Consider the following 61,609-nt stretch of genomic DNA (forward strand, 5'->3'; position numbering starts at 1 on the left):
TTTCTATTCATTTTTGGTTATTAAAAAACCAACTAAAACTTTAATTTCAAACTCCATTTAAATTCCATCTCCTCCCACTCCAAAGAAGGCTTGAGTCAGGACCCTGGCTGTTTGAAGTGAGATGGGTGAGGGGGAGTGCGGGCTCTAAGATACCCCTCCTCCCTCTCCTATGCCCTGCTCCTTGAGTATTTTAGTCAGGAAGAGTGGGAAGGAACAGGACAGGGTCTCTCCACCCAACAGGCTCAGCTGTGGCCCTCACTCTGCCCGCTGCTCTGCTTCTCCAGAAAACCCTGAGTGTAAGTGCCAGCCTCTCAAGTCACCTTTTGGAGCACATGTGAGAGACAGTCAGAGGACCCTGGGGGTGTCTTCCCACTGCACATCCCCATATGGAAGACTGAGCTATGGCTGGGTCTTTCCCATCCACTCCCTCAAGTATCCCTAGTAATATACTCCAAGTCATGGTGCATAGTCCTGGGAAGGGAGGGCGTTGTTACAGCAAGTTGGCTCGAAGGCATCTGCCTTCCACATGTCCTCTTGCCCTAAGGAATTTCTCACACCCTGGCCATGCCACATAATGGGCAGGCAAGCTGACCGTTCCACTGTAGCCTCTTCTCTCTGACCACCCATCTCTCCTAGCTTGCATCTTCTCTGCTTTAGTAGAATGAATAGCCTAGCAAATCTTACGCCTAAGCAGAGGTCACAATGGGGACAGTCTCTTTCTTCACTTGGAAATGGGAGTGGCAAGCAGCCCCTTAGTGATGGCAGGGGGGAAATCACTCCACCCTACTTATTCCTCAAGGACAGGGTGTTAAGGGACAGAGGAGGAGGGTGGGGACTGGTGTATAGTTCTTTAGCCCCTTAGGAATACTCTGGAGAAAGCATCAAACCCCAGTTACTGTTTTTAGCTCTGGGCTCTGTGTCAAATACAGGGCAACAGAAAAAGGCCCCTCTGCCATCTTGTTATTCTCATAACTTAATTTCCCCTATCATGGTGGAATTCTCTTCTTCCTAATCCTCTGAAAGCAGATAGACTCTCATTTTCCGTGATAGATGAAATGAGTTCTGACCGGCAATCACTGAAATATGCCACAGGAAATTTCAAGGTTCCTTCTAAAGGTCCTATGATTCAATACAAACATCAAAAGAAACAGCAAGTCCCATTTATGAATTTAGGTAAATGATTAAAACTAATTCATTATCCTTGTTTCTGAGTGAATCAAATTTTTTTCCACAAGTTGATCTCTTATTAACCAAATACTTATTTTCTGCAAGTTAGCAACAATTGAATCATTCATTTTCCCTTCTTTCTACTCCATCTTCTGTTCAACTCTAAATTATTTTGATCAATATCTTTATTGCAAAAATGCTTTCTGCCAATGAATTTCTCTACTATCTATGCTATTTGTAATTTTAGATGCATTTAATCTGAGTGGAATTTGGATTTCACAGTTGTGGCAATATGCAAAGCTCTAGTGATAGTCAGGAATCTTTGCCCTGAAAGGATTTAGGGTGTGTGTATTTAGATAGTTTACATCTTTAAAAAACAAAACAAAACAATTTAGAACCTTTGCAGAAGCATCAATTTAATAGTAAAATGCTGCCTCCTTCTGGATAAATTGTATGAAGCATGATAAGCTTGTAAAACTGCTGTAAAGGTATATCATCTTATGAAAAGAAATCCTTAAGAAATTTCTTAAATTAAAAACTAATAACACTAGAAATCTATAGTAAGTCTTGAAAGATTACCTAGATTCTGTCTTTTAGTCAGTAAAACATTTAAATTATTTATGTTATATAGATGATTTGATTATCTGTCCTATTGAAGATCTTTTAATAGTAACTGAGAAAGTACAGAATAGATGACAAAACTAAAATTAGAGGCCCATCTCTACAAAAAATTTAAAAAATTAGTAGGGCACGGTGGCATGCACCTGTAGTCACGGCTACTCAGGAGGCTACGTGGAGGCTGAGGTGGGAGGATCATTTGAGCCCAGGAGTTGAAGGTTACAACTCTATGATCACACCACTGCATTCTAGCCTGGGAAACTGAGTGAAACTCAGTCTGTATTTTTTAAAAAATTGAATTAGCATAATTTTCATTTTCACATCTTAAAATGTTTAAATACTCAATTGTCATTGTCATTTATACATATGCGCATATTAATACTATATACCTAGAAAAATGAGTGTGTATATGTGCGTGTGTTTTAGTATATTCAGTGAAATGCCTAGGTTCTAGTCTTACTTCTATAGCCATATATCATGTGAATTTGGGCAAACCACATGGATCTCTTTGATTCTAGTTTTCTTACCTGTAAATTGAGGATAATAAACCTATGGTTATTGACTTTGAAAACTGTATGTAAGGCTCACTAAAATTAATAAAGCAGGCAGGGCACAGTGGCTGATGCCTGTAATCCCAGCACTTTGGGAGGGCAAGGTGGGAGGATCACTTTAGACCAGGACTTCGAGACCAGCCTAGGCAACATGGCAAGACCCCTCTACAAAAATTAAAAAAAAAAAAAAAACTAGCCAGGTATGGTGGCACATGCCTGTAGTCCCAGCTACTTCGGAGGCTGAGGTGGGAGGATAACTTGAGTCTGGGAGGTCAAGGCTGCAGTGAGCCATGACTGCCCCACTGCACTCCAGCCTGGGCAACAGAGTGAAACTCTGTCTCAAAATAAATAAATAAATACAATACAATAATACAATACAATACAATCAACAAATCCCTATGTGAGGTAGTAACATAATTTCTTATCCTTAGGGCTTTAAATGATCACATGTCCAAAGCGAAAGAATAGAACCATATCTGTGACCAGCAAGAAGAACAATGCTTAATTGTGTCTTATTTATTGAATGACTACAGCTAGTTTGGTTGCACTCAAATCAATCAACTCTACCATCTAAACAGAGAGAGAAGGACGTTACAAATAACCCCAGACCACAATTATACAAAAGCAAAATCCACTCTCAATTCTCCAGAGATGATTTACCCCCACAGAGCCAAAAGAGCAGGTAGGTCTAACCAAAGCTGTTCTGGTCAGGGACCCAGAGAGAGCCTTGTTTGCACAGCCTCATCCTTGAGCCAACATTCCCAGACTCTTCCTAGAGCATTGCCTAGATCTAGACTCTGCCTAGATCATAAGATGATCAAGTGCTGACTGTGTCCTTGTTATATTAAAGGGTCTTTCATGATTCTCTGAGGATCCTTCCACCAAAGCACTACCCAAAATCCAAACCAGCTAAAAGACCAAAGGATACTCCAAATGCTCCAATTCCTATGCGGCCTCTCTCTAGTGGGCATGAAATTTAACCACTCTGTGCCCCAATTTGTCTATAAAATGGGTGCAACAACAATACCTACCTCATTAGGTTATTGTGAAGATCAAATGAATTAATACAAGCAGAGCATGCAGAACAGTACCTGGCATATAAGCATTTAATCTATGTTGGCTGCTGCTCTCAAGGCCACTATTATTATAATCATACTAACGTGCTTGTCCATGGCACTTACTTATGGACAAATGATATGTCTCTGTCACAGCTACTTCATTTGCTAAAACCGTAGCCTGATCCTTTAAATCCTCTATCAATGATTAAAATAGGGTCCTATACTAGCTTCCTAACATTACATATATGCTTTAATTTTTCAATGGCAAAATAGTAAATTATAACTATGGGTGCTATTTGGGTTTTTTGTTTGGTTGGTTGGTTGGTTGGTTTTGAGACAAGGTCTTGCTCTGTCGCCCAGGTTGGAGTGCAGTGGTGCAATGTCGGCTCACTGCAAACTCTGCCTCCTGGCTTTAAGCGATTCTCCCACCACAGCCTCCCCGAGGAGCTGGGACTACAGGCATGCACCACCATGCCTGGCAATTTTTTGTATTTTCAGTAGATATGGGATTTCACCATGTTGGTTAGGCTGGTCTTGAGCTCTGGCTTCAAGTGATCCACCTGCCTCGGCCTCCCAAAGTGCTGGGATTACAGGTGTGAGCCACTGTGCCCAGCCTACGGGTACTATTTGATGGCATATTAGTCAAACCAAGCAACAACTCTGTTTTATAGCCATATAAGCAGATGACCCTGGAATAAAAGCTGGGACTTATGCACATTTCAAGCTGTTAAACATTTTTTATCATATTCCCATTTCATTTCACTCTGACAGCAGAAGTGGCTATCATATACTTGACTCAAAACTATTTGGTATATCACCCTAAGATAAATACTAGAAGGCACCAAAACTGTTTTGAATGAGGACTAAAGCTGACATTTGGCGACTAGATGGCATTTAAATTATGTAGCAGGCTTTAGCTCACACTTCAGCTATTTAAAACCTTAATTGGTTTGCATTTAGCCCAAGCACTGGCGATTCATATATTTTCATGCTGTGGGAATTCTCGGAAGTTGGTTGAACTGAGACTTAGGAATATCCACAGCAGGTTTTACAGTGACAGACATAAAATCCTTTTGGAGTTATGAAATGAGATTAGTAATTTTAAATTCTTGCCTGAAATCTTCAGATCAGTTTTTTTTTTCTTTTTTTTTAAAGTAAATTATTGAGGGTAATATTGAGAGACTGGATAACTTACATCTTTTCAATGCATTTCTGTGCAACATGAAGTCTTAATAAGCACAGAGCAGCATAATTCACGGGCAGCTTGTCTCAGTTGGCCACGGGTACCTCTCAGCCTCTACCTTTTTACTGGGTCCAGCAATCTAATCATATCTACCATTTCCTTTTCAATTAATTCCTAGGAAAGACCAGCTGTGGACTAGTACAACATCCCAGAGGAGAACAGAATCGAATCTAATCCCCATTGAATAATAATTTTTTTAAAAAACTGCTGTACAGAAAGGAGAACAGTCCAGTCAGTTATTGTTTTTCATTTCCCACAAGGAAATTAATGGTAAAACATCTTAAATTTCAACTGTAAGATTTTAAGGTAGCCATGAAGATGAAATGAAATAGATACTAAAATAAACCACAAAATAAATGTGCATGTGTGTTCTTTCCATAGAGTAAAGGAGATACTCTTCTATTTGGGGAGATTTTGCAGAGACACCAAGAATATAGTAAGTGATGCTTTCTAACTCTTTTTGTAAGTTTCAGGGAGCTTTCTTTTGGTCAAAGCCTATGGTGCTGAATTCAGCTTGTCCAATAGGCCACCCTAATACATGCTAAATAGTCAAGCATTCATTCCCATGATAAAATAAAGTACAATGTATTTAATTATACATGTGATTGAAGAAGTCCTCTTTTAAAGAAAAACCATGAAGTGATTATCTGAAAAGCATAATAACAAACTGATTACCTAATAAGATGGAAAACTAAACATGAGCTTTTGTCTCCACTCCATTCCAACGCTCTCTCGAAAGACAGAAGAGGAAAGTAAAAGTTATAAATCCACACAGAAATAAAGAGTGGAAGAAGAGCCGGGTGCAGTGGCTCACGCCTGTAATCCCAGCACTTTGGGAGGCCAAGGCAGGTGTGGATCACGAGGTCAGGAGATCGAGACTATCCTGGCTAACACAGTGAAACCCCGTCTCTACTAAAAATGCAAAAAATTAGCTGGGCATGGTGGCACACGCCTGTACTTCCAGCTACTTGGGAGACTGAGGCAGGAGAATCGCTTGAACCCAGGAGGCAGAGGTTGCAATGAGCCGAGATCGTGCCACTGCACTCCAGCCTGGCGACAGAGCAAGACTCTGTCTCAAAAAAAAAAAAAAAAAGAGTGGAAGAAGAAAACAACAGCAGACCAAATCACAGTTTCAGGAGGTTGGCAGCCACTGGCTGAGTGGGACTGACTAGGAAAACACTGAAACTCACACAACAACAGAGAAGCCAGCCTACCTCACTCCAGAACCCTGGGAGTCAGAGATCAAAAGTTCTTCCAGAGGCCTGGAAAAGCAGGAGCCAGGGTGAACTGAAAAGATAATAAAAATTGGGGTAATCTGCATAGGCCTGCAAGACCTCCCAGCCTTTTTCCCCTTCATTTCCCAGAAATCTGCTCCCTACAAAACTGGCGATGAAAAGATCCTACTATGACACTAACATTTGGCAAGCCTGCCAGAAATTGGCTTGCTCCTTACTTGCTATTCCTCCAGGGAAGCTTACTATTCACCAGGCTTTCCCACTTCCCACCACAATCAGCTTTCCATCCTCAGTCTTAAATATAAACAGACAACCAAAGATCAACGACATTATAGGAAAGCCTCCAACATAAGATGCATATACCAAGGCAAAAAATGGGGGTGGGGGAACTTAGAGGAAACAGAGACAAAAGAAGAAAATTTCAAAGAAACTGCAATTAGTATCCTCTGGAAAAGAAGAAAAGCTGTTGGACCCATGAAACATTAAAAAGGTGCTATCACAAAGGGTTTATTGTTGTTTTTGTTGTTTTAGAGACAAGGTCTTGCTATGTTTCCCAGCCTGGCCTTGAATTCCTAGGCTCAAGAGATCTTCCCATCTGAGCCTCCTGAGTAGCTTGGACTACAGGCATGTGCCACTGTGCCCAGGTTTTTGTTGTTTGTTTTGTTTTGTTTTGTTTCGTTTTTTTGAGACGGTGTCTCACTCTGTTGCCCAGGCTGGAGTTCAGTGGTGCAATCTCGGCTCACTACAACCTCCACCTCACGGGTTCAAGTGATTCTTCTGGCTCACCCTCCCAAGTAGCTGGGACTACAGGCACGTGCCACCACGCCTGGCTAATTTTTGTATTTTTAGTAGAGATGGGGTTTCACCATATTGGCCAGGCTAGTCTGGAACTCCTGACCTTATGATCCGCCAGCCTTGGCCTCCCAAAGTGCTGGGATTACAGGTGTGAGCCACCACGTCCAGGCTTTTTTTTTTTTTTTTTTAAACAAAAGAAACAGAGAATGAGAAGGAATTCTTGGAAATTAAAAATATAACAAGAATGAAAACTTCAGTAGAAACATTAGAATAAGACAGCTGGGTATGGTGGCTTATACCTATAATCCCAACAGTTTGGGAGGCCAAGGCAGGTAGATTGCTCAAGCCCGGAGTTTGAGAACAGCCTGGGCAACATGGCAAAATACAGTCTCTACAAAAAAGACAAAAATCAGCCAGATGTGGTGGCACACGTCTGTAATCCCAACTACTTGGGAGGCTGAGGTAGGAGGATCACCTGAGCCCAGGAGGCAGAGGTTGCAGTGAGCTGAGATTGCACCACTGCACTCCAGCCTGGGCCAGGCCACAGAGTGAGACAGTGTCTAAAAAAAAAAAAGAAAAAAAAAAAGGTTAGAAGAAAAGTTTAAGAAAGTCTCAAAAAAAAGCAGAAGGAGAAAATAGAAAAATGATAGAAATATTTAGGAGGTAAATCCAGGATCCTCAACATTAGACTAAAGAGGATCTGGAAAAATAAATAAGAATAAATCAAATGTTCTCATATTATTAAAGAAATAATACGAGAACATTATTTCTTTACTAATACAAAAATATTTCCCCCAAACTGAAAGAAATAAGTTTCCAAATTGAAAGCATCAACCTAGTACCTTAGCTTCCTGAATTAAAAAAAAAAAAAAAAATGACCGAAGGCATACCACTGCACAATTTTAGAACATGAGGGATACATAATCCTAAAAACCTTCAGAGGGAAGAGGAAAAGGTTATAGACATGAAACAAGTAATAAGAATGTACTGGGGCCGGGCATGATGGCTCATGTCTATAATCCCAGCACTTTGGGAGGCAGAGGCAGGCAAATCACCTGGGGTCAGGAGTTCGAGACCAGCCTGGCCAACATGGTGAAACCTTGTCTCTACTAAAAATACAAAAATTAACTGGGCGTGGTGGCACACGCCTGTAATCCCAGCTACTCGGGAGGCTGAGGCAGGGGAATCGCTTGAATCCAGGAGGCGGAGGTTGCAGTGAACCAAGATCATGCCACTGCCCTCCAGCCTGGACAACAGAGTGAGACTTTGTCTCAAAAAAAAAAAAAAAAAGAATGTATTAGATATCTAATCCACACTGGATTAGAAGTCAACAGAACAATACCTGCAAAATGTTAAGAGTAAGTTACATTTACACCTAGAATTCTATACCCAAATAAACTCCCAACTGAATGTGAGGGTAGCATAGAGGTATTTTGAGGCATGTACATTCTCAAAAAATTTACCGCCAATGTGCCCTCTTGCAAGAAGCTACTGAAGGATGTTTTTTTACCAAAACAAAAGAACAACAAATCAAGACAGAGAAAGACCTGGGATCCAGTTCACATGGACTCTAATCTAGGAGGGAGATGAAGTGTGAAGCCAAGTGTCGAGAGGAAACTGTGCAGTGGGCATATAATACAAAGAAGACTTTTGGGAGGGGCATCTCCAAGAAAAACCAAACAGAACTGATAGATTTTCTCATTTATTTGACCTTGCTGAGAAAGGAGTTTACTCTTCCCTTGGAAATGATGGGCATGAATTAGTGATAGATACATAGAAAACAAAGCAAATTTCAAAAATAAGATTACGTAAAATCCTTGATTAAATCTTGGATTAAAAATTTTTAGGGCAGGCGCGGTGGCTCACATCCATAATCCCAGCACTTTGGGAGGCTGAGACAGGCAGATCACTTGAGTTCAGGAGTTCAAGATCAGGCTGGCCATCTGATGGTGAAACCCCATCTCTACTAAAAATACAAAAAAATTAACTGGGCGTACTGGCGGGCACCTGTAATCCCAGCTAGTTGGGAGGCTGGAGCAGGAAAATCACTTGATCTAGGGAAGTGGAGGTTGCAGCGAGCTGAGATCCCACCACTGCACTCTGGCCTGGGCGACAGAGTGAGATTCCATCTCAAAAAAAAAAAAAAAAAAATTAACTACAAAGGCATTACTGTGACAGTTGACGAAATTTGAATAGGGAATATTCACTAGAAAATATTTTATGTTAATTTTTTTAACTTTTATTTTAGGTTGAGTGGTACATATGCAGGTTTGTTATATAGGTAAATTACATGTACTCAGTAGGTAGTTTTTTGATCCTCACTCTCCTCCTACCCTCCCCCATCAAGTAGACCCCAGTGTCTCTTGTTCCCTTCTTTGTATCCACATGTATTCAGTGTTTAGTTCCCACTTATAAGTGTGAACATACAGTATTTGATTTTCTGTTCCTTAGGCTAATGGCCTCTCGCTCCATCCATGTTGCTGCAAAGGACATGATCTCATTCTTTTTTATGGCTGTGTATTATCCCATGGTGTACATGTACATTTTCTTTATTCAGTCTACTGCTGATGAGCATATAGGTTGATTCCATGTCTTTGCTGTTGTGAATAGTGCTGTGATGAACATTCATGTGCATGTGTCTTTATAGTACAGTAATTTATATTACTTTGGGTATATATACCCAATAATGAGATTGCTGGGTCCAATAGTAATTGTTTTGAGTTCTTTGAGAAATCACCACACTGCATTCCACAATGGCTGAACTAATTTGCATTCCCGCCAGCAAGCAGTGTATACATGTCCCCTTTTCTCTGCAACCATGCCAGTATCTGTTATTTTTTACTTCTTTTTTTTTTTTTTGGAATTTTCTTTTTTTAATTTTATAGTAATTTCTGGGGTACATGTCCAGCATATGCAAGTTTATTACAGAGGTAAACATGTGCCATGGTGGTTTGCTGCACCTATCAATCCATCACCTAAGTATTAAGTCCCACATGCATTAGCTATTTTTCCTCATGCTCTCCTTGCCCCCATCCCCACTCTGACAGGTCCTAGTGTGTGTTGTTCCCCTCCCTGTGTCCATGTGTTCTTATTGTTCAGCTCTCACTTATGAGTGAGAACATGTGGTGTTTGGTTTTCTGTTACTGTATTGGTTTGCTGAGCATAATGGCTTCCAGATCCATCCATTTCCCTGCAAAGGACTTGATCTCATTGCTTTTTATGGCTGCATAGTATTCCACGGTGTATTCTAACTGGTGTGAGATGGTATCTCATTGTGGTTTTGATTTGCATTTTTCTAATCACTAGTAATATTGAGCATTTTTTCATATGCTCGTTGGCCATGTGTATGTCTTCTTTTGAAAGGTGTCTGTTCAAGTTCTTTGCCCACTTTTTGATCAGGTTGTTTGGTTTTTGCTTGCTAATTTCTTTAAGTCCTTATAGATTCTGGATATTAGACCTTTGTCAAATACATAGTTTGCAAATATTTTCTCTCATTCTGAAGGTTAACTGCTTAGTCTGTTGATAATTTCTTTTGCTCTGCAGAAGCTCTTTGGCTTAACTAGTTTCATTTGTCAATTTTTGTTTTTGTTACGATTGACTTTGGTGTCTTCATTGTGAAATCTTTGCCAGGTCCTATGTCCAGGATGGTATTTCCCAGGTTATCTTCCAGGGTTTTTATATTTTTAGGTTTTATATTTAAGTCTTTAATCCATCTTGAGTTTATTTTTGTATATCATGTAAGAAAGGGGTCCAGTTTGAATTTTCCGCATATGGCTAGCCAGTTATCCCGGCACCATTTATTGAATAAGGAGTCTTTTCTCCATTGCTTGATTTTGTCAGTTTTATCAAAGATTAGATGGTTGTAGATGTGCGGCCTTATTTGTGGGCTCTCTATTCTGTTCCACTGGTCTACGTGTCTGTTTTTGTACCAGTATCATGCTATTTTGTTTACTGTAGCCTTGTAGTAAAGTTTGGAGACAGGTAATGTGACGCTTCCAGCTTTGTTCTTTTTGCTTAAGCTTGCTTGGGCTATGCAGGCTCCTTTTTGATTCAAAATGAATTTTAAAATCTTTTTTTCTAATTCTGTGAAGACTATCATTGGTAATTTGATAGGAATAGCATTGAACCTGTAAATTGCTTTGGGCAACATGGCAATTTAACAATATCAATTCTTCCTATCTATGAGCATGGAATGTTTTTCTACTTGTTTGTGTCATCTCTGATTTTGTTGAGCAGTGTTCTGTAATTCTCACTGTAGAGATCTTTCATCTCTCTGATTAGCTGTATTCGTAGGTATTTCATGCTTTTTGCGGCAATTGTGAATGGAGTTGTCTTTTTGATTTGGCTCTCAGCTTGGGTGCTGTTGGTATATTGGAATGCTACTGATTTTTGTACGTTAATTTTGTATCCAGAAACTTTGCTGAAGTTGTTTATCAGATCTAGGAGCTTTTGGGCAGAGACTATGGGGTTTTCTAGGTATAGAATCATATCATCTTCAAACAGGGATAGTTTGACTTCCTCTCTGGATGCCTTTTATTTCTTTCTCTTGTCTGATTGCTCTGCTAGAACTTTAAATACTATATCAAATAGGAGTGGTGAGAGAGGACATCCTTGTCTTGTTCTGTTTTTCAAGGGGAATGCTTCCAGCTTTTGCGCATTCAGCACAATCTTGACTTGGGGTTTGTTAAAGACGGCTCTTATTATTTTGAGATATGTTTCTTCCATGCCTGGTTTTTTAAGGGTTTTTAACATGAAGGCATGTTGAATTTTATTGAAAGACTTCTTCATCTATTGAGATGATTATGTGGTTTTTGTTTTCAATTCTGCTTCTGCTGTAAATCAAAAGGCATCTGAGACAAGTCTCAATCAATTTAGAAAGTTTATTTTGCCAAAACAAACTGTCTCTCAGACCACAGTGCAATCAAACTAGAACTCAGGATTAAGAAACTCACTCAAAACCGCCCAACTACATGGAAACTGAACAACCTGCTCCTGAATGACTACTGGGTACATAACGAAATGAAGGCAGAAATAAAGATGTTATTTGAAACCAATGAGAACAAAGACACAACATACCAGAATCTCTGGGACACATTTAAAGCAGTGTGTAGAGGAAAATTTATAGCACTTAATGCCCACAAGAGAAAGCAGGAAAGATCTAAAATTGACACCCTAACATCACAATTAAAAGAACTAGAGAAGCAAGGGCAAACACATTCAAAAGCTAGCAGAAGGCAAGAAATAACTAAGATCAGAGCAGAACTGAAGGAGATAGAGACACAAAAAACCCTTCAAAACATCAATGAATCCAGGAGCTGGTTTTTTGAAAAGATCAACAAAATTGATCTAATAAAGAAGAAAAGAGAGAAGAATCAAATAGATGCAATAAAAAATGATAAAGGGGTTATCACCAACGATCCCACAGAAATACAAACTACTATCAGAGAATACTATAAACACCTCTATGCAAATAAACTAGAAAATCTAGAAGAAATGGATAAATTCCTGGACACATACGCCCTCCCAAGACTAAACCAGGAAGAAGTTAAATCCCTGAATATATCAATAACAGGCTCTGAAATTGAGGCAATAATTAATAGTCTACCAACCAAAAAAAGTCCAGGATCAGACAGATTCACAGCCTAATTCTACCAGAGGTACAAGGAGGAGCTTTTACCATTCCTTCTGAAACTATTCCAATTGACAGAAAAAGAGGGAATCCTCCCTAACTCATTTTATGAGGCCAGCATCATCCTGATACCAAAGCCTGGCAGAGACACAACAAAAAAAGAGAATTTTAGACCAATATCCCTGATGAACATCGACGCAGAAATCCTTGATAAAATACTGGCAAACCGAATGCAGCAGCACATCAAAAAGCTTATCCACAATGATCAAGTGGGCTTCATCCCTGGGATGCAAAGCTGGTTCAACATACGCAAATCAATAAACGTAATCCACCATATAAACAGAACCAAAGACAAAAACCACATGATTATCTCAATAGATGCAGAAAAGGCTTTTGACAAAATTCAACAGCCCTTCATGCTAAAAACTCTCAATAAATTAGGTATTGATGGGACGTATCTCAAAATAATAAGAGCTATTTATGACAAACCCACAGCCAATACCATACTGAATGGGCAAAAACTGGAAGTATTCCCTTTGAAAACTTCCACAAGACAGACATGCCCTCTCTCACCACTCCTATTCAACATACTGTTGGAAGTTCTGGCCAGGACAATCAGGCAGGAGAAAGAAATAAAGGGTATTCAATTAGGAAAAGAGGAAGTCAAATTTTCCCTGTTTGCAGATGACATGATTGTATATTTAGAAAACCCCATCGTCTCAGCCTAAAATCTCCTTAAGCTGATAAGCAACTTCAGCAAAGCCTCAGGATACAAAATCAATGTGCAAAAATCACAGGCATTCCTATACACCAATAACAGACAAACAGAGAGCCAAATCATGAGTGAACTCCCATTCATAATTGCTTCAAAGAGAATAAAATACCTAGGAATCCAACTTACAAGGGATGTGAAGGACCTCTTCAAGGAAAACTACAAACCACTGCTCAATGAAATAAAAGAAGACACAAACAAATGGAAGAACATTCCATACTCATGGATAGGAAGACTCAATTATTGTGAAAACGGCCATACTGCCCAAGGTAATTTATAGATTCAATGCCATCCCCATCAAATTACCAATGACTTTCTTCACAGAATTGGAAAAAACTACTTTAAAGTTCATATGGAACCAAAAAAGAGCCCACATTGCCAAGACAATCCTAAGCCAAAAGAATAAAGCTGGAGGCAACATGCTACCTGACTTCAAACTATACTACAAGGCTACAGTAACCAAAACAGCATGGTACTGGTACCAAAACAGAGATATAGACCAATGGAACAGAACAGAGCCCTCAGAAATAATACCACACAGCTACAACCATCTGATCTTTGCAAACCCAACAGAAACAAGAAATGGGGAAAGGATTCCCTATTTAATAAATGGTGCTGGGAAAACTGGCTAGCCATGTGTAGAAAGCTGAAACTGGATCCCTTCCTTACACCTTATACAAAAATTAATTCAAGATGGATTAAAGACTTAAATGTTAGACCTAAAACCATAAAAACCCTAGAAGAAAACCTAGGCATTACCATTCAAGACATAGGCATGCACAGGGACTTCATGTCTAAAACACCAAAGCAATGGCAACAAAAGCCAAAACTGATAATGTGATCTAATTAAACTAAAGAGCTTCTACACAGCAAAAGAAACTACCATCAGAGTGAACAGGCAACCTACCGAATGGGAGAAAATTTTTGCAATCTACTCATCTGACAAAGGGCTAATATCCAGAATCTACAAAGAACTTAAACAAATTTACAAGAAAAAATCAAACAACCCATCAACAAGTGGGCAAAGGGTATGAACAGACACTTCTCAAAAGAAGACATTTATGCAGCCAACAGACACATGAAAAAATGCTCATCATCACTGGCCATCAGAGAAATGCAAATCAAAACCACAATGAGATACCATCTCACACCAGTTAGAATGGCCATCATTACAAAGTCAGGAAACAACAGGTGCTGGAGAGGATGTTGGAGAAACAGGAACACTTTTACACTGTTGGCGGGAGTGTAAACTAGTTCAACCATTGTGGAAGACAGTGTGGCGATTCCTCAAGGATCTAGAACTAGAAATACCATTTGACCCAGCCATCCCATTACTGGGTATATACCCAAAGGATTATAAATCATGCTGCTATAAAGACACAGGCACATGTATGTATATGGTGGCACTATTCACAATAGCAAAGACTTGGAACCAACCCAAATGCCCATCAATGATAGACTGGATTAAGAAAATGTGGCACATATACACCATGGAGTACTAGGCAGCCATAAAAAAGGATGAGTTCATGTCCTTTGTAGGGACATAGATGAAGCTGGAAACCATCATTCTCAGCAAACTATCACAAGGACAGAAAACCAAACACTGCATGTTCTCACTCATAGGTGGGAATTGAACAATGAGAACACTTGGACACAGGAAGGGGAACATCACACACTGGGGCCTGTTGTGAGGTGGGGGGAGGGGGGAGGGATAGCATTAGGAGATATATCTCATGTAAATGACGAGTTAATGGGTGCAGAACACCAACATGGCACATGTATACATACGTAACAAGCCTGCATGTTGTGCACATGTACCCTAGAACTTAGAGTATAATAATAAAAAAAAAAAAGAAAGAAAGTTTATCTTGCCAAGGTAAAGGACTTGCCCCTGACACAGCCTCCAGAGGTCTTGACCACATGTCCCCAAGGTTGTCAGGGCACAGCCTGGGTTTATACATTTTAGGGAGATATGAGACATCAATCAATATATGTAAAATGTACATTGGTTCAGGCTAGAAAGGCAAGACAATTCAAAGCAGGGAGGGGATTTCCAGGTCATAGGTAGATAAGAGACAACTGATTGCATTCTTTTGAGTTTCTGATTAGCCTTTCACTGAATGCACAATTTACAGTAATAGTCATTTATGCCTTAGTCTGGCTTAGTGAAATAATAGGGCAAATGAAGCAATCACATATGCATTAGCCCGGGCGCGGTGGCTCACGCTTGTAATCCCAGCACTTTGGGAGGCCGAGGCGGGCGGATCACAAGGTCAGGAGATCGAGACCACGGTGAAACCCCGTCTCTACTAAAAATACAAAAAAAAATTAGCCGGGCGTGGTGGCGGGTGCCTGTAGTCCCAGCTACTCGGAGAGGCTGAGGCAGGAGAATGGCATGAACCCGGGAGGCAGAGCTTGCAGTGAGCCAAGATCGCGCCACTGCACTCCAGCCTGGGCGACAGAGCGAGACTCCGCCTCAAAAAAAAATTAAAATTAAAATTAAAATTTAAATTTAAAAAATCACATATGCATTTATCTCACAAGAGCAGAAGGATGACTTTGAGTTCTGCCTGTCCTTTGTCTACAAGGAATTTCCCTGTGGGCAAATTGTGAGGGAGGTATGCAGCTTTTTTATCTTTGTAGCTATCTTATTTAGGAATAGAATAGGAGGCAGGTTTTCCCTACGCAGTTCCCAGCTTGACTCTTCCCTTTGGCTTAGAGATTTTGGGGCCCTGAGATTTATTTTCCTTTCACAATGTGATAAATCATGCTTATTGATTTGCATATGCTGAGCCAGCTTTGCAACTTCACAGCTTTTTGATGTGCTGCTAGATTCAGTCTGCTGTATTTTGTTGAGGATTTTTGCATCTATGCTCATCAAGGATGTTGGCCTGAAGTTTTCTTTTCTTCTTGTGTCTTTGCTTTCTTTGTTTTCATATCAGGATAATGTTAGCCTTATACAGTGAGTTAGAGAGAAGACCCTCTTCAATTTTTTGGAATGGTTTCAATAGGAATGATATCCACTCTTCTTTATACATCTGGTAGAATTCAGCTGTGAATCTGTATCTAGTCCTGGACTTTTCTGTTTGGTAGGCTTTTTATTACTGATTCAATTTCAGAACTTATTATTGGTCTGTTCAGGGATTCAATTTCTTTAATTTTGGGAGGTTGTGTTTTTCCATCAATTTATCCATTTCTTCTAAGTTTTCTGCCTTGTGTGCACAGAGGTGTTTGAAGTAGTCCCTGAGGGTTTTTTGTATTTCTGTGGGGTTGGTGGTAACATCCCCTTTGTCATTTCTGATTGTGTTTATTTGGATCTCCCTTTTTTTCTTTATTAGTCTAGATAGCAGTCTATCTTATTTATTATTTCAAAAAACCAACTCCTGGACTCATTGTTTGTTTTTACTTTATTTTTTGCATTTTGATTTCCTTCATTTTAGCTCTGATTTTGGTTATTTCTTGTCTTCTGCTAGCTTTAGGGTTGGTTTACTCTTCTTTCTCTAGTTCCTCAAGGTGTGATGGTAGGTTGTTAATTTGAGATCTCTCTAATTTTGATGTCGGCATTTAGCATTATAAACTTCCCGCTTAACACTGCTTTAGCTGCATCCCTGACATTCTGGTATGTTGTATCTTCTTTCTCATTCATTTCAAAGAATTTCTTGATTCCTGCCTTAATTTCATTGTTCACCCAAAAGTCATTCAGGAGCACGTTGTTTAATTTCCATGTAATCATATAGTTTTGTTTTTAGTGATTTATTTTCTTTCCTTCCTTCCTTCCTTTCTTTCTTCTTTCTTTTCTTTCTTTCCTTCCTTCCCTCCTTTCGTTGTTTCTTTTCTTTCTTTTTTTAGAGATGAGGTCTCAGTATGCTGTCCAGGTTAGTCATGAATTCCTGGGTTCAAGCGATCCTCCCGCCTCAGCCTCCCAAAGTGCTGGGATTATAGGTATGAGCTAGTGCACCTGCCTGTGATTTTTCTTAGTATTGATTTCTGTTTTTATTGCGCTGTGATCCAAGGATGCTGTGATCCAAATTTTGGATTTTGTCAATTTGCTGAAGATGGTTTCTTGGCCAATTGTATGGTCAATGTTAGAGTATGTGCCATATGCAGATGAGAAGAATGTATACTCTGTTGTTTTGAGGTGGTGAGTTCTGTAGATATCTACTAGGTCCATTTGGTCAAGTGTAAAGTTCAGGTCCTCAATATCTTTGTTAGTTTTCTTCCCCACTGATCTATCTAATACTGTCAGTGGGGTGTTGGAGTTTCCAACTATTATTGTGTGGTTATCTAAGTCTCTTCATAGATCTCTAAGAACTTGCTTTATGAATCTGGGTGTTCCTGTGTTGGGTGCATATATATTTAGGATAGTTAGGTCTTCTTGTTGAATTGACCCTTTTATTATTATGTAAAGCCCTTTTAAAAAAAAAAAATCTTCATTGGTTTAAAGTCTGTTTTGTCTGAAATTAGAATAGCAACCCTTGCTTTTTTTCTGTTTTCCATTTGCTTGGTAAATTTTTCTCCATCCCTTTACTTTGAGCCTATAGGTGTCATTGCATGTGAATTGAGTTTCCTGAAGACAGCATACCATTGGGTCTTGCTTCTTTATCCAACTTGCCACTCTGTGCCTTTTGATTGAGGCATTTAGCCCATTTACATTCAAGATTAATATTCATATGTACATATTTGATCCTATCATCATGTTGTTAGGTGGTTATTTTGCAGACTTGTTTGTGTAGTTGCTTTACAGTGTCAACTGTGTACTTAAGTGTCTTTTTCTAGTGGCCAGTAATGGTCTTTTCTTTCCATATGTAGCACTTAAGGACCTCTTATAAGGCAAGTCTGGTGGTAACAAACATCCTTAATGTTTGCTTGTCTGAAAAGGATATTATTTCTCCCTGGCTTATCTTAGTTATCTTAATGTTGGTTTGGCTGATATAAAGTTTTTAGTTGGAATTTTTCTTTTAGAATGCTGAATACAGGCCCCCAATCTCTTCTGGCTTATAGGGTTTCTGCTGAAAAGTCTGCTGTTAGCCTGATGGGGTTCCCTTTGTAGGTGACCTGCCCCTCCTCTCTAGCTGCCTTTAACATTTTTTCTTTCATTTCAACCTTGGAGAACCTGAGGACTATGTGTCTTGGGGATGGTTGTCTTGTGTAGTATCTCACAGGGGTTCTCTGCACTTCCTGAATTTGAATGTTGGCTCCTCTAGTAAGGCTGGGCAAAGTTCCATGGATATATCCTGGAAGATGTTTTACAACTTGCTTCCTTTCTCTCCCTCTTTCAGAGATGCCAATGAGTCACAAATTTCTTCTCTTTATATGATCCCATGTTTCTCAGAAGTTTTGTTCATTATTCTTTAATCTTTTTTCTTCATTTTTATTTATTTCGAAGGACCAGTCTTAAGCTCTGAGATCTTTCCTCAAGTTTGTCAATTCTCTGTTAATATTGCAATTATATTCTGGAATTATTTAAGTGACTTTTTCAGCTCCATCAGATCAGTATGGTTCTTTCTTAAAATAGCTGTTTTGTATTTTATCACCTGCATCATTTTATCATATGCCATAGAATCCTTGGATTGAGTTTCAACTTTCTCCTGAATCTTAATTATCTTTATTTCTATCCATATTCTGAATTCTAATTCTGTCACTTCAGCTGTTTCAGCCTGCTTAAGAACCACTGCTGGGGAACTAGTGTGGTCATTTGGAGGTAAGAAGACACTAAGGCTTTTTGAGTTGCCAGAGTTCCTGTGCTGGTTCTTTCTCATTTGCATATGCTGACGTTCCTTCAATCTTTGAAGTTGCTGTCCTTTGGATGAGTTTTAATTTTTTTTGCTTTTATCTTCTTTGATGCCCTTGGGAGTTTGATTGTTATATAAGGTGGGTTAAGTTGACCGTCTTCATTTCTGGAGGATTTTAGGAGACCAAGGATCAGCTCAGCACTTCTGGGCTGCATGCTGTAACTCTAGGGGCCTGGTATCGGGCTCCTGGCTTTGTCCTCTGGCTGCTGGAGGTTAGGACCACTGGCAACAATACTCCAATGGGTGATGCCAGCCAAAGTGCTTCTTTGGGGCAGTGGTAGCAGGATCTACGCTTGTTCACATATGCCAACAACAGTGGCAGCAAGGCTGGGTCCATGCTCAGTAGCTTAGGTGGGGTACTGGTGGGCTTGGGGGCACTTGCCTTTTTGTACACATTCACACTGGTGGTGGTGTGTGCACAGGGACAACACACTGATAGGGACAGCACTATCGGCTCCATGTGTGTGTTTTTACTGGCAGCAGCAGCAGCAATGGGTGGGGGACAAGGCCACTGGCCTCCATGCACTTACGTCGGCAACAGTGACATGGTGGGGTACATGTGCACACCCATGCCAGAAAAGGAGGGCAGGCACCATGCTGGCTAAGCAGTGTGGAGTGGACGTGGGCAAATGAGTGCAGGCAAAGTGACGCAAAGCAGGCTGCAGTCAGGGGAGGGTGTGGGTGGGTTGGTGCACATTGGCACAGGCTGCTCTTTTGGAGCTCTCTGATGGTATGACAACAAAGGATCTATGATATGGATTCACAAAACGCACCCTAGTTGGGCATTTGAGGCTGCACTGCAAGCAGACTTGGACGGGCCAAGAAGAGGCTAGCAGAAAGCAGGGCACTCAGATAAGACTGCTCACATCTCACAGGCAAGACTGTCCTGCTCTGTTCAGTTCTGATAGTTTCTGTAAGGCTAAACTCTCCTAGGGGAGCATGGTGAGCCTTGAGAGATGGGCATCCCTGGCCATGCTCCACTTCAGACACTCCTGCACCAAACCCCCTGGGCTCCTTGCAGGCTGGAGTCCTGCCCCTACTACCTCTCTAAGCAGTTATCCTTGCCAGCTTAAGTGTCCATGGGGGTCATAGGGTCTTCGGCTGCCAGGATTCCAGAGGTCCATGGTAAGGGTGGGTCACTCCTTGCCCATTCAACTCATCCTTTCCCCAATAGTCACTGGGGTCCAGGAATAAGTCTTAGTGTGCAGTAGCCCCATGTAGTGTTCCCAGCTTCCTCTCCCTTCAGCCCAGTATCTGTGTCCTCCCTCTGTCCACTCTTAATGCCTTTCCTCCAAAGATCTGCTAAATGTGCACCAGTCTTCCTGATGTCCCAGTCCCTCAGTGACAGATATTCTTCCTGGCTGCATCTAGTTGGCCATCTTGAATCTTATATTTCTTAGGCATAATAAAGGTAATTGTGGTTAAGTGTATTTAAATCACCAGCATGGGTAATAGAAAAGGAAGAAAAAAAAGAAAAAGACTTTTCACCAAAAGTAAGTCTGAAGGAATGAATACTTTCCAGGTGGGAGAAAGGGCATTCCAGGCCAAGGTTACACAAGTAGGAAGGTACAGGATGAGGACAAAACATGAGTTCTTTCAGTCATTGGACAAACATTGTATGAGGACTACTATGGGCATAATTCTTAGCACTGAGATTATGTGAGAGCAGTGAAGAAGCACTGAGAGCAGTGAACAAGGGCCAACCTCCCTGCCTTAGAGGTTTTGCATTCTAGTGTTGGGGGGTGGAAGGAGGGAGGGCTGGAGAGGACAGATAATAATGATGAGTGGAGAGCCTTCTACGCAGAATAAATTCCCTACTGACGTATCCTAAGGAAAAGTGTGTCCAGGTGTGTTGAAACAACAGCTGGGAAGCCAATGTGCTTGGAAGGGAGAAATCTATGAGAGAACAGCAGGAGAGAAGATTCCAGAATTACTGAGAGGGTTTTAGGACATGATTTAAATTTTGGCTTTTATTAATAGTATGAACTTATTGAGGAGAGGAATGGGATGAGTTGACCCACTGATAAAGCTGTTAAAAGGATCACTTTGGCTTCTGTGTTGAGAACAGACTTCAGGGAACATGGGTAAAGGCAGAAAAGCCAATTAAGAGGCCACTGTGTCACAGCTGCTGATAGGCTGGGAAAGGTAAAGTGTGAGAATTAACCAATGGTAGAGCAGTCACAGTGACCTTGATAGGAGCAGGTCTAGTGATGCAGCAAGGGTGAAACCTGGTTTGAGTGGGTCCAACAAAGAATGGAAAGAGAGGAATTAGGAAAATGTTGAGATGTGTCTATTCCATTTAGTGCTGCAATAAAGAAATCTGAGGCCGGATAACTTACAAACAAATAAAATTTGGCTGGGTGCAGTGGCTCAGGCCTACAATCCAAGCACTTTGGACAGCCAAGGCAGGGGAATTACTTGAGTCCAGGAGTTTTGAAACCAGCCTGGATAACATAGCAAAACCCTTTCTCTACAAAAAATTAAATTAGCTAAGTATGGTGGCATGCACCTGTAATCCCAGCTACTAGAGAGGCTGAGGTGGGAGAATCACTTGAGCCTGGAAGGTCAAGGCTGCAGTGAGCTGAGATGGTGCCACTGCACTCCAGCCTGGGTGACAGAGAGAAACCCTGTCTCAAAAAAAAAGAAAAGAAAAATATTTTATTTGGCTCACAATTCTGGTGACTGGAAAATTCAAGACTGGACATCTGCATCTCAGGCTGCTTCTACTCAGAGCACAAGGCAGATGGGGAGCCAGTGTGTGCAGAGATCATACAGCCAGAGAGGAAGCAAGGTAGTGGATGGGGGGCAGGGGGTGGAAAGTGCCAGGCTCTCGTGAACAACCAGCTCTCCCAGAAACTAATAGAGTGAGAACTCACCATTAAGGAAGGGCACTAAACTATTCATGAGGAATCTACCTTCAGGATCCAAGCACCTCCCATTAGGCCACATCTCCAACACTGGGGGTCAAATATCAACATGAAGTTTGGAGGGGACAAACAAACTACATCCAAACCATAGCAAGGTGTTTGGCTGTGAAAAAAAAAAAAAAAACCAGAAAAATGGGGCAGTAGCTAGAGGAGATGAGAGATCAAAAGGGAGACCTGATTTTTAATTAGACAAAGTAGAGATTGTGTATTGATGAACAATCCATTGACTGATGATATTAACTGATTGATAAGGATTAATATATAATTAATATCAGTAGAGTGAGTTGGGAGTCTGTGGCAGGTGGATCACATGAGGCCAGGAGTTTGAGACCAGCCTGGGTGAGAGAGCGAGACCTTATCTCAAAATCAATTGATATTAATTGATAATACAGAAGGAGGGAACAACTGCTGCTGTAATTACCTTGAATAAATGAAAGAAGAAGAGCCGTTGGGCACAAGTGAAGGGGCTGCCCTTAGCTAGGATCATGGACAGTCTACCCACAGAAACATCAGGGAAGGCACAGTATGTAGACCCAGGTGCAGTAGGTGAGTGGACAGGTGGTGAGGGCCATGGAGGTTTATTCAGATCACTTCTGTTTTCTTAAGGAAACTGACAGAGTGACGATGGGAGAGGTATGAGAGGTCAGAAGAAAGAAGGGAAGGAATGAAAACTAGGTATCCAGGAGAGTGTGTTTATTATCAGAAGGGTTATCTAGGAGAAGGTGAATGTTCCACGGAAGTGTGTGGTTGCCACACAGAATTAAGAGTCCACTCAAGGTCGGGGTCATTTAGAGCGAGCCCGGGAAGCATGGTTATGTGTCTTTCTGCAATTATGTTATGCTGGGTGGGTTTAGTTGGGTGCCGAGAGTTATGCAAGGGAGTGATTATAATGACTGATCATGGAATTTAAACCAGGTAAAGAGAATAGTGAGAATATAATGTGGGGTGAAAAGAACTAGGAAGAGTGAGCTGCAAAGATTAGAGGTGGTAAAGTAAGACTGAGATGATGGCTTGGATGTGAGATAACACAGTTTAAAGTAGGTCCATGGAGTAAAGTGGCTGCTACAGAGAGAGAACGAAATTGTTGGAAAAGGAGAAGTCAAGGAACTGTGAAACATGGCTACTGGAAGATCATCTACTTGGATGCTGAAATCAGGTGTCACTTCGGAGAATGGCAGTGAACCTGAAGGTAAAAATCTTCAAAAAACCAGGGAGAAGAACTCAGGAGGTTCATAAAGGTAAAAATCTTCAAAAACCCAGGGAGAACAACTCAGGAGTTCATGAACAGAGTATGCCAATCTGCTAATGTGAGACTAAAAACTGGGGCAGGTAGGGTGGAGGGGGTTAAAATGGTCCAGAAGTGACCAGAAGGAGAAGGCAGGACTTCCACTTTGCTTCAGAGCCAGGGGTAGGAGGCCTGTGAACAGCCACACTAGAGAGGGACACAAGGGAGCAGCACCCTCAGGACGAGCAGAGTTTCTACTACAGCAAAAAGAAGACTAGAAGGAATTTGCTTTGGATGACCAGGTTTAGCAATATTAAAGCATCAAAACATAACATCCAGTATGAGGGTGATAGTGCATGCCCATAATCCCTTTCTGAGGCTGAGGGCAGAATCGTGAAAGCCCAGGCTCATGCTTGCTCTCTCTCACTCTCTTTATATATGTGTGTGTGTGTGTGTATAAATATATAGGGTTTATGTATATGTAAAATATACAGTTTATATATATAATATAGAGTATATGTCTATTTTATATATATAACCATATATAATGTCAAAGTCATGCTAACAAAATGGTGTATAATTCACCGTATTTTCTGAGGCAAAATATATTTAGTATCTAAACCTGTAACACACTCACAACTCTTATTTTCCAAGCAGATCATGATAAACATTATATTCCATAGGAACATCTCCATACCCAAGGTGATACCTGCTGATAAAAGGTTGAGAATCATGGCGGAGGAAGGTGATCCAGAATTGTCTCTGAGGTGGCACCAGACAAGATGCTGGAAAAGAGGGAGAGATCAGAGTAGAGAGACTCTCAAGGTTTGTTTTAGGGGACAGGGAGGATGAATATGCCAATGAAGGAGATGGGGAAGTGGACAAGAAGACACAAATGCTTCATTAAAATAGAAGTTACATTTGAGATGCCTTTAGGCTAACAAGTTGGGCTGTCCAGGAGCCGTTGGAAAAAGGAATCTAGAATTCATACAGTAGTGAGGCTGGAGAGACAGATTTAGAAGTCATCATACAGGCATGTGGAAGATGAAATAAATGAGTAGGTGAAACTTCTGTCTTTGGTTCCAGAGGTGATGGAACAGCAGCTCACCTGGCAGTAACCAGCCCATGCTAACTACTAAAAAATAATCTCATAATGTGTTGTCTATTTTCAGTCAAAATACATTTATTTTATTTTATTTTATTTTTTTGAGACGGAGTTTTGCTCTTGTTGCCCAGGCTGGAGCGCAATGGCGTGATCTCAGCTCAAGGCAAACTCTGCCTCCTGGGTTCAAGCGATTCTCCTGCCTCAGCCTCCCAAGTAGCTGGGATTACAGGCATGCACCACCACACCCGGCTAATTTTGTTGTAATTTTAGCAGAGACAGGGTTTCTTCATGTTGGTCAGGCTGGTCTCGAACTCTCAACCTCAGGTGATCCACCTGCCTCGGCCTCCCAAAGTGCTGGAATTACAGGCATGAGCTACCGTGCCTGGCCCAAAACACATTTAATATCTACTCCTGTAATAGGTGTGAGCAAGTTTTTGGACGCTGAGGCAGATTGGAGGTTACCATGCTCAGCCACATTGGATCTTATGGCAAAAAAAAAAAAAAAAAAAATCAGTAACACTGATCCTGTCTGTATTGTTCAATAGTGCCTCCAAAAAATTCATGTCCACCCGGAGCCTCAGAATGTGATCTTATTTGAAAACAGGGTCTTTGCAAATATAATTATTTAAAATGAGGTCATACTGGATTAGAATGGGCCCTAAGTCCAGTGACTGGTATCCTCAAAAGGAGAGGACACAGAGACACATAGGAAAGAACTCATGACGATGAAGGCGAAGATGAGTGGAGACAAGCCAACAAACACCAAGGATTGCTGCAACGACCGAAGCTAGCAGAGAGGCATGAGGTTTCCTCCTGAGAGCCCCTCACCTCCAGAACTGACAGAAAAGAAATGTATGTTCTTTTAAGCCACCCAGTTTTTGGTACTTTGTTACAGCAGCCCTTGGAAAATAATGTACTATCTTTATCTAAAACTTTGATATTTGATTATAGATTGCTTGGCATTAGATTTAATTTTCTTTAATATTGTATGAAAATATTTATTTGGATTACTGAGTTTCTTGGCATAGCCTTAAATTTTACAGCTGAAGCAAGTGCCTCACTCACCTCATCCTAGTCCCAGCCCTGGGAATGTTTTAATTACTTTTATTAAGATATCAACAGGCAAGTTTCCTCTCAGTCTATTTCCAGACATACATATATATCCAAATAATAAAGAGTAAAAGCAAGCATGATTTCTAAATAAAAGGGCTTTCAACAGGGATTAATGACATGTTCTCCCTCACTGAAGAAACACAACCAGTCTCAGAAGGGATACAGATACTGGCATACCTTGTTTAAAAACAGCAGCCACAGTCTGTTAATTCTATCTGCTTCCCATGAGAAAGAAAAATCATCCCATGGCAGTTTAATTGGCCTTCACCCACATGTAGGGGGTTTTATGAACATGTAGTCCCTTTGGGAAAATATCTAAAGAAAAATTCTTCAGAGTTGAATATGAGTATGAGAGGGCTGGATAAAGTAAGTAGCAGTTTTTAAACAGGGTCCTAACTTTTTTTATACTCTTCATGGAGAAGTGGAGGGGGAAGCGTCTATGGCCACACCTCTTGACTATGGGTAGGCTTGTGACTGCTTCAACCAACAGACCACTGTGGACATGATACTGAAGCTTGGCAATGCAGCCTTGTGCACTAGAACACTCATGCATGGAACCCTGAACTGCCTGGTAAAAAGTCTGACTACCCTGAGATCACTAGCTGTAAGGAAACCAAATCACATAAGGCAGCCAGGTGTGAGTGTTCCCATCAGCAATTCTAGTCTTTGAGCCAGCCCGGCTTAAGAGATGAGACCTGACACCACAAGAAGGGGGGATTATTCCTGTCGTGTCTGATGTGAATTTCCCCAAAATTCAGGAACATAAGAAATGGTTGTTTCAAGATGCTTAATTTGGGCCAATTTGCTATATAGCAATAGTAACTGCAACAGAGTATCAGAGTCAAAAATATTTGTATCAATATGAATTAAGAGATTAATTATCCAAAATATTTCAATCATCTACAGAATAGATGTTTGAAAGTTCACAATACTTTGGAATAGAATATTTTCTAAATAATCTAAAGTAAAACATTATTTACAAACATGCAAATACATATTGTCCCACGAGAGGTTTTCCATTATAGCTTCAGAGTAATTAACCATACAAAGACCAACCCCTTGCTAATCTTTCTGTTCAAATTGCTTAATTGTGAGAGCTTCTGTCTTCATTGTTAAGACAGAAGGATAAGGTTAATAAATCTTGTCCTTTGAACTCTTGTTTCAAATTTTATCCCATGAGTGCTGATGTTGTTAAAATGTTTTCTCAAGCTTCTCAGTAACAGAGTTGGTTAGTACTTTTCTGGTGAGGATATTATTTCATGTCTGTATGTTCTAAAGTTCTAGCAGTGTAACACTACTGCTGATTTTAAAGACTAATACAATCATTCGTTTGTATTTTAAAACTACAAAAATTAAATTAACCCCCAACAATGCTCCTGGTTCCCCCTCCCCATTAAAATGCTGTATACAGTAAGGATAATAAAGTCCTATACATATATAAAACTGTCCTTGGAATAAACAAGCTTCATGTTTCTACCATCCTGGGATCCAGGTTTGCAACTACTTTATGGTTCACTTATAAACTTAAAGAACCACCACCTTGGAAGGTAGAATTTTTCGAAAAAGAGAACAAGATTGAATAACGATGCTTCTGTGATTTATAGAGGTCAGGGCAGAAATATAGCATTATACAGATATAGGAATAATTTGTCCTAACATAAATGTTTAGATTGAAGATCATAGAGAGTATCATCTTTTGTCTCCACTATCCAACTACGAAATGTCACTAAAATGAACAATTATTTTTAAATTATGGAATACACAGTAGTTTATTTTCTTTCAATATAGGCAGCTGAAACATAAATCAAACTTCAGGAATACCTTCAAATACTTCATCAAAATATATGTTCCAATCAATTTCTGCAAGTTACTGTTGACCAAGCAGAATTACAAACACCAAAGAAACAAATTGGGGTGGGCACAGTGGCTCATACCTGTAATCCCAACACTTTGGGAGGCTGAGGCAGGCAAATCACTTGAGGCAAGGAATTTGGGACCAGCCTGGGACCAGCCTGACCAACATGGTGAGCCCCCATCTCTACTAAAAATACAAAAATTAGCCAGGTGTAGTGGCACCTACCTGTAGTCACAGCTACTGGGGAGTCTGACGCAGTTAGAATCGCTTGAACCTGGGAGGCGGAGGTTGCAGTCAGCCGAGATCTCACCACTGCACCCCAGCTTGGGCAACAGAGCGAGACTCTGTCACAAAAGAAAGAGAGAGAGAGACAGAGAAATTGGTAATAAAACAGCACACTTTGGTCAGTTGTTATAGTTTAGTAAATTCTATTATTCATTGTAAATTGGAAATTAGTTCTTCATTACATGTTCAGAGACTAGAAAATTGGAAATAGCAGCCACAGTTCTGCCTTCTTGGAGGTGTATAGTCTTAGACAAGTAACTTTCTGGGTTTTAGCTTCCCAATTGTAGATCAAAGATAACAACATCCACTGGCAGAACTGGGAACAGGTGCCACCACACTGAAAAGGCTACTGAAAAGGCCATGTACTCTGAAAACACTGGTATTTTATTATTTCATAGAATAGTTCACAATACTTTGTCACTGAATAGACAATGAACGCCTGTGATTACTTCTGGGACAGCTAAAGATACAGATTTACTCCTAAAGGACCCAAATCATCTAAGGAAATGCATTACAGATGAATGTACAAAGATTTATTGGAAATGTGTGTTTCCTAGATTTTGTAGAATCCACAGACGTTATTTGGAATTGAGTTTTGCAACATTTTAAGTACCTCTCTGCTTATATGGATGGTTTTTCTCCTGTTTCTTTTTTGTTTTTGTTTTGAGACTGGGTCTCACTCTGTTGCTCAGGCTAGAGTGCAGTGGTGCAAACGGTCCTCCGCCTCAGCCTCCCAAAGTGCTGGAATTACAGCCATGAGCCACAGACCCATGCCCTCTGGTTCTAATTAACTCCTTACACACGCTGTGCTCCCTCTTCTACGGACCCCAAGTCTCCCTCTCTTTGCTTCACCATTCACATACACTCCTACTTTCACAGGACAGCTATGGAAGAAAATAGAGGACAGCTGTTACCACAGAAGTTTTATGTCTATCTGTATATGAACTTTTTCACCCCCCACCAAAAAACAGGCTTAAAACAAGAAAACAAGCCTTATGAAAAGACATTTTAAAAATTATTCTATTTCCTTTTATGGCCTTTTAAGGGAAAGTAAAGTTGGCTCCACCATCAAGAAAACAGAAGTTAAAGAGACAGAGGAAGCAAAGGGGGAGGGGAGTGGAGACAAGGGAAACTCAGGAAAGGAACCAAAAACACGCAAAAGGGAGAAAAGACAAGTGAGAGTGGAAGACAAGAAAAGAGGCCCTGGACGGCCAGGTACGGCGGGTCCTAAGGGCTGCAGTATTCAAGCGGGCAGCGGCGCTGTCCTGGTGAAAGCAGTGGCCCCAACTCCACCTCTCTTGGGCAAGTCACAGAAATATTTGAGACTAATTAGCTGTAAATTGCAGACAAAACCTTCGGCCCTTATATTTCTTTTCTAGTGCAATTGGATTTTCATTTGGTCTTTAGTTTATAAAATGAGTAACCGTTTCTCGAAGCTCTTTAACTGCTGTTTATGCCCCGCCTTTCAAGATGCTATTCTTGGGTAATTCAAATGAAAATTAAAACAATTAAAATTTCATTAATTTCATCAAGCCAGAATGGGCATTATACCTCCCAGCCTCCATATACAGTTGTCATTTCATACGGCTGGCACTCCACTTTCTCCCAGTTCACACGCCGAGAGAACGAATGAACACAACCCAAAACTTCCAAAGAAACCTAAAGAAACCTAACACCGAACACATTTTGCAGTTACTTCCTTTTAACAGAACTCCCAGGTTAAAAGGCGATGAACTAGCTCGAGGGGTGCCCGCGTTTTCACCCTTTTAGGAAACGAACAGCTTAAAGGTTTAACTTGAAGTTTCAGGAAATGACAAAATTACTTTTACTTTTGCTCAGACCCAGGAAGAGTCAGGTTCGCGGTAATAGAGCCGAACTAAGGCAGAGGATTCTGCGGCTTACGTCACAAGAGGCGGCCCCTCGGGGGACCAAGGGAAAGGACCGCCTACGTCACGGCCGCGCAAGGGTAGAACGCTAGCAAGCAAGTTAGATCCGGCCGCCGGATGCAGTGGCTGGCGGAGGGATCCTCTCTACCGCAACCACGCGAAGCCGATTGCGCCGCGCATGCGCCGGGAGACCTCGGATTTACCGGTTTTCCGGGTTTTGAGCTGCTCTTCCGGATTTTGAGCCGCTCTTCCGGATTTTGAGCCGCTCTTCCGGCGAGTCCCCTGGGCTTCCGAGAAATGACGAAGTGGGCGGGGTCCTCCCTCTCGACCGTTGTGAAATCAATTCGCCTCCCCCGGAATCTGCTGCCGGGTCTCGCACATGTTCCGTGGCAGAGCTGACCGCGGTCGTTCCTGGCTTGGACGCCTTGAGGCTTGGCGCGGGCGGCCGGACCTGCAGGGGTTGCGGGGGACTCAGGCCACTTGTCTGACGGGGTGTAGGCAGCAGACTACCACTGAGCTCCGGGAAACAGCAAAGGGGAAACTGATCAGCCCCCTCCAGTCACTTACCCCACAGTTAAGCCCTCCAGGAAACCCACCTCCCTGCTTGACCTCTGATGGCCCTTTCAGGGCTTGTGACGATTATGATATCGCCAGAGTCCTTCCGTGGAAATTGGAAATGCTGTAATAATACTTAAATTCACTTACCCCAAAACAAGCAGTGTGTTACGAGGTTTCTTATCCAGAAGATGAAGGGCAGAGCAAAAAGCAAATGATAATCGTGGCTTTCACGTTTAAAAACAGTTCTTAGGCGGCGCCAGGTCGGGGTCCTGTAGTCCTAGCTACATCGGAGGGTGAGGCGGGAGGATTGCTGAAGCCCGGGAGTTTGAGGCCAGCCTGGGCAACATAGTGAGACCTTGTCTCTAAAAAGAAATAAGAAATGTTCCTGAAAGTTTTCATGACAGGGTAGAGTCGAAGCTTTTCCAGCATATGACTTATCTACTGCTACCTTTCTCCCTGAACTCCGTCAGCCCAGGGAAGAATCCAGGTTGGGATTTATGTTTACAGATCCAAAACTAAGCACAAGAGATCTTAAATCCCATGACAAAACAGTGCCTGAAAGAGCTGACCACCAGATCCAGCTTTTGAGTTTGAAGCTGAGATCGTCCTGCACAGAGCAGGATTGATTGAATGAATATAAATAAATTATAGGTATAAAAACATGGTCCACAGCCACACCACCCTGAACTTGCCCTGTCTTCTCTGATCTTGGAAGCTAAGCAGGGTCTGACCTGCTTAGCTAGTCCTTGAATGCGAGACCACCTTGAAACACTGGGTGTGCTGCAGGCTTTTGAAAAAGAATATATATATGTATACGTTTGATCATTCCCTAATTTTGTAATTCTGAAAATTAGGTATACATTAGATATTTTTATATCCAAAGGCAAGACAGTAATCCAGCCAACATTTTACACTGATCCCTCTTTCCCACCTTAAGAAATAATTCAGGTGGGGTATTTTTGTGTTTTTTGTATTTTTTTGAGACAGAGTTTTGCTCTTGTCGCCCAGGCTGGAGTGCAATGGCACGATCTTGGCTCACTGCAACCTCCACCTTCTGGGTTCAAGCGAGTCTCCTGCCTCAGCCTCCTGAAGTAGCTGGGATTACAGGCATGCGGCACCACACCCCGCTAACACCACAAACGGGGTTTCACCATGTTGGTCAGGCTGGTCTCCAACTCCTGACCTCAGGTGATCCACCCACCTCGGCCTCCCAAAATGCTGGGATTACAGGCGTGAGCCACCGCGTCTGGCCAATTCAGGTGTTTTTTAAGAGATGAGGTCTCCTTATGTTGCCCAAGCTGGACTTGAACTCCTGGGATCAAGTTATCCTCTCACCTTAGTCTCCCAAGTACCTGGTACTACAGCTGTGCCCAACTACACCTGCCTTAACTGGGTTGTTTTTGAGAGTCCAGTGATAGTATATGAAAATACTATGTAAACTATAAAAGTTATATATTAAATGTAAGTCGTTACTCTCAAGACTAGGATGTAGATACCTCTGAATGTTTCCTGATTGCTGAAAATAAAAATCTTGTTCTGTGGTATTTTTAAGATGGGGCTGATAAGCAATATCCAGTTATGTGCTGTATGCATGTGCCTGCGTGTGTATGTGCATATGTGTGTGTGTGACAGTGACACTATAAAGAAACAGTTCCCTGAGGCAAAACTAGACTAGGTCTCCAGTGACTTCAATGTTACAATGTACATAGTTTAAATCGAAATTCCCTCTAAAGCACCTTGTGGTGGATCTGGAGAAAGCTTGTTCTTTTAGTACTAAGGTATCATTGTTTTCACTGTGGTAACAAATGCTATACTTGTTCCAGAGAACCAACATTACAGTAGAGCCCTTGTGTGTGGCCATGGAAAGAACACTGGACTGGGCATCAGAAAAACCACAGTTCTAATTTCACCTCTGCTACTGGATCTAAAATCCTGGTCGAGTCCTTTCACATCTCTGAACTTCCATTTCTTCACATGTAATGGTCTTTGTTCCTCTCCTGTATGCTCCTGTAGCATTCTGCCCTTTCATGTAGCATTCCACGTACTCTATTTGTTCACCACTTTGGTCTTAGTACCTAGCATAACATAGTTTAGTGAATACTCACTAGAGATTTGTTAGAGTCATTCTAACTGTACAAAATTTCATCATGGGCCATTTTTCTTTGATACTGATATTTGTTAGAGAGAATGCTATTTACTATGGAAGAATAATCCCATGGATTACTTATTAATTGCAAGGGTGTTAAGGTACTTTTACAATGGAGAAATCTGATGGATACCACCTTAACAAATGATAAAATTTAGCCAATAATTGAACAAAAAATTGGGCCTCGTGTGCCCCTAGATGCGAAGCGTGGAGTAGATACAACATTACCTATGGAGTATTCCTTGAAAAATCTTTAACCTGAATCTAATCATGAGGAAATAATCAGACACATCCAAATTTAGGAACATGCTTCAAAGTAGTTGGCCTGGAATTGTGAAAAATATCACAAGACACACACACACACACACACACACACACACACACACAAACTGCTATAGAATTTAAACAGACAGGACAACTATATGCAGGGAACTTGATGTGGTGCCAGTTTACTTTTGTTTTATAGTGTTCAAAATAGTTAATGAACGTGTTCCTGGGAGAAAACTAATTAAAATGTGTAGGGAGCTTCGGAATAGCCGATTCTCATTATTTATAAAAGTTTCCTCTTGAAATTCTATTTCTGTTGAATGTTTATTATGAAATAGAAAACATTACTAAAAGGGGTCAGCCACTTCATTGCTCAAAATAAAATTACAACTTAATCCTTAAGAGGAAAATGGAATCATTTTAAAAATGTCATTTCCAGGGACTTGCTAGGTCCTTTCTATTTTGAATTGTACAGGGCTATCTCTAGTCCCTGAAGTCACTGCTCCAGCCCCAGCTACTTCTGTAGCCCTCCTTCTCCTGTTTTCAAGTTTTGTAATTATTAGAGGCAAACAATAAAAAGAAATGAACTACTAGAAAAGCTTGAAAAACTAAATGTTCTTAATATCACAGTTTCTGATTTATAGCTCTTGATTTTCTTGTCGAGGTAAACACTGCTTTAAACCCTCCAGAGTTTCTGAGAGTCCCCTAAAATGAGGGTCTGTTCCTCAGCCCTTCACATGCCTGCCCTCGCCCACCTCTTCAGCCACATTAGTCCCTAGTATACACACATATGCACCACATTGTAGCACACCACAGTATTCCTTGTGTCAGTCTTTCCATTAAGATGAATTTAAGATTAAATAAGTAAAAGGAGTTAAGTGCTCATGTAACTGAAAATCCCAGCAGCAGAATACAGGGCATGGCTGCAGGGAAATAAACTAAGTGATTGGATTCTGTTTCTAGCTCTGGTCTCTGCTCTTTTCTCTACTGGTTCCATTCTCCAGTAGGTTCTCTTTTGTGTCAAGATGGCACTCAGTAGCTCTGTGCTTAAATCCTCCTCTCAGTAATCCCAGCAAGAACAAGCACTTCTCTCTCCTCCCCTTGCAAGTGTTCCAGCAAGAGTTCTGGACATGACAGACATTCAGAAGCAATCGCTGTGTGGGAGGGAAGGGGGATGGTAGACTCAGATTAGTTCACAAAGTAGGAAAGAAGTTAGTTCCACCCAAATCACGTTAGCTGGGAATGCAGAAGTTGCAGGTCCTCAAGGGAAAACTGAGGAAGGGAGACTGGGCACTGGGCAGGCTGAAACACAGATGTTCACTGTACTTCTCAACATACCCAGCGATCTCATACCTCCCCATCTTGGCACCTGTTTTCCCTCTGCCTAAAATGCTCTTCCACACTTATCCTTCTGACCAATGTCTATGTATGTAGTCTTTAAAACCTAGACCACATATTACCTCCTTTTTGTTACCTTCTTTGTCAAAAATTTCCTCCATCCTCTGAAACCCTTCTGTGCATTGTATCTGTTTCTATTATTACCAGACTGAGTCAAAATTCTTGTTCAAGTCATTGCAATTCTATAAGTCATATATGTTCAGTGTAATGTGTGTGTATCTACAGACTCCACATTTTAGCGTACCACAATATTCCTTGTATCAGTCTTTCCGTTAAGATGGATTTAAGATTAAATAAATAAAAAGGAGTTATGTATTCATGTAACTGAAAATCCTAGGGGTAGAATATAGGGCATGTCTGCAGGGACATAAATTAATATATTTTTATACATATATATTAATTTACATATATATTAATTTATATATATTTAATGCCATTCAAAAAGTTGCCTGTGGCCCATGGACTGGCATCTAACTCTGAACTTCTTACCTATCTTCAACGAGGTAAGTGAACAATTGAGAGTAAATGTTTAGAAACTTTTATGACATGTTGACAGAATAATTTGATGTCTGTTGAATCTAATGATAAACAATGCAGGCTTGTATTTTCAATGTCTTTAAAAATTTCAGCTGGATGAGGTCACTCAGGCCTGTAATCTCATCAATTTGGGAGGCTCAGGAGTTTGAGACTAGTCTGGGCAACACAGTGAGACCCCATCTCTACAAAATAAATTAAAAATTACCCAGGCATAGTGGTGCAAACCCTGTAGTCCCAGCTACTTGGGAGGCTAAGGTGGGAGGATCACTTGAGCCTGGGAGGTCAAGGCTGCCGTGATCCATGATCATGTCACGGCACTCCAGCCTGGGTGACAAAGCAAGACCCTGTCTCAAAAAAAGAAAAAACTGAAAATCATTTTACTAATATCTTTATTGGATTTTTACAGAAGTATCATTCCACACTAGTTTCCCAGATGTGTTTCTTCACTATAGATTGAGAAGCATTGCAATAGAGAACTTCAGAAAGTAAAACATGAAAGCCTCCATCCCACCTACCTGTATTCCCCAATTTTCACCAAAATGATCTTGTTACCTTCCCCAAAGGCAGCAGCATCATATCTAGCCTTCCAAACATACACATATTGCTTCCTTTTTTCTTTTTTTTTTTAAATTTTGAAATGAGGTCTCACAACATTGTCCAGGCTGGCCTCAAACCCGTGACCTCAAAAGATCCTTCAGCCTCAGCCTCCCAAGTAGTTGAGATTACAGGCACATACCACCATGCCTGGCCAGATATATACATATCTCTATATGATATATACATATTGTTAATGTTATACAAAAGGTATCACACTATACATGTTGTGTTGGAACTTCCTTTGGTTCACTTAATAATATATCTCAGAGATCCAACCTGTTATTTTTTTTAAGAAACTTTTAAAGAAACATTCCCAATGCCTAGAATAGAACCTGGTACTTAGTTGTCAATTAATAAGTAAGAATTTAAAGATGAATGAATGAAGACAAACTGTTCACCGCTGGCAGATCAAAAATCCCTGGCCAGAACAGGCATTAACCATTGACCAACACCACATAGGGAATCTCCATTTCCAAGCACTGGAAAATACATGAATTAATCTATAATTATTTTACGTGCTAACAATTTTTTTGTGGTAGGTGTTATCATTTTATTGGTGAGTAAACTGAGCTTAAATAATTGCCTAAATAAGCAAATTAATTTACCTCAAGTCACGTAGCTTTTGATGGTATTTTTTTTCCCAGTGGAGGAATAAATATGCATTTCTTCTCTTCACCTGCAATTTTCACTGGTTGTCCCACTCGGAATCAGAGTCAGGAAAACTGTAGGTAGAGAAGCTTTATCATTTTATATGTTCCTGTCTTACAAAGCTCCCCCTGGCTTAAGGCTGGTGGCCCACATCTGGTAACATTAAAAAACATAATTAATATGGCTTATCTGATTTTCTGGTGCTATTGAGATAAAGATATTACTGAAGTTTACCTTTACTTGAAGAATCCCTAAGGTCACTGTATATTTTCTAGGGCTGCTGTAACAAATTACAGGAAGCTTGATGGCTTAAAACAACACACATTTATTTTCTTACAGTTCTGGAGGTCAGATGTCCTAAGTCAGGTTCACTGGTCTGAAATCAAGGTGTCAGCAAAGCCAGATTCCCTTGATGGGTCTTGCTTAGTTATCATGCTGACAAGTATGATTTAGTCTTGAATTGCTGACTAAAACCAAGACTAGTTGGTTCTGACATTAAATACCATAAAGAATGAATCTGTCTAAAGACTGACTTGATTAGATTATTTGCAGTCAGCTAATATTTATTATCTACTATTTGCAAGTACTTCTTTGGACCTTAGTTTTCTTGTGTGTAAAAAAGAGAGACTGAACTGGATAATATTAACTTTAGCTCTAAAAGCAAATTTGTGAGTTTGTTGACTTTATAATTGTTTATGAAATTGCCATCGGCCATACATCTCAGTCACATATGTCCAATTTCCAGACCTACCCCCAAAACTGTCCCAGAGCCTACGTGTATACCAGACACCAAAACCCTTCACCATACTGCTTTCTGTGAGTTTCCACCCACTCCCCAGCCCCTACAATATACACAATCTCTTTGGTTATGGCAATTCCAACAGGCCTCTTGTTCTGCAGCCCGTGCCTGTATGGAGCAGAAGTTATGGACTATTTAAGTAGCCCACTGTAAGAAAACAAAGAGCAAAAGTGGAAACACGGCTGATCTGCTACAAAGTGCTGCAAAGAGAACAGGATAAATGGGGGCCCCGGACCCTCTATTAGTGAGAGAGAGCTGTATTGGTAGGACAGACACATGAGGATGGAATTAGCTCCTGAATGGAAAGGAAAAGGCAAAACCAGGTTGTCTTTGAAAGGCACTAGGAAACAAGTGGGCAAATTCAGTCCATGGGTGCTGATTATGTGCTTAACATACACACAGTGTCTACCAGGTGCTGTAGAGGATGCCAAATAAATGTAAAATGGTCTTATTTTTGTCCAGACATACACCCATGATAAGATCAGTAACAATGTATAATAGTAAGGAATCATGTCAAAATACATACAAGAGGTCATAAATGCTAGGAGAGGCTCTGAGAAAGGAGAAAATTAGTATAAGTCAGATTAGGTGGGGGAAGGCTTTCGGCAAAACGTAGAACATCCCAAGTCTCAAAAAAGTTGCTAGGATTTGATTAACAAGGAGTAGTAGTAAGAATGTTGCAGGCTTGAGAAATAGAATGAGGGAAAGTAAATGACATGTTTGTTAGTGAGCAGACAGGTCCAGTTGGTCTTGGTTCAGGCAGAAACACAGTGGGGAATAAGGTGAGGTGGTAATGTGATAAGGAAACAGAAGACAAGGTAAATTTAGATTGTGGAAAGCCTCAACTGCCAAAAGATGTTTGATTTCTATCTTTTACACTTGATCTTAGTCAAAAGGCTGAGAAGTCACAATCTCTATTTTTTATCTCCGAAGTTTTTATTCAAAAAAGTGAGGTAGGGAAATTGGTATTTCAAAAATATTGAGAGATTTCCCATGACAAATAAGGGATGGGAGAAAATAGAGACAAGGAGACCATTTGGGAGGCTACTATAATGGTCCAACCATGATGTAACAGCAGATGTGTAGCTGTGAGAATAGACAGAACAGGGAGATTCAAAAACAATTTCCTTCCTAGAAGGAAGGACCAACAGAACTTGGTGATTAACACAGAAAGAAGAAATAAGAACCAAAAATGAGTCTGAAGTTCAAGATATGTTCATGACCAGAGTCAAATAATTTTAGACCTGCAAGGGTCAGACTCCCTCACTTTAAAGATGAGAAAACTATGTTTGCCCAAAGTCTCAGGACTAATTCTCAACAGAGTCAGCAGCAGAATTTCCAGGCCAGGGCTATCAGGAGATGTACCAGGCAGCATATGCCTAGGTGTTCATTACAAATCATTTACAGAGTGACTCTATTTCTAATGAAGAGAACAACCAGTTCAGAGTGTGTGTAGTCATATGACAGAGAGGTCATGTTTTATAATAGTCATTTAACTACATGAACAGCTCATGCATAAAGTCAGGTGCTCCACTGTCTCTGCCGTCAATAGAAATTTGATTAGCAGCTTCTTAAGGTTATGCCTTCTCCATAATGGCAACAAGCATGACGACTTATCCCTTCTCTGCCTGCTTTTTACACTTGCTGGTCACCTTAACATTTGTCTTTCTGTGTATTGAGTGTAGCTCCTTCTAGCTGGGGACTTAATTTGCCTAAGTTTTGGTGGCAAGGTATTAAATTCCTGTGGTCTACTGGTGATTGCTAAAGAAATTAATGGAATGATGCCAATTGTGATTTTAAGATTAAAGAACCTAAAATGTAAATAATGAAAACCATGCTCCCCAGAGAGGCTACAGAGTCTAGTAAAATGAGAACTAATTTAAACATCAGGTGTATCATTCTTCAGTAGCCTCAGGTAGGCCACTGATAATTCCACTTGTCTCTTCAGTTGTCACTGGAAGCCTGCCTGTGTTGAAACAGTAATATGTAATAATATGTTTACTTATCATTGGATTTCCTTTTAGACATGGGTGAACTCAGGGTCTACTATTCAGACCTCTGCTGTGTGTGTACAATTACAGACTTTCTATTACATTTTTTCTTAGAGTGACAAGGAATTCAATCATTTACTTTCCAGTAGTCTCATCTTACTTACCTGGATTCATTTCTACTAATGCATTTACATTAGGTTGGTGCAAAAGTAATTGCATTTTTTGCTATTAAAATGGCAAAACCGTAATTACTATTGCACCAACATGGGCTTGGTTGCCGGGTGCAGTGGCTGACGCACTTTGGGAGGCCAAGGCAGGTGGATCATGAGGTCAGGAGTTTAAGACCAGTCTGGCCAGCATGGTGAAACTCCGTCTCTACTAAATATACAAAATTAGCCAGACATGGTGGCGTGCGCCTGTAGTCCCAGCTACTCGGGAGGCTGAGGCAGGAGAATTGCTTGGACCTGGGAGGCAGAGGTTGCAGTGAGCTGAGATTGTGCCACTGCACTCCAGCCTGGGCAACAGAGCAAGACTCCATCTCAAAAAAAAAAAAAAAAAAAAGCAGGGGGCTTGGCCAGGTGCAGTGTCTCACAACCTGTAATCCCAGCACTTTGAGACGTGGAAGCAGCAGGATCATTTGACCCCAGGAGTTCAAGACCAGCCTGGGCAATGTAGTGAAATTCTGTCTGCACAAAAAATAAATTTTTAAAAATTAGCTGGGCTTGGTGGTGTGTGCCTGTAGTCCCAGCTATTGGGGAGGCTGAGGTGGGAGAGTCACTTGAGCCTGGGAGGTCAAAGCTGTAGTGAGCTTTGATCATGTCACTGCACTCTAGCCTGGGCAACAGAGTGAGGTCCTGTCTCAGTAAATAAATAAATAAAATACAAACAAAAAAACATGAGCTTCACTCTTCCTAACTTTGAATCCTTTATAATTGTGACTAGGTCTTACCCTTTCCACTTTTGTTTTCTTTTTCTTTCCTTTTCTTTTTTTTTTAAAAAAGGGGGGATGGTCTCACTTTGTTGCCCAGACTGGGCTCAAACTTCTGGGCTCAAGTGATCATCCCACCCTGTCCTCCTAAAGTGCTGGGATTACAGGTGTGAGCCACTGCACCCAGTGGTCTTTCCCACATCTGCATTTTAATGTCGATGTTTTGTAAGTAGGTACATTTGGAAAAGCAACCTTCCTCAAAGTAACAGAAACAAGGTAACACAGATGAGCCCTGTGGCTCGCTCCTGTAATCCCAACACTTTAGGAGGCCTAGGTGGACGGATCTCTTGAGCCCAGAAGTTCCAGAGCAAGTAGGGCTGCATAGTGAGACCCCTGTCTCTACCAAACAATACAAAAATTAGTGGTGGTGCACATCTGTAGTGCCAGCTACTTGGGAGGCTGAGGTGGGAGGATCACCTGAGCCCAGAGAGGTCGAGGCAACAGTGAGCTGTGATCATGCCACTGCATTCCAGCCTGAGTGACAGAGTGAAACTCTGTCTCAAAAAAGGTGCGTGTGTTGGGGGTGGGGGCGGGGCGGCGGGGGGAGGAAGAGAGAAAGAAAAGAATTTCCAAAGTATGATTTTTCTGGAATTTGACCCTGAAAGAATAGGACAGAGTTATCATTTTTTAAAATTATTTTTTCCTTCCATCCACAGATATAGACTCATTTTTAAAACCTCCATCCTTACAAAACCTTGTGGAGTAGAGCCACTAGCCCCAATGCCCTCCATCCTCTGGATTATCCATGATTTTTTTTTTTGTCACCTCAAATTACAGTGTGTCATAGATTTTTAAAAAATGAAACTAAAGTTTAAAATAACATGATGGTTTGATGAGTTAATGCTAAGTAAATACCTATATAAAATATTGACCCACTCCCTCCACCTTTGTTGAAGCTGGGAGGGAGGAACAGTAAAAACAATCGTGTGTTTTCAATAAAATAAAAGATTCTGTCAGAAATGAGTGGGAAATGGGCACAAAATTATGGAACTGCCCTGGATGGCTCTGCTCTCCTGGAAATGACTGCCAGATACAGGAAGTAGAGAGCAGAGGTCCACTGGGAACAGATCTCAGAAGCAGAGAGGAGCACTACTAGAGAGCAAGGGACCCTCCTCCTATACTCATCCCCCAGACTTCTCCCTCCTATGCTTGTGAACCTTTACTGGATTAACCATGAGCGTAGTGGGCAAAAATATAAAGTATATCAAGACATCACCAAGCCAGCTTATTGCAGAGGCATGGTGGAAGACTCTAAAGAGGAGAAAATCTTCCATTAAGATATGTCTTAAAAATAAGATAAATTGGTCGGCAAAGCCTGGTTTCTGTCCTCTCACCCTCCTCCCTGGACATCATGAGCTTCACCATTCACTCCGCCTTCTCCACCAACTACCGGTCCCTGGGCTCTGTCCAGGTGCCCAGCTATGACTCCTGGCTGGTGAGCAGCATGGCCAGCGTCTGTGCAGCCGCCAGGGGCGCTGGTTGCCAGATCTCCGTGTCCCACTTCACCAGCTTCTTGGGCAGCATGGGGTCTGGAGGCCTGACCACGGGGATGGCCAGGGGTCTGGCAGGAATGGGAGGCATCCAGACCGAGGAGACCATGCAAAACCTGACGACCACCTGGTCTCCTACCTGGACAGAGTGAGGAGCCTGGAGACAGAGAACCAGAGGCTGGAGAGCAAAATCCAGGAGAACCTGGAGAAGAAGGGACCCCAGGTCAGAGACTGGAGCCATTACTTCAAGACCATTGAGGACCTGAGGGCTCAGATCTTCACAAATACTGTGGACAATGCGTTCTGCAGATTGACAATGCCCATCTTGCTGCTGATGACTTTAGAATCAAGTATGAGACAGAGCTGGCCATGCGCCAGTGTGTGAAGAACAACATCCATGGGAATGAAATCCATGACACTAATGTCACTCGGCTGCAGCTGGAGACAGATTGAGGCTCTCAAGGAGGAGCTGCTCTTCATGAAGAACCACGAAGAGGAAGTAAAAGGCCTACAAGCCCGGACTGCCAGCTCTGGGTTGACCGTGGAGGTAGATGTCCCCAAATCTCAGGACCTCACCAAGATAATGGCAGACATCCAGGCCCAATATGACAAGCTGGCTTGGAAGAACCAATAGGAGCTGGACAAGTACTGGTGTTAACAGATTGAGGAGAGCAACACAGGGGTCACCACGCAGTCCGTCAAGGTTGGAGCTATGACACTCATGGAGCTGAGACATACAGTCCAGTCCTTGGAGATCAACCTGGACTTCATGAGAAATCTGAAGGCCAGCTTGGAGAACAGCCTGAGGGAGGTGGAGGCCCGTTATGCCCTGCAGATGGAGCAGCTCAATGGGATCGTGCTGCACCTGGAGTCAGAGCTGGCACAGGCCCGGGCAGAGGGACAGTGCCAGGCCCAGGAGTACGAGGGCCTGCTGAACATCGCGGTCAAGCTAGAGGCTGAGATCGCCACCTACCACCGCCTGCTGGAAGACGGCAAGGACCTCAATCTTGGTGATGCCCTGGACAGCAGCAACTCCATGTAAACCATCCAAAAGACCACCATCCGCCGCTGGATAGTGGATGGCAAAGTGGTATCTGAGACCAAAGACACCAAAGTTCTGAGATATTAAGCCAGCAAAAGCAGGGTACCCTTTGGGGAGCAGGAGGCCAATAAAAAGTTCAGAGGTCAAAAAAAGTTAAATTATATTACTCTCAAGTCATTACAAATATAGGTGATGATTTCATTGAAGTCCAGTGTTTTAATGAAGTACATAATCAATTAGGGTTTTTACTTTTTATTTGGAAAGAAGATATGGAAGTTGTAAAAATAGACTTCTCCTATATATTCCTCCAACTTTCCCCAATGATAATATCTCACACAACCATAGATTATCAAAACCAGAAAACTGACCAGGCACAGTGGTGTGCCACTTATAGTCCCAGCTACTCAGGTGGCTGAGGTGGGAAGATCCCTTGAGTTCAGGAGTTCAAGGCCAGCCTGGGCAACATAGTGAGACCCTGGCTCTAAAAACAAAAATGGAAGAAAACGAGAAAACTGGTGTCATCAATTGTGTTTAAGGAAACCGAGGCTCCTTTAAAAGTTTGTTATAAAATCATAGATATCTCATAAATATTGAGGTGGAAAGATTCCCTGGAAGCAGCCTAATCAGAAAGTGAAGATAGTGACATCCAGATAGGTTAATACTTCTGCCAGCACCATAATTATACTCTCTTGGCTGTACATTCCAATCACTGGAAGACAGGCAAAACTGAACCACTGGCTGGGCCCACCTTAAATCAATGACTTCAACCTCTGCAGGCAAGGCTCAAGTATCAGTACGTTTTAAAACAACTTTGCCCGCTGAAGGTTCACTTAATCAACTGATAAGGCTGGGTGCGGTGGCTCATACCTGTAATCCCAGCACTTTGGATGCCTGTAATCCCAGCATTTTGGGAGGCCGAGGCGGGCAGATCACCTGGGGTCAGGAGTTCAAGACCAGCCTAGCCAAAATGGCAAAACCCCATCTCTACAAAAATACAAAAATTAGCTGGGCATGGTGGTGTGTGCCTGTAATCCCAGCTACTGGGGAGTCTGAGGTGGGAGAATCGCTTGAATCCCGGAGGCAGAGGTTGCAGTGAGCCGAGATCGTGCCACTGCAGTCCAGCCTGGGCGACAGAGTGAGACTCCATCTAAAAAACAAAACAAAAAAATCAACTAAATAACAGGCGATTAACAGGAGAAAAGGCATACATAACACCGGGGTAAAAGCAGGAGAATGATTACCCAGTAGCTTAATGGAGTACAGAAGATTTTACATCCTTTTTTCACAGGGGAAAGGGTAGACGGGAAATGTAGACATTTATTTTGAGGAGCAGCAAATGATCATTAAGAACAATGAATGGGCAGAAATTAATTAGTAAATAATTTTCTTTTGAGTTATCTTGTGAAAAAGTCCCTCCAGGCATGGCTGCATTTCTGAGTCTTTCTGCATTTCTGAGATTTCAGTGAGGGGAGGAATGCATTGCTTCTTCTAGAAAGAGGCTTCTCTAGTCAAGGAAGGAAATTTCAGAGAGTACCTCCCTGCACTTGGGGAAAGTGGGAGCAACAAGTCAAGGTTGGGGGACCTGCATTATGAGGCAGCTTCTAAAGCCTCTGTCTTTGGGGTATCGCTTTCTGAGCGTCAAGAGTAAAACGTGATGCATTCCTTTCCTTCCAACCTAGATTCTAGTAGTTTAGATCAGTATCATTGTTTTTACTTCAAAGTTCACCAAACGCTGGAAATTGCTAGCTAATATCACAGGAAAACAAAAAACACGAGGTTGACTTCACCTATTCTGCCTACCCGCGGTAGGTAACCATGTATGAATAGAGACTCCCAGGCATAATCAAATTACCTCTGTCAAGTCCTCGCCCTAAGACTATTTTTGGAAACTAGGGATTTTCCAGATTACTGAAAGCCGTGGTGGTGTCAAAGGCCGGGCAGGAGTTTCGCAAGCGGAGCTATGAAAGCAGCCACCCTCGCGGTCATTCCTACGCCTCCGCCCTACTTCCCCACACTGGCAAAAACACGCTCCCCGGGGAGCTTTCATTTGGGAACCGATACGGTCCACAGCCCTGTGTTCTTCAAATACTGTAAAGCAGCCCTCTCCAGATTCCTTGAGGGTCACTTTATATTACACATTCGTCCACACACGACAACAAAGTCACCACTTCCACCCGCCAAAGCGCGCTCAGGTCGGCAGCCACTTCCCTTGTTACACGCGGAACACAAGCCGCGCCGAGGCTAAAGGAAGAGGCCGGAATGCAGGGCGAAGGGGCGCAGAGATGCTAGCCAATGCTGCCACCTCTATTTTGGGTATAAGGGATCTTGTAAAGCTCCGTTATTCGTGTGGCTAAGTATCACAAAGAAGGTGGTTTCGACCGGCCTTGGCTAGAGAAGGCCTCCTTAGCCTCTGAGGACCCCAAAGTCTGTCGCAGCACCCAACACTCCCCTAGCAGGCCCAGTTGCCGAGGGCGGAGGCGCGGCCTGGAGGGACTAGTTGGCGCGCGGCGGCCCGGCGTGGTGACGTCAGGGCGGAAGCGCACGCGGCGTGAAGCGGCCCAGAACCCGGCGGTCACGGGAATATCCGTCGCGCCGAGAACGCTGGTTAGTCCTGTTTCGGGTTCCGGCTGCGTTGGGCTTGCGTGCGGCTCGCTAAGACTATGGCGTCCGGGCCTCATACGACAGCTACTGCTGCTGCCGCCGCCTCATCGGCCGCTCCAAGCGCGGGCGGCTCCAGCTCCGGAACCACGACCACGACGACGACCACGACGGGAGGGATCCTGATCGGCGATCGCCTGTACTCGGAAGTTTCACTTACCATCGACCACTCTCTGATTCCGGAGGAGAGGCTCTCGCCCACCCCCTCCATGCAGGACGGGCTCGACCTGCCCAGCGAGACGGACTTACGCATCCTGGGCTGCGAGCTCATCCAGGCCGCCGGCATTCTCCTCCGGCTGCCGCAGGTCAGTGCTTCGGCCCCGGGCCGGCCCGGCGCTCCTCTCCTCCCCTCCGTCCCCTACGCCGCATGCCAGTATCACCGTGCCCCGGGAGGGTGGGGACAGCTCCCTCAGGCTTTCCTGTTCGGGGCCCAGCCGGGGCTGGGGCGTGCCGGGGCGGGGGGCTGCGGAGGCGGAGGGAGGACTTGGCAGCTGGCTGTTCGCGGCGGCGGCGGCGGCCGCGGCGGCGGGAGGGGAAAGGGAAGCGATCGGCGGCACAAAATGGCGGCGGCGCTTGGAGCGGGCCCGCCTGACCCCTGCGCTTCCGTTCTCCTTTTTTGTCTGCAGGTGGCGATGGCAACGGGGCAGGTGTTGTTTCATCGTTTTTTCTACTCCAAATCTTTCGTCAAACACAGTTTCGAGGTAAGCACAGCGGAGGCGGGTAAAAGGGATTTTTTTCATCCGGAAATGGGCAGAGTAGGGGTAGTGTCAGCAGCCAGCTATTCCAGAAAGGGAGTGGTTTAGTTTAGGCCTTTGTACCTACTTCTCACTCGCCAGGAAGTGGAAACCTTTATAGTGTGGTTCAAAATCGATCCCGAGCCTAAGTGCCCTCTTAACGAGAAGTACAGTTTTCAACCAAATGCAGAACTCCTGTAAGATTGAGCTTGACTCTGGAACCAAAATTAAGATGAATGAAACAACAAAAAAGTATAGTACTAGCATAGCTGGTAGGCTTATGGCATAGAGATGTCCTTTCTAATTTTACTGAAAGTTGTCCCACTTATGTTCTAAAGTTTATTCTTCAAAGTGAGTTTAATCTAACAATGGCTTTTGTGGCTCATGGGTTCTTTCAGATTGTTGCTATGGCTTGTATTAATCTTGCATCAAAAATCGAAGAAGCACCTAGAAGAATAAGAGATGTGATTAATGTATTCCACCACCTCCGCCAGTTAAGAGGAAAAAGGTAAGATTGGCATTATTGAACATAGCATCTCTTGCTACTGCTGTACCGTGCACCAGTCATCAAATCAAAACATCTTTCCTCTCAAGTGAATACGGATGCAAAAGAAAACGGACTTTAGGTGTTAAAGTTCATATAGGAACACTGATATTTAAAATAATTTGAAAAAAGAAACATAATTAACCGGTTATCTAAAGTTTGTAGAGGCAGTTGCATTTATGGACAATCCTAACAGTGCTGTGAAGCCAGGCCTGTGGCTTAAGATTAAACAAGAAAGGGAGTACATTTGGCTCAAGTGTGAGTGTATTCTGTAAGTTATTTTTCCTCTCCCCTCTCTGGAAGACTGAAGGCTGGAAGTTTAAACACTGTAGTTTAAGTTAATATTGTGGCAAAGTTCTGTGTAGATTGTTTTTCTACTCGAAGTCCCAGTTAATTCTTTATCAATCGAGGTTGGCTTTTGTTAGAGTACTTCTCAACATTGAACTACGATAAATCGAATAATACCGGATCTGAAAGGACTGCAGGATGATAAAGTTTGAAGTTTGAAGTCAAAGGGATTAAACAGGTATTTTGTTTTGGTCAGATACAGTCTCAGTGAGTGGGTTAGAAACTTAACAAGTAAGATTGATTGGGTTGCATTTAGATAGGGCCATTTATTTGATGTTGTAAGAAAATACAGAGACTGAAATAGTATCTCCTAGGTGTTGTGGTAACATAATTTTATGTGGACTTATGTGTTCCTGTGAGGCAGTACCAAAAAGTTTGTTGCAGGACTTCCTGCATCTACAGGTGACTTCCAGTACATGCTGCAGAATGATATATTTGGTGTAGAATAGTTTTTGCATTCACTCTTTAAGGAATTGTAGTGATGTTAGGCAAATTGTACTGAGTTTGAAAGGAAGTTATTAAAAGGATTATAAGTTGTTCTGGGGGTTGGGTATGTTGGTTAGTGCTGTTAGTATCCTACATGAGTAGTCCTTATTGGCTGAATCTGTAAGTTGGCAGTAATGGAACTATTCAGACAAGCAAATATTAAAGCAACTTTAAGATGACTAGTCTATTCTGTGAGTCTACAGACAGTTCTTTTTTAAAAAAAGAGTATCCTAGTCAAAAAGTCTGAAACAGTTTTCCTACATAGTTTTTCTCCCCCATCTTTTCTCATTCACCTTAACTGTGTCCAGGGATAGAGTAATTTTTAAATTCTAAAGTATCTTTTAGTTTGTTGATGAGTCCCTGGGAATTGGGAAGATTTCAAATTGGTCTTTGGTATGGTCTGAGCTTAAATCTGTATTTAGATACCTGGCTGATTCTTCAGGATGTTTAAAGTAATGACACTAATACAAGGCTCTGTCTTTAGTCAAAGGTTTCTCTTTGCTTAAAGGAAATGGTTTTCTAGTATTCTTTGAACCATTGAGCCAACTATTATGTAATCACATGATTATCTTTTGTGGAATTTTTCTGTGAGACTAAAGAGTTTTCTTTGTTGATGTCAGAATAGGTCTTAACTGTAAAAACCATGGAATTTAAAATAATATAATCTCACTTGATTGTTGTGTCTGATGTAACTTTGTTTTTTGGGTCATTATTACAGAGAAACTGATTTTGTTTCAATCTTAGAAGTCTGATTATAGCAAAATTTAAAAGGAGTTGTTAATTGCATGGAAGCCTTTTTTTAAAGCAGGATGTAAAAGTGTTTCTATGCATATTACAAGTTTACTCAAGCAGGTAACTTGTATATGTTATTAACTTCAACTCTTTTTTCCCTTGCAACCGACTATACAGCGACCAGCTACATTTACCAAAGCCTGGGTGATGTGGAGTGGTACATAGAGATGAAGCTGTCGTCATGGCAACAGTGAGTGAAGTATCGAAAATCCCCAAGGAGAAGCCAGTGCTCTGAGAATAGGTCACTGGAATCGGGGACTAACAGGTTGGCCACTGGTGAACCATTTAGAAAAACTCCTGTTTCTTGTTATAAGCTTTTGTCTTTGCTGTCCAAGTTATTAGAACTATAGCTTTGTATTTATTTTTGCATAGGTTAATGTCATTAGAAAGTACTATCAGTATTATACATTAGTTACGTAAAGCATCTCACTTGTCTTAATGATGCTATTTGTTTTAATCTAGTTCATTCATAACTTTAAGTTGTAGTGTGACTTTGACAATTACAGTGGAGGTACATTATTCATGTCGCTTGTAGGTCATTGGTCTCTTCAGCCTGGCTACACACTGAGAATTAGCAGAGGAGCTTTTTAAAAAGTACCAGTACTTAGTCCCCAACCTGGATTGTTTGGCCTATTCCTCCTTCAGTATTTTGTGGTTCGATATTATAAGTTCACAATAAACGGCTAAATTTAGAGGGGGATTGCTTTTTCATTGTCGTAGTTTCCAAATATTTACTTTTGAGATGCAGCGTATTAAAATTTTCAAAGACTGGTTTAACCATTCTCATTAGTAAATATGATGTATTTTCAGTGTATCCATAGATAATAAAAGTTGGATAGGTAAGAATTGGAAGGGTGTTAAGTGATGTCATTTAGTCTGCCACCTTTCTACTGTATAATTCTGTGGCTCTACAAGGTGGCCTTCAGTTTGTTTAAATACCTATAAAGGATGTTTCTACTTTTAAGTAGGCATTACAAATTTTTGTATATTGCTTGGCAGTATGCCTCTTTGTAAACTACCAATCTGTTATAGTCTATTGAAGACCTGGTTCCAAAATTTCTCAGTCTTTGTAACACATAAATGAGACTAACCATGTTTGGACTTTGTAATTTTTGTTGTTGTTGAGTTATGTGTCAATTACATAATCATGCTAAAGGAAAATAGCTCCTCTAACAAACCATAATAATAAACTTCTAATGACCAAAGACCAGGATTTTCTAATGCTGAAAATAATTCTCGTATAAATCAGAAAAATTGGACAATAGAAACTTAAAGCAGAGGTTGAGTTAGTTTGTGTGTTGATAATGAAAATTATTTTTGAGTTTTCTCTGAATAGATGAAGACTTCTATTTTAAAGAGATTTTAAAATGCCACCTCCTCAAACTTTATTGGCAAAGAAAGTTTACCTGATTGGGGAGGAAGAAATTCTAGCAGGCCTTAATTTAATGTGCTTGCTGCAACAGAAAGTACTAATTTATACTTTGAGACTTTGTTTACTTCTGATTGATGGAGATATATTTTTTAAATTTATGATACAAAGTAATCTCTACCAGGTAGTTGTAAATTACGGGTGCACCGTTGATTTGTGAGGTAGAACCAATTCTGAACAAAATAAAGGTGTCTCGTTTTAGGTTATGTACCCACAAAGTTAACTTTGAAAATTGCAGGTAATAAATAGCAGGATTAAGCAAGAAGTTAAGTATATATTGAATTATAGTAAATAATGGGTTTGGTTTTCTTAAATCTATTTTGATGTCATTGGAATTTTGACACAAAAACAAAGAACATGGCATCATTAAGTCTGATTTGGGACTAAATAGTAGCTATAATTCAAACAAATATTTAGCTTCTTTAATTGCAAGAACAAATCAATTATATCACCCTTTGAAGGCAGTTCCTAAAGCAGGTTATCTGAAGAGGTATAGATAATTTTTATTAACAAATGGAGAAAAATGAGACAACTATGTTTTCATAAAATTACATTTTACTAGGGATTTTGATGATACCGTCTTCTGTCTGGATTGCAAGGGGTTAAGAGTTAAAACGGTGTGCAGCTGTGACACTGGAGCTATTTTATCTCTTAATGACAGTTAAGGAGAGCCATTAGATAACACAGCCATAAGTTAAAAAGAGGCTGAGGTTGGTTTAACTTTTTTCCAAATTTCCTATGATGATAAAACCTGATCATAGAACTTAAGATCTTTGGAATATGTTTGTTTGTATGTATGTGTATATATATATATATACACACACGTATATACATATATATACACGTATATGTATATATATGGAGGGAGAGATAGGTTGTTTTCATGAGAATTACGTTTGACTTATTTTCCAAAGAGCAATTTGTAGCTGATAAAATGGATTCATCATTACACGTTAATATTAGAAAGCAGCTCAATGAGGCCAGCTGGTGGCCTCATTCCTCATAGGTGTGAGGAATGGAACTGAGTGAAGGCCATTTTAAGTAACAGCTGTCTTTTATCTTGTCAGCTCTGCCAATTTTTGTTTAGTAAGCTTTCCAGTTTCTGTAATATTTTTAAATGGAAGAAAATAAGGAAAATGTATAATAACTGACTTTTTACTCTGTTATCATAGGGGTAATGAAGTTCATCGCAGATTGTTTTCTAACCTTCAGTGCATGTGTTGAAATAGATTTTTGTTTTAAAAATATGAGATTACATTTTTCTGGATCTGGTGTGCATTGGGGTAGAGAGGATGACTGTCTTAAAAATAGATCGTGTGTTCTGCCTAGAGCAAAGACTCTTGTCTTTTGGCTGAAAATGAACTGAGTATGGACAAAAATATTGAAGTATTCTACTTGTAAACTTACCATATAATCAGTGTCTTGATAAAATTGTAGTTTTTGTTGGTTGGATCTAAGAATGTGTTGGACTTGGGTAAATTTCGGACGTGACCAACAACAAAAAACAAAAGCCCAATTCCTTAACCTTTCTTGACTGAAACTTCTCAGGAAGAAACCAGTTTTGAATTGTAAGACATAAATAAGATTGTCTTTTATTGTAAGTTTTTAAACTATGTAATAAAACATTTGGGGATAACATCAGTTGAATGTGCTACTTTTAAAGCATTAAACCACTGACATAAGCCGTCTGTATTATAGAAACTTCTGAATTACCAAAATTTAGTCTGGTACAGAGCCCTTGAATATGTTCTGGTTCCCTCACTATGGCCCTTCATTCTCTTCTGTGTTAATAGTAAAGCATATTGCCTAATAACTGCAACCCTGACCAAATTTTGGCCTGGATCTCATGGGTCACGTGGAGTTTTAAATACGATTTTTAATTTACTTGGGTAATTGAGCTGAATCTTTAGTTTTCAGATTACTTTTTTAAAGAGGTAGGCTCTTAGAACAAATTATTAAAAACATATTACCCCATTGGAGGGGAATCTGGATTAACTACCCACTGTTCCCCCCTAACTTTTGAAAAATTTTGGCCATATAGAATGAGTGAAAAATCAGTATGATCTTATGAGGACTTTATAGTACTGTAAATCTTAGGAGCACGTTAGTTGTTTTGTTTGTTTGTTTTGCCAGTCAGATAGCATTGGGGGATTGTATACCAACTTTAGTGACACTGATATTAGTAAGTTCTGATAACCCACTACCATCGGACCAGCCTGGAGCACATGACTTTGGCCAGTGGAAAGTCTCTTGGAGAGACTTTGAGGTTTGTGATAACAAATCATGCTATCACTAAAGTTAAATACATATATATATATACATATATATATATATATGTATATATATACACACACACCTAGAATATAAGCAGAATGGAAAAGTTGGCAGGGATGAATTCAAGAGCATTAGAGTGAATTTTTTTCATTACAGAATTGTTAGTTCCTTTAGGAACTTAGTCTCGTAGATATATATATTTAATTAGCATAACTTGGACAGCACAAGATTAATGCTTTAACTTGTTTGCAGGAGTTTAAAAAGCTGGTTTCTGTTGCCAATAGTTGGTTGGAAGGGAAAATGGAGATGCCACAAATAAAATTTTTTGGATGTGCAAAACAGTTTTGATTTTATTTCTTACAAACTATAGGACTCCAAGCCCCCTGATCCTTGATCAGAACTACATTAACACCAAAAATCAAGTTATCAAAGCAGAGAGGAGGGTGCTAAAGGAGTTGGGATTTTGTGTTCATGTCAAGCATCCTCATAAGGTGAGTTGTAGAGTACAGAAATTGGGTTCGTAAGTATTAGGACTTTTCTAAAAATTCTATTTTATATGAATTTATGTTTCTATCTGAGCGTTAACCTTGGTTTTAAAAAGCATTCGTTTAAAGGTTCAGACTTCATCGAAAAACATTCTTTTGGATGTTGAGATTTATCAGTAAAATGACAGTCAAAAATGGAGGTTCAAATCTTAAATCTTAATTGTGTGCTCATAGAGAAGTTATTTTTGTTTCTGTGGTTAAAGTCCCAGTTTTTCCACCTAGAAAACAGAGATGTAAAGTTCCTCATAACAAGGAATAAAATGTGTAGCTGCAAAAGTATCTGGCACACTTATCGTCATAGTAGAATGTCTAAGTGTGTTGGCTGCTCACTGTTACCATTATTGGAAATTTGTTTCTCCTAACATCTCTTAGCTTTCATTATCAATATAAGCCGTAGAGTGAGTTACCCGGGTCAGGACTACCTGGGCTAGAAATGTACCTTGGGAAATTAGGTGAAATAATCTAGCACGGTGCCCATCACATAGTAAAGTGCCAATGAAAAATATTCTTTTAATTGCCTTTTTTCCTGTACAATTTTGAAATATACTTCGTAATTTATATAAAATCTAGTCATATAACAGTTCACATTAGAATCTTACGTACATTTAAATTGGTCTGTATTATCAATGCACAATTAGAACTTGAGTCTAACATTTTCAATTACTTTTTTCATTGAACTCTACTCCAAAAGAACTACCAGTATACTAAATTGAGTTTTTTTCCTTGTCCTTCAGATCATTGTTATGTATTTACAAGTCTTAGAATGTGAACGTAATCAAACCCTGGTTCAAACTGCCTGGTAAGTCACTTTTTTAGATTTCTTTCCTAGCCAGGAAAACAGAAGCAGAAATAAAGTAAGTTTCGTTTTCCCTTTCCAAAATAATGAGATAAGTTTGTTTGGGGCTTTTTGTTGTTTTTTTGTTTTGTTTTTTTAACCAAAAGGTAAATAATGCTTATTTCTGCTTCCTGTTTTCTTGGCTTGACTAATTACTTTTAATGGAGAACTCAATTTAACTTTGTTCTTTTTTCTACTCTTTAATTAAAGGGTAGTCCATGATGGTAAGTCATAGAACTCTGCCCTCTGCACTTCAGCCCATGACCTCAGGATGGCCTGATTGGCTACCCTGCTCTCCAGCCAATCCAGTGCAAGCTCTCATCCGAGATTCACTGAAGTGGTCCATATCCATCTGGCAGCATCTTCTAGTTCTGTCGGGGTGTCAAAAGGATTTGTATATTTGCTTCTAGAAGTAACTATTTGACATGCCTATGTATTTAATGTATACTTGTAACTATCAAAATGAATAGTTCATTTTTGATAGATTTGTTGTGCAGCCATTATGAATTAAATGGTTTCTTATTAGGAATTTGACTAAATTTTTATTTTCAGTGTGTATAGCATGAATTCTACCAAAGGAGACTGCAAACTTGCAGCTTAAAATGGGCACCAGTTCCCACACTGGCTTAATTTGTATAACTGCTTGGCTGTATTGCGGGTAATAATATTAGAAGCAAGAAGCACTTCATTTTTAAAAGAGATGTTACTATTATATTGCTTAAATGCTTTAGCACTTGGACTTCTTGAGATGCAGATGTGTGATTTGGAGTGCTGGCTTATTTAAAGGTCAAGCCAAGGAGTTTGTAGTTCAGTCACAACTACTGTTTCCTAAGACTATTGATGTGAAGGACTTAGTGAAGTAATTTTTATATTCTGGGCTTCCCAGCAAGATGTCCTTTTTATGACTGCCATGCTTCTTTTGGACTCAGTAAATATTTGTAATGTTAGAAAAATCTCATTTTTATAAAATGCATGACATTTTAAGTATGTGTTGCATAAAATGGATTATAGCAGTTCTCATGGTTTAGGATTTTTAAGAAATAGTCCATTTAATTTCAGCTTAACCTTTTAAATTACCTGTAAAATTTCTTTAATAGTTTAGGAATGTTGTGGGGAGGGTTCATTAATAAAAGTTCAGCAATTTTTTAACTGAAATAGTTTATCTCTTTTACATAGTCACAAAAAAGGTATGTAAACAAGGCCATTATATGTGTTTATTGCTCTTGACTTCCCTATCTAGATTTTCTAAGTATCTTAGCTTTCTTAATATAAGTTTAACTTGGTACTTACTGAAAATGCCTTTTTACCCCTGTTAACGGTATTTTGAGCTTTTGAAAAGAACTTGGTTGACACTGCTTTTATTGTGGATAAAGGAGAGATGGTCAGTAATTAATGGCTTGAAGTATTATTGGAGTGGTTTATCATTTCTGAAACTAATCGTGTCAAAATTGACTGTAAAAGCATTGCTTTTTACAGAAATATATTAACTTTAGAAGTAATTTCTAGTTTGGATTGTAATACGAAGTAATTTAAAAGGGCTTCGCTCATATATAGGAAAATTGCATATGGTCCTAGTATTAAATTCTTATTGCTAACTGATTTTTTTGTTAAGAGTTGTTTTATGCTAGAATATGAGGATGTGAATATAAATAAGAGAAGAAAAAAGAATAAAGTAGATTGAGTCTCCAATTTAATGTAAGCTTCAGAAGAAATGGTTTGTTTACATGCAAGCTTATAGTTGAAATATTTTTCAGGAATTACATGAATGACAGTCTTCGAACCAATGTGTTTGTTCGATTTCAACCAGAGACTATAGCATGTGCTTGCATCTACCTTGCAGCTAGAGCACTTCAGGTAGGTGTATATTTCCCATTTTGTTCTGCAGGATAAATCACACAAATTTTCGGTGGTTCCAATACAGATTTAGCAAAAATTTAATTTAAAACATTCTGTTCTTATGGTTTAGATTCCATTGCCAACTCGTCCCCATTGGTTTCTTCTTTTTGGTACTACAGAAGAGGAAATCCAGGAAATCTGCATAGAAACGCTTAGGCTTTATACCAGAAAAAAGGTATTCTGTATTTACTCGTTTGTGCCAACATGTTAAGAGTCTAAGCTACTCTGAGAAAGAAATACTAACTTTTTTTCTCCAACAGCCCAACTACGAATTACTGGAAAAAGAAGTAGAAAAAAGAAAAGTAGCCTTACAAGAAGCCAAATTAAAAGCAAAGGGATTGAATCCAGATGGAACTCCAGCCCTTTCGACCCTGGGTGGATTTTCTCCAGCCTCCAAGCCATGTAAGATGTATTTAGAATTAAAATGACTTGGGGGCACTGAAAGTGTGTCTTTATTAGAGAGCTGTTACATTTGAAAGTTGCATAGAGAAAAATGATGTTAAGAAACTGCTACTGTGTTCTCTCATGGCAGTCAACTAACATGGAAGCGGAAGCATGGTACTTTGAGTTACATTTAGAAATAACTTTTGGCCGTCTGTTAAATCCAGTAGTTAACATGTTATTATTATGTCTTTTAAAAGCATCGCCAAGAGAAGTAAAAGCTGAAGAGAAATCACCAATCTCCATTAATGTGAAGACAGTCAAAAAAGAACCTGAGGATAGACAACAGGCTTCCAAAAGCCCTTACAATGGGTGAGTATACTTGGGCTGGAAAACAGGCTTGAGGAATCTTTTATGTGTTTACTTTTTAACACACTAAGTTTGTAACTAATATGTCATGATTTTTTGAAGTGTAAGAAAAGACAGCAAGAGAAGTAGAAATAGCAGAAGTGCAAGTCGATCAAGGTCAAGAACACGATCACGTTCTAGATCACATACTCCAAGAAGACAGTAAGTAAATGTTTTCTTAGTTAAGCAGTCTTATTTGGAGTTTTTAAAGGTTTATTGCTTTTTCTTTAAAAATTGAACATAGATTATTTTCAAAGTTAGGTTAGAATTAGGCTTTTAATATGAGGCAAATTATGAGAAATGAGTTTGGACATATTCTGGACATAGAGTATCTTAATGGCATTCTGTTATATTTTCTCCCATGTTTTTTGGAGAAGTGTAGGAGCTACCCACAAAGTGCTTGAGGGCCATAGTATTGTTCATAATGTGAAAACTTCTTTTTTTTTTTAATTTCAGTTAGAAAATGTATTTCATTAACCCCTTATTAATAACCAATAATCAAATTAACCAGTCAATGAATCTTCCTTAGGCCTGTAATTAGATTGTTGGCTCCTCGTGGCTCTTCAATGTCTTTTGAACATGTGGGAGATATTTAATAAAAAGCATAGCTCTAGGACACTATAAAAATTGCTAATTACTCCCCTCGGAATAGAGACATAAGAACATTTGCTTAAGATTTAATATGTTATATATAGGCTTGGGCATACAGCAGTGAGGGGTGGGGAGATTTTGAAAAGTTCTGGTTTGTCATTTATGTAGCTGGTAGTTTTGTTTTGAACCTGTTATGAGCAACCACCAGAATAATCTGTTCCCCATAGAAACTGAACTTAAACTTCAAATTTTTATTATCTAAGCTATAATAATAGGCGGAGTCGATCTGGAACATACAGCTCGAGATCAAGAAGCAGGTCCCGCAGTCACAGTGAAAGCCCTCGAAGACATCATAATCATGGTTCTCCTCACCTTAAGGTCAAGCATACCAGAGATGATTTAAAAAGTTCAAACAGACATGGTCATAAAAGGAAAAAATCTCGTTCTCGATCTCAGAGCAAGTCTCGGGATCACTCAGATGCAGCCAAGAAACACAGGCATGAAAGGGGACATCATAGGGACAGGCGTGAACGATCTCGCTCCTTTGAGAGGTCCCATAAAAGCAAGCACCATGGTGGCAGTCGCTCAGGACATGGCAGGCACAGGCGCTGACTTTCTCTTCCCTTGAGCCTGCATCAGTTCTTGGTTTTGCCTATCTGCAGTGTGATGTATGGACTCAATCAAAACATTAAACGCAAACTGATTAGGATTTGATTTCTTGAAACCCTCTAGGTCTCTAGAACACTGAGGACAGTTTCTTTTGAAAAGAACTATGTTAATTTTTTTGCACATTAAAATGCCCTAGCAGTATCTAATTAAAAACCATGGTCAGGTTCAATTGTACTTTATTATAGTTGTGTATTGTTTATTGCTATAAGAACTGGAGCGTGAATTCTGTAAAAATGTATCTTATTTTTATACAGATAAAATTGCAGACACTGTTCTATTTAAGTGGTTATTTGTTTAAATGATGGTGAATACTTTCTTAACACTGGTTTGTCTGCATGTGTAAAGATTTTTACAAGGAAATAAAATACAAATCTTGTTTTTTCTAAACTGCTTCAAATACCTTATTTAAATAAATTATTAAAAAGGAAAATTTTAATAGCAAAATGGCTGTACTGGTTTTCTGACAAACTTATTCTTTCCTCCATTAGATGGTAGTTTGAGATTATTAAAATGCAATTCTTAACTGCATTGTGAGTTATTGTAAGTCTTCACTGTATATATGGAAAAAGTAAATGGGAGTTGCCCAACAATGTAGAATTAAATGTTATATTGTAACACTAAACCAAAAAACCTGATTTGCTTTTGAATGGTATCATAAGGTAATTTTGAGCCAGATTTAAGTACTATTTCTGAAATGAGGTACCCTACTGAATGAACCAAAACTTAGTAACTATTGAGCTTTAACAGTTCCGTATAATTTAGGCATTTAATGTTACGACTTTTACGTAGGCTAGGAGAAAAGATGAGGCCCCTGACCTTGAGTGGTTGATAGAATACAAGCTGATCACAAAGAAGTGAAGTTTTGATGAAAAAGCCAGAATTTCTATCCAAATGAATGTTTTAAAGTTACTCACATTTAGTATTTTTTTCAACATTTTGGAAATCAGTTTACAGAATCAAAATGTTGCATTGCTTTATAATTACACTAAGGTCTCCATTACATTTATTTTACCTACTTTAATTGTCCACTAGACTTGGCTCCAAGTGATTTGTTGGCTGTTTCAAGAAATAAAATACACCCACAAAGAGGAAGATGTATTACTGCTAAGGATATATTTAAAAATAAAGTTACAGCTTCTGAAGAGGATTCCAAAGACTTAAAATGTGTTCACCAATGGCAGATGGTGGAGGCTGGAAAAATAGCTTCACAAGGCAACTCCTTTGAAGGAGATAAGATTCATTAGGATATGAAAGTGTTGGGTGTGCTACTTAAATCAGTTATAGTTCTAACTATAAAGACTAACCAGAAACTAACAAGACCCAGCATAAGTTAGCCACTTCATGCTTGAAAGAGGGTAGATAGTTCATTAAGACTTCTTTCTGCATGATTTGTAATACACATTGCTGAATTATAAATTGTTATTTCTGAAAAGCTAACTGCTTCTAAATGCTAAACAGTTTGTTTCCTTTACAAGACAGACATTGAAGAAAGGCAAAGGCAAATGTCAGCAAAGGCCCTATTAGCAAATTAATCTTGATTTTTTTTTTTAACTTTTTTTTTTTTTTTTTTTTAGAGACGAGGTCTTGCTACGTTGCCCAGGTCGGTCACGAACTCCTGGCCTCAAGTGATCCTCCCACCTCAGCCTCCCAAGTATTAAATTCTTAATAGTATTGAAATTACTTATGTCCCTAATCTTTGCCTGGAAATAGGAGTGCTGTGGGTGAGGGTTGTTTGTGAAGATGGGGAGTTGTGGAGGATACACCTGCATGTGGAATGAGGTTTGTATGTTAAAGGTGTTTTTAGAGGTGGCTTTGTGGGCTAGGCAAAGATCTTTTTTAGGGTCATGATTTTTGTCTTACTGTCTGTTACTGAATCCGTTTTCTAAGTTGTCAGGATGTTAACCTCATGCTGCTCTATGGCTATTTAAAAACTCTCTAAAAGTAATACTGATTTTCAAACTTATTTTGAGAAACAAAGTTGTGTAATACCCATAATACCTGTTTATTAACTCCAAAAATAATGATTAGCAGAACTTAATCGGTACCCCACCAATTCACCACTTCACCTCCCACCCTTGCCATTGGGAAGAAAATCCCATACAAGTAAAGTTTGTTCCCAAGTGTTTCAGTCCACAAGGTTGAGGATTTTTAAAACATAACCATATAGCTTTATTGTAAGAGTTAAAAGTAATGCCTTACTACCCCTGTCAGTATCCAGAGAGCCCTCATCTCTAATTTGTTTTAACTGATTTGTTCAAAGTCCAGATATGTTGCATTGGCTTTAACCACAGGCTTCTCCATATTTCTTATTTGAAGAAATTGGGTCATGTCCTGAAGGATTTTTCACCTTCTGGGTTTGTTCATTGTAACTCTGTGCTGTCACTGAACACATTTTTCTGTCCACTGTGTGGTAAACTGGTAGATCTTGAGGCTTGATCAGATTCAGGATTAATTTTTTTACGTGTTTGGAATTAGAAGCCTGGACACCCAGACTGTTATTTTAGAACTGAAAACTAGGTTGCTGCCTCATCCACCAGGTATTTTACTGGGTTCTCAGTTCTTATCCATTGGTGCTTGTACCTCACCGGCTTTTGTATCTGTTTTTCCCTCTGTTCTCTGTCTCATGTTTTGGTTGGCCCATTACAGCAATGAAAATGTTATTTGTCCTAATGATCCTGATACTTTTTTTCTTTAAATGACCCACAAATTAAAACCCTTTTTTTCTTTGAGATGAAGTAGTCTCGCTCCGTCTCCCAGGCTGGAGTGCAGTGGCGTGATCTTGGCTCACTGCAAGCTCCCCCTCCCAGGTTCACACCATTCTCCTGCCTCAGCCTCCTGAGTAGCTGGGACTACAGACTCCCTCCACCACACCTGGCTAGTTTTTTTGTGTTTTTAGTAGAGACGGGGTTTCACCTGTGTTAGCCAGGATGGTCTCGATCTCCTCACTTTGTGATCCACCTGCCTCGCCTCCCAAAGTGCTAGGATTACAGGCATGAGCCACCGCGCCCGGCAAAATCCTGATTTTTAGTACAAGTCCTTTCATGTTATGGAACACTACATTTGTCCTTTGCAGTTGGTATCTTTAGTTTAAAGACTAGTGAAATTCTTAACCATATTCCCATTTTAAAACAAAGTGAACATAAAAATTACATTCTTAGAACTGAAGTTCTAGGTTTTGCTTTAATAGCTTTTAAGTGTTGCCACTTATAACCCCATTATTAACACCAGTCTGCATCAAAAGCTTACTTAAAACATTCAGTTTTCATGAAAGTTTTCAAAAAATAATTTCATAACAATAATTTGTTCTAAGAGCCATTTCTTAACTCATGAACTGTAATAGGTTATGAAGATAAGTTTCAACATTTACATACTAGATTTTTAAAAATGAAGTTAAAAGCATGGACATATTGAGGGTCTTACGCATGGGCATATTGAAGGGTTCGGAGAGACAGAATGTGCATGAGGTTTGATAAGAGGAACATCACTTCCCTATGTGGAAATTGGAACGGAGCAGCGTTCATTGTGTGGGCCTTGAGCCCCTCATCCCTTTCACTCTAAGGCTGGAAGCCACAGCCTGATGTTCTAACCATTTGAACACTTCCGTTTGTTCAAAGCCTGGCTTTGTAATCATTTGAACATTTCCGTCTATTACACGGAACATAGACTTCATGTCAGCTCTGCATTTTAAATCATTCCTTCACAGTGACTTGACAAGTTATTTTACCTCTTGTCTACTGGCCCTTACAACATTTTATGTAGTGTATGTGTTGGGCAAATAGGATTTATTTTTACCATTGCAATCCAAACTTCACATTGGAACACACTCAAATATTCAGAAAAGTTTGAATTCTACCACTCAAACATAATTCAAAAGACAGCTGTTTGAGAATGCTCCACTAATACTAATACAATATCTTCAATAATGTATGTACCTTATAGAAAATCTTGAACAGTACAAGACTTTCATAATTAAGGCATGCAAAACTGCTTAGGCTCTTTGATTCCAGGTGTCCTCTTCTCCCTTCTGCTTTTGCCATCTATGTTCAATGTAATTCTAACCCAGTTCTAAGTACGGAGAAAATTCCTACCCTGCCTGCTTTTATAGCTCATCAAATTTCCCTGTATCACATATCACTTTTCTGGTAGGTATAGTCCGATTTCTGTCATGCCTTTGCCACAATCCTTTCTTTGAACAGTAGGTAAAATGATCTATTTAAAGTGTTAATCACATTGCTCTAATATATAAAGCCTCCAGTGGTTTCCCATATCACTCTGTAAAATGCCCGTTGCCAGCCTCTCCCATCAACCTCGCTTTTTCTGTTCCTTGTATGTGCACATCTCTTCCTGAGCCTTTATTGCCATCCTCATGTGGGGATGTTTCTGTCTCAGAGATAGTCTTTATTCAGGTCCCACTCTGCAGTCCTCTCCAGAGGGGCTGCTTTCACCACCCCTTCTAAATAAGCCTCTCTAAACACCCCTATCATGTTCTATCCCTTAGCCAGCACTAATTTTTTCATAATGCTTACCACTAACTGAAATTTACTTTATCATTTAATCTCTTCCTCATTAGAATGTAAGCTTGTAAGGGAGGGGCAGGTCTGTAGTTCATTCGTTATTGTATGTCCCTCAACTAATCCTATGAGTGTCTGGCCCATATTAGGGTATGTAATAAATATTACTTGAGGAATGAATGAATTTAACATACTACCAGTTCTCTGAGTGACTCTTTTTAAAGGCTTCATCATCATTCACACTTTCTTGTCTTTTGTATGGGCATGTCCAGTCACCCTTCCGTGAACATCTGTACCTCTTACAAAGAGAGGACTAGGTTCCTGGAGTTCATAAATGTAAACAACATCCTACGGGTAGCAAACTGGTGGGCCCTGAGCCAAATCCTGGCCTGCACATGTATTTTGTTTGAGTTGTACAATGTTTGTTACAAATGAACTGGCTGATATTTTTCAATTGGAAATATTTACATTAAAAACCTAGACCTCTAGCTGCTCTTAAAAAATAAAAATATGGCTGAGCACTGTGGCTTATGCCTGTAATCCTAACACTTTGGGAGGCTGAGGTGGGTGGATCACTTGAGGTCAGGAGTTTGAAACTAGCCTGGTCAACATGGTGAAACCTCATCTCTACTAAAAATACCAAAAAATTAGCCGGGCATGGTGGCGGGTGCCTATAATTCCAGCTACTTGGGAGGCTGAGGCAGAATTGCTTGAACCCAGGAGGTGGAGGTTGCAGTAAGCCAAGATCGTGCCACTGCACTCCAGTCTGGGTGACAGAGCAAGACTGTCGG

General features: G+C 40.4%; 2 protein-coding genes across 4 annotated transcripts; both read left to right on the forward strand.

Moving 5' to 3' along the window:
* The first annotated feature begins 40,536 nt into the window (after positions 1–40,536).
* LOC131382535 (keratin, type I cytoskeletal 18-like) lies at positions 40,537–41,717 on the forward strand. Its single transcript, XM_058434740.1, is given in 2 exon segments — positions 40,537–40,823; positions 41,114–41,717. Coding segments are annotated over 2 exon segments (891 nt in total).
* Positions 41,718–44,296: 2,579 nt separating this feature from the next.
* LOC116463578 (cyclin-L1) lies at positions 44,297–59,174 on the forward strand. 3 transcript variants are annotated; one of them, XM_058434742.1, is made up of 11 exons: positions 44,297–44,680; positions 45,002–45,076; positions 45,508–45,617; positions 51,353–51,473; positions 52,262–52,326; positions 54,117–54,216; positions 54,329–54,433; positions 54,519–54,660; positions 54,900–55,011; positions 55,111–55,209; positions 57,882–59,174. In XM_058434742.1, exons 1-11 carry the CDS (start codon positions 44,378–44,380, stop codon positions 57,934–57,936), a joined length of 1,287 nt encoding a protein of 428 aa, XP_058290725.1. In that variant the 5' UTR covers positions 44,297–44,377; the 3' UTR covers positions 57,937–59,174. The 3 variants fall into 3 exon arrangements, with proteins under 3 accessions (XP_058290725.1, XP_032002662.1, XP_058290726.1); XM_032146771.2 differs by lacking the exon at positions 57,882–59,174 and adding an exon at positions 55,902–56,694; XM_058434743.1 differs by lacking the exons at positions 54,329–54,433; positions 54,519–54,660; positions 54,900–55,011; positions 55,111–55,209; positions 57,882–59,174 and having other exon boundaries at positions 52,573–54,124.
* Positions 59,175–61,609: the final 2,435 nt, after the last annotated feature.

Source organism: Hylobates moloch, unplaced genomic scaffold (genome assembly GCF_009828535.3).
Source record: "Hylobates moloch isolate HMO894 unplaced genomic scaffold, HMol_V3 SCAFFOLD_43, whole genome shotgun sequence".
NCBI lineage: Eukaryota > Metazoa > Chordata > Mammalia > Primates > Hylobatidae > Hylobates > Hylobates moloch.

Excerpts from the sequence above, each read along its gene's own strand:
- LOC116463578 (XM_032146771.2), top strand. The coding sequence starts at position 44,378 with ATGGCGTCCGGGCCTCATACGACAGCTACTGCTGCTGCCGCCGCCTCA. Across the intron at positions 51,474-52,261 it reads ATGTCAAGCATCCTCATAAG|ATCATTGTTATGTATTTACA; the intron begins GTGAGTTGTAGA and ends CTTGTCCTTCAG. Across the intron at positions 54,661-54,899 it reads TTCTCCAGCCTCCAAGCCAT|CATCGCCAAGAGAAGTAAAA; the intron begins GTAAGATGTATT and ends GTCTTTTAAAAG.